This window comes from Populus trichocarpa, chromosome 1, assembly GCF_000002775.5.
Source record: "Populus trichocarpa isolate Nisqually-1 chromosome 1, P.trichocarpa_v4.1, whole genome shotgun sequence".
Lineage (NCBI taxonomy): Eukaryota > Viridiplantae > Streptophyta > Magnoliopsida > Malpighiales > Salicaceae > Populus > Populus trichocarpa.
In genome coordinates, this window is record NC_037285.2 from 30,937,389 (window position 1) to 31,007,425 (window position 70,037).

Below are 70,037 nucleotides of genomic sequence, written 5' to 3' on the forward strand. Positions count from 1 at the left end.
AAATCAAAATAAAAAGTAAATTAGAGGGCAACTGATTTTTTTTATTGTAAGGTTAAATTGAAAAGAAAAATAACTCAAAAAAAAAAAAATAAGAATGAGGATAATATTGAAAAAACAAATAACACACCATAAACTTGGATTAAAGGGTAAGATTAAAAACCAATAAAACTTTTATAAAAGAAATAAGGAAAAAAAATAAGAAATCCGAAGGTTAAGTACCAAATAAAAAAAGGAATATTTGAAAAATTAAAATTGAAGAATTAAATTGAAAAGAAATAACAGTTATACAAAAGGAAAAAAGACAAAAAAAGAAATTACAAGAAAAAAGGACACAAGTTTTTTTTTTGCAGTGTTAAATTGAAGAGAAAAATAACTCAAACAAAAAAATAATAAAAATTGAGGATCAAATTGAAAACAATAACATTAAATAAACTTGGATTGAAGGGTGAAATTGAGAAAAAAAACTTTTATAAAAGGGTAGACTAAAGAAATTAGAAATCAAAATAATAAAGTCCAAATTGAAATGTATAATATATTAAAAATTGGAATTGAATGACTAAATTAAAAGAAAATAAAATTCTTATTAAAGAGTCAAGGATAAAAATAAGAAATAAAAAAAAAAGATTGAATCACATATAAAAAAGAAGAAGAAGAAGAAGAAGTCCAATTTGTGATTTTTAAGAGTGGAGAGAGAAAAGAAAAGAAAAGAAAAGAAAAATTAGAAAAAGAGACTCATCGTTGACAAACCACCCAACCATCAACGACAAGTATTGTACCAGCTAAAAGAGAACGAGGCAATGCATCTAACTACATGGTGAATTATTAATTATCAATCATCAAAACCTCTATTATAGTAAAATTTCTTGATAAATCTAGTTATATGGTGAATCACAATTTTTGAATAATAAAAAAAATTGTGAAAAATAATCATTAATTTTTTATAAGATTGTATGAAAAAAATAAAAATAACCACTAATTATTGAGAGAATTTGGTTTTGAGGAAGTAATAAAAAAAAGAAAAATAAAAGTATGTTTAATTATTTTTATTATAATATTTATTTAATTGTCAATATATTTTTAGGATTTCGTTAGCTTTATTCAATAAGACAGCTGATTTTTAGGAAATTAGGAATTATTTATAATTTTATTTTGATTTATGTTTTGTATTATTAAGATTTTCTTAATTTTCTATTTATGCTGCTATATTAAACTTTTAGAAGAGGATATTTACTTTACTTTTAATGAAAACCCTGCTTCACGACAGCAGCTGCACATTATAGCCAGGTCAAGATACAAAGTTTATGATGTCCATTCATTATTATTTTTGTCTGCTTTAGGATAATTGGATAGGTGTTATAACCACTTGTTCTCTTCATCGTTACTAGAAAATTAATATATAAAAAAAATATTAATAGATTTTTTTAATATATTACAATGATATTTATCAATCGAATTTTTTATCATTAAATCCATCAATAAAAACCAATAAAAATATTCTTACGGTATATACAAAAAAAATCATAGTAGAAAAAGAAGAAATAAAAAAACCAAATAGTTCGATAACGTGTAAATTTTACAAACAACATCATCGACAAAATTAACCTAACGGTAAAATTCATCTATGAATATGCTGACGGAAAACTTCTGTCAATATATACTGACGACATTACAGAGGATATTACAGTGAGATTCAAGAAGACAAATCGTACGGTAATGTGATATTTCTACCAATAAAATTGCCGAGAGAGTTACCATCATATGTTGGATGTGTTTGTTTTTTCAATTCAACATGTTTTTTTGTAAAAGAAAAATAATTTATTTATTTTAATGGTTTTAATGTGTTAATATTAAAAATAAAAAATTTATAAAAATATTTTTTTAACTGAAATATACTTTTACAGAAGCACTGCATTATTAAACATTCACTTTATATTCAACTTTTCTTTCCTTGCCTTTTCAGTGAATTATCAAGACTGTCTGCCAATAGATTGGCCATGGAAATGAGGTGGATGAAAGCTTAGAGAATCAATAAATCTAAGATTTAAGGCCCCTTGATCATACCAAGCAAGTAATATAAATGGATATTGTTGCCTTTCTCTCTTACCACCACACTCAAAAAAAAAGAAAGGAAAAAACACACGCCCCTGCTCTAAGCCAAGGCAAGCTAGTGAATACATGAACTATCACAGCCCATATTAACAAAAAATTGCAGCACCTTGCTCCAAGTTCTCCCAACTATTTTGCCAGTCGATAACTACTAGTGTATTAAGGCCTTATTTGCGAACATTCTATTAAAATTTAATTTTTTTTATTAAAAATTATTTTTTTATATTTTTATATTATTTTGATATGTTGGTTTTAAAAATAATTTTTAAAAAATAAAAAAATATTATTTTAATATTATTTTAAATAAAAAATATTTTAAATTACAACCGCTTTACTATATTAAACAAGCTCCGAATGCCATACAATGCCATCAACTACTTGTAAAATTTGCTCTACAATCATCGATCCAATGGCTACATGTCATATCAAACTCCTAAAATATGTCGGACTTTTCCTAAACAAAAAGTATTATAGTTGTAGATGTGGTTTAAAATATTTTTTATTTAAAGATATATTGAAATAATATATATATATTTTTTTAAAAAAAATTATTTTTGAGATCAACATATCAAAACGATCTAAAAATATAAAAAAATAATTTTTAGTTAAAAAAATTAAAATTTTTAAAAACACAGGTTGAATCGTGTTTTCAAACAATCCCTACATTTCTCACCTGCTTCATTTCTATACGTGGTTATATTATAGTAGTAATTGTTTTTTAAAGTGTGTTTTGTTTAAAATTGTATTAAAATAATATTTTTTTATTTTTTAAAATTTATTTTTATATTAATACATTAAAATAATCTAAAAATATTATAAAAATAAATTTAAAATAAAAAAAATTAATTTTTTTTAAATACAAAAACAAACACTTGTATCTTGTAAGAGTCCAGGTGCACTTGGGTTTTTCATGAAACAATTCATTGTTTGTCCAACGTAGCGATCACACAAGGGACCCTCCTCATTAGCCAGCCAGCTTTGAAAGCACACCTGCTCCTGTGCGATCCAATCTCTTGAGTTTATTCATTTTATGGCATTTTTTTAGTGTTTTCAATGTAGGTATGTTGTATTATTATTCATTGCAAAAGTAGGTGCATTGTAATTAGCAAGCATAGCAGTCAATTCATCAAACGATAAAGATGAATAATTTTTCTTTTCGTTTTTTCAAAATCATATTCGTGATAGATTGAAAAGTTCGACTACAAAAGTTCTTGACAAGTGGGGGTTTACTCCTCGCATTTCCTTTTTGGCATAAAGTTTTTAAGATCAATCACGGATTATGAGTTCGCATAATTAGTATGATTATTATATTATTTTTACTTGCCATATTATTTTTAAAAATATGAGAGAATAATATAAATTATACTTTGAAACCTCACCTAAAAGTTTAAGCTATTGGGTTGAATTGGTTCTTTGACATGATATTAGAGCCTTGATGACTAAGCGGTCACGAGTTCGAATCTCACCATCTCTATTTATTTGATAAAAATTAAGCATAAGGTAGTGTGAGATTGTGCAAGTTTCAAGCCTAAACGGTTTTCACTTGAGAGGGTGTGTTAGAAAATAATATAAATCGTATCCTGGGACCTCACATAACAGCTTAAGCTATTGGGTTGAGAAGATTCTTTGACATTAAAATCATGAACTCAAAATATAACATATATTGAATAAAATCTTTTTTAATTATTAATATAGTAATATATTAAATGATATTTTTTTTAAATATCGAGAGAACAATATATTGGATTGACTCGAGTTAACCTATTAAATCTATAACCTGAGCGATGAGACTGCAATAACCCTTTAGAAAAAAAATCAAAATAAATTATGAAGATCAATTTATAATCATTCCAATATTGAAGGATGAAATTAAAAAGGATAAAAAAACTACCTAAGTCAACCTAGGTGTTAGCCAAACCCGTGACCCGGGTCATGAGATCTAGACATCCCTATAGAAAGTAAATCCAAAAAAATTATGAAGCACAATTTCTAACAAATGATGAAATCAAAAGAAAGATCAATTAAAAAGTAAAAAAAATAAAAATCCAAGTCAACTTGTTAAACTCATAATCTGGGTCTTGAGTCCGGAATAACTTTTTTTAAAAAAATATATGAAGCTTCATTTTCAACAGATCCAATCTTAGCGGTTGAAATCGAGAAATTTTTTTTTTATCCATTAGACATGGATTATGTAAACCCCTGTGAATAAACTAATAAAATTAAGGAAGGAAACAATAAGTTAAATGACAGAAATAAATATTTATCTCGTGGGAATAATTATTGATGGGAGAAATTAAACAAAATTATGGTGAAAGGGTTTTAAAAAAATGAATTTAGTGTAAACAACATTTTGAATAGATAAAAGTTTACCCAGAAAAATAAAAGGTTGAAAAGTGGGACATAAAGGAAATTAATCAAATTGTGATGTGTGTGTATAGAGAGAGAGAGAGGAGGCTTGGCCGTCCAACATAGGAAGAGAGAAAAAGAGAGAACTCTATAGAATTCTAAGGAAACTTAGGAGAAAGTGGAAATTAGAGAGAAAATCTTGAAGATTAATAGAAATTAAGTGTGTTAAACACTAAATTAAGATGAAATCAAGTAAAAGGAGGTAAAAAATGGGAAAAGAAGGCCAAACAAGGAAGGAGGAGAGAAAGGAAAATCTAGGAAGTTATTTAGAGCACATTTAAGGCTTGTACAGGTACTTGGTAAGGTATTCTCCTTTGATTTTAACAAATTTAGATGAAAAGTAGATAAATTGAGTTGACAAAATTTGACAAAACTCATGGTTGTGTCTTATGGTGTATAGCCGACCATGAAAGAAGAAATTGAGGGGTGAATTAAATTAGTATATCTTGAATGTGTACATGTGTAAATCTAAAAAAATTAAAGAAGAAATTAAGGTTATTGGAAGGGGGAGGAACCAGTCATGGTAGGTGAAAATAGGAAACATTTGATATAAACTTGTATATGAGGAAAATGTGAGTGAATTGTAGTAAGAGATGAAATTATGTTAGAGGAAGAAATAGTTTACGTAATGTGATGAAGAGAAGTTGTTACTAAAAAATGAGGGTTACTCAAAGGAAAAAAAAAAAAAAGAAGAAGAAATGAGAACTTAAATAGTTAAGTGAATTGTTGTATGATGAATGATGAACTAACTAAGGCAAAATTATATGAATATGGTGAAATCATGTTTATTTTGTTAGTGTAAACATGTTGATGATGTTTTGAAATTTACTAGAATTTAGAATGAATTAGTATATGTTGATTGATAATGAAATGGTCTGTTTGATATGGTTTATAAGTAATTGGACTATTTGAGGCGATAATTTTATTAAATAATTTATCGTGCCTTGAAATTAAGCACATTGAGTTTATGTAGAAGTTTATATTGAGTCAGAATTCTATTATTCCAGGAGAGGTTGTTAGGATAGGATCTCGGGTAGGAGGAGTTGGACGATCGCGAGTAGGAGGTAGGTGCTTTTCACCTCATTTAAATTTTGGAATTCATGTTTATAATTGTATTTTTAAATTTTACAGTTATTAGATGTGTATGTCACACACACACACACATATAAGAAACTAAAAGGATAAAAATAGTAACAGATTTATGGATAACCGTGAGGGATTACCGAATTATTAACAATAAGAAAAATTACAGGATTGATGGATAACCATGTTAACAAATTATTTGCAATCAGAGGAATTGCTGGATTTATAGGCAACCATGAGGAGTTACTAGAATAATGAAACATAGGAGTTGCCAGATTTATGGGTAATTGTGAGGAGTTACCGAATTATTAACAATCAGATGGATTGTTGGAATTATTGGTAACCATGAAAGGTTATTGGATTAATAGCTATAAGATTGATTGCCAAAATTATTGGTGACCGTGAGGAGTTACCAGAATATTAACAATAAGAGGAATTGCTGGATTTATAGGTAGTGTATACTGATGTATTTATACCCTTTTGTTGTTGCTTAGACTAATAGTACCATATAACTTATAATTATAGATCTTTGAATTGAATCTTGAACATTATAATTAAATGCATGATATGATATTAAAATGAATGGTAATGATTGTGATTACATGTGTTGTGAAATGGTGAGTCCAAGATTGTTGGACAATAATTGAGCTGCGTGTGTGATGAGTATATCAAAGTGTTATGGGCATTTTATCGATAACTGGAAATCTTTTAGTATATGGAAGATTCTGTCAAAATTTCAATAAAATTCTCATAGAACTAAGCTTATATAAAAAAATTCACCAAAAAAATTAGAGATTTTTTTATAGGAAACAAAGCTCAAAATGTATGAAATTGTTGAGGTTGTTACATATTAGCTAGAAAAGGTTTGGGAATTATTTGTGATAGTAGCCGGAAAAGGTTTGGGAATGACTAAAATTTGTCGGTGAAAAAGATTGGAAAAGGGTTATAATTTTTTGTTAGCAGTGGATGGAAATGAAAGAGTGTTTGTTGATTATCAAAATGTGATGCTTGTTGTTGCTGGTAAAAAGTACGGGGAATTGGAGTGATAATTTTCATTATATTTTTGCTTTAGGGTCCTTATAGTTATTTTTTGAAAAAATAATAGCAATTTTATAAATATTTAGACAACTTTTGTTGACTTTTTTTAAGAAGATGTAAAGTATTATCTAAATTATAAACTACAAGAGGCAAAGTATAATTTTTCAGACTATGAAGGTAAAGTGTAATTCACACCAAATCATGGGATGAAAAGCGTACATGCATGGGCTCTTCCTTTCCTGGCTGAGGGTGTTGGGATTTTTTTGGCTGTTTTTGTTTTTTAGTATATTTAGGTTAACATTAATTTTATAAAAATAAAATATTGAACACAATAGAGTTTATATGACGGATCATGGGTTCGACAGGTTAAGCCATAACATCTAGTTTATTTTTTTAATACATTTTTTGTCCTTTAATTTAAAAGAAAAAAAATACAATTTCATCATTTTGTTATTGATTATCTTTTTTTTTTATTTAACTTAAAACCAAAAAAATACAATCTGACCATTTGTTATCAATAATCTGCTTTTGTTATCTCATTCCCAACACACATGTCATGATTTTTTTCTTTTAAAAAATATTTCATATAAAAAATTCTCATGTGCTTTATTGTCATATAAATCTATCTAATGAAAAATAATTTATGGGATAAATTTTTTATTGAATCCGACAATATACATGACTTGTGTCGCGAGATTGGTTGATTGACTTGAGATCACACATGTTTTTTTTAAAGAATTTTGTTTTTTTTAATTAATTTTATCCTTTAATATTGAGTTAGTTGAAGATTTTGGTTTTTATTTTATTTTCTTCAAGATTATCCCTACAAGTTTTGCATGTCAACTTGGATTGACCTAAGTAAATCTAATATATTTTTATCTTAATATTAAAAAATATATATAATTCAATATACAGGTGATTTGAAATTAATGGTTAATATATATATATATATATATATATATATATATATATATATATATATATATATATATATATATAGAAGACACGATAACAATACCTAAATTTTTTTAATGCTTGAAAAATAACTTCCTTCGATCTCTAGCATAGCGCGAGCCTATAAGTTAGTCTCATGTGATACATGCATGCGCATGCAAGTCATGTGACCGCATTTCGGAACCATTAAGGCATCAAGACTGGTGTGCTTTAATTTTTTCACTTAATTTTCTAATGAAAGAATATTCGAGAGGGGATAAGTTTTTCTGAGGGTAAAAGAAAGAGGAGGACCAAAAAAAAAAAAAAAAAAAAAAACTCAAAGAGAGTGCCAGCTATATTTGTTCACAGAAGCAAGTTCAATCCAGACGGTGGGGAGATACAAAACCCAAATAGCTACTTCCTAGTTCCTCCTTTTAATTCCAAACTTTGCTAATTTATCATTGTCACCTTTGCTAAAACTGGTGAGAGTGGAAAAGCCCTATCAGAACCCTCAAACACCATAGATCCTAACTAGAAAGCCAAAAAAAAAAAAAAAACTATGCTATAACCTATAACAATTCAACTAACTTGCAATGATAATTATAATAATAATAATAATGAATACTCTTAGGCTAGAACCCAACAATAAAAATCGATTGGAATCCTAAGAAATATAGCTCAATTGGTTAAGTTTTAAATTTGTTTTTCAAAGATAATCAGTTCGAGTATCATAAATTTTAGGACTGCTAGAGGTTTACATAGTCATTAATTTTATGATCTCAAAAAATTAATCAAGATATATATAAATTGATCCAAACATTCATGATTAAAAAAAAAAACCCAATTGAATGGTAGGTCAACTACTAAGAGATTCAGGTTGAGCTTCCTTTTAATGGGAATTGGAATCCAATCTTAAATAGTTAAAGGCTGGAATCAATTTCTAAGCAATTGCACATATAGAATCTGCTTACAGAGAATTTAAACAGAGATTCTGACAAAGTGGAGATGCTGAATTCACGATTTCCAACTAAAGGCTGGAACCTAAATTTTTACTTAACGTTATTTTTTAAAATATTTTTTATTTAAAAATATATTAAAATAATATTTTTAAATTTTTTAAAAATTATTTTTGATATCAGTGCATCAAAATAATTAAAAAAAATTAAAAATATATTCGTTTAAAATAAAGAAAAAATAAAAAAATTTCAATTTTTTTTAAAATATTTTTAAAATACATAAACAAACAAAAAGGACATTGGGATAACAGGCGTGAGTCCACACATGCAGGCTATCGAATAGGCGCAGACTTTTAGCAGAGTAAAAATTGCCATATTTCTTTTATCTGCTTTTGGCCCAATACAGAAATACAGATCAGCCCACAGTTGGCCTTTCTGTATAAGAGTCCAAATATTAAAAACGAAGGCCCAACCCATAAAAGGGAACATCGGGAAACACAAAACAAACATCACCGAAAGCGCACATTAGCAGGAACGGAAAGCCCTCTTTTTTTCTTAGCGACGGTGGCCCTGATTTAGAGGCTTCTTTTACTCTCCACCACCACCACAATCAACCGCTTTTTTCTTCTTCTTGTTCGCTCGTCACAAATTCTCCCTCTCTCTTTCCAAATCAAAACTACTGTGCAGAAACTGCTACTATATGCAGCAAAAATAAAATGCTAAGGTCAGTTCTCTAAACTAAAATGATATCAGTTTCATTTTTCTATATATCCCCTTTTTATTCGCCTTTTCTCTAGGAAACTGCAGAAGATAAACTAAAATCTCCGATAAAAGTTAAGTTTAGAGAGAAGATAAAACCTGTTTTGGTGTTCCATGCTTTTGTTTTGTTTGAGCTTTAAAAGGAATGTTGCGTAGAAATGTCGCCCGAGTGAAGAAGAAGCTCTTTGATAGATTTCTCTCTCTCTCTCTCTCTTAAAAAAAAAAAAAAGAGAGAGAAAAGAAGAATTAAATTGATATATATATATATATATATATATATATATATATATATATATATATATATTTTTGAAAGTGTAGCCTTGCAATCTAATGCTTAAGTTAGCTACATATAATTTAGTTTATGCCAAGTAAATTATGCATTAAAAGGAAAAAAGAGAGAGAGAGAGCACGGGAATATGTTTTTAAGGTCCTATCAGCTTAGTGCTAAATAATTGCCAGGGAATGAGGGTAGAGGTTTTGGACCATGGAGGCTAGAATTTATTATATTCAAGAATTTATCACTTATCCTGTTAATTGATGCTAGCTAGGTTTGCACAACTTGAACAATTAGTGCAACTGAAGGGACGATGACAGACTTGAGTTCTTGAGAAGATTTGCTTGAATCTACTCATGTGAAGACGAAGTAAAAAATTATTCCTTAATTGTCTAGTCATATATAGCTCACTGCCTTGCTTTGTCCATGCTTGTTTATTTGGACTATTTTTTTGAGAACCGATCCTCTCTCTCCCTCTAGGAAATTTCCTGATGTTTAATGTATGCTGCAAGTGTATGGAAAATAGATAGGAGAATAATATCCATGCTATTTGTAGTGACTGGGACTTGTTCTTTTCACAGTAGTTTTGAGGGAAGACCCTTCAAATACAAAGTTGGATTTTGAATTCTAGAGAGCTGATATATTTTACTTAAAGCCTATGTCCGAGGCTGAGCACATGGGTGTTTCTCCATCAAAAGTTTCTCATACTAAAAGTTATTCATGCCCTGCACAAACTACACTGGAAAATACGCATGAACCCAGTGCTGAATACAAGTTTGGTGGATATCCGGAAGAGAGACATAAGCTTGAGTGTGAAATCATACAAACTGAAGCTGGAGATAACAGGGCTGCAGTTCTCCAATCTTGTTCTGGTGAAGTTGTGCAACCATCTACTGACGATTTAACAAAAAGTCCTCTTATTGATTTGGACCCACCTCCTGACGATGCAAGGAGTGCTCTGTTTGATAATAGTCCAAGACCTATATCAACCGCTATGGATCAGAAACTTGAGCCAGGTGCTACAAGTGTGAATACTGCTTGTGTGCATAGTGAATCATCAAAAGCAATTGACTCTAGTATTCTACTGGATGAACCTAGGAATAGCAACACAGAATTGTCAAGCTGCATTGCAAATGAAACCTCACAAGCATCACTTGAAGGTCTAGCCAATGATTCTCGTGCTGAAGATGCAGGACTGTCACTTGTAGAGGCAAGCAATAGTGACCTGATTGATGAAAGTTCATACTCTCAACAAACTACATCTGGACAGACACGTGAGTTTCATTCTGACAGAGCTTGTTGTAAACCATTGGAAGAAAGACAGAAGCCCGGCTCTGAACTTGCAGAAAATGAATCAATGGAAATTGGCATTGGATTACCCAGTGGTATTGCTATTGAGAATTTGGAGCCGCTTACTGAACTTGTGACCAAGAGTTGTCCTATCAAACATATAGGCTTGCCTCCTGGTGATGACATCAGCATTCCTGCAAATGAACAAATAAGACCTACTCATGATAAGGAGTCCAAATACCCTGATTGTGAACATTTGGAAAAGCTATCTGGAATTGTGATTGGTATTACTAGTCAAGGTGTACCCAGTGTTAAGAGAACTTCAAAATTGTCAGGGAAGAAATATACAAGTTCTTCGAGAAAAAGTGATAGAGTTCTCCGGTCAAATTCACAAGAGAAACCTAAAGCTCCCGAGTCGAGTAATAATTCTACTAATGTTAATTCCACTGGTGAGGAAAAAGGGAAAAGGAGGAAAAAGAGAAGAGGGAAAAGTATAGTGGCTGATGAATATTCCAGAATCAGGGCACGTCTTAGGTACTTGTTGAATCGGATGAGCTATGAGCAAAGCTTGATCACTGCTTATTCCGGGGAAGGCTGGAAAGGACTTAGGTGTGTACTATTCACTTCTCCATAGCCTTTTCTTGTGTTTTGTTTTCAGTTAATTTTGTCATCACATAATGTTTTTGTTTTGATTTTAGTACTAAATTTTACAGTATAGAAAGTTAAATCCAAATTTAAGTGCTGGCTATCCACCGGGGATTTATTGCATTTGGAAATTGAATACAAGTTAATTTGCGAAGCCAATGTCAGAACAAAAATTTAGAACAGGGATTTTTTTTAGATAAACTTGCAATGAGTTCAAAAGTTATTCACATTGGATAACATATGTGATGCTTGGCCTTTGAACCAGATGATCATCATTGTTAATCGATTCCATAACAAGAAGTGCTTAATAAATGAGCAGTGGGATTTTTAAAGGATGCCGATTTATTTTTTTTTGAAACAAGGAATTGAAGATGATATTAGTTCAACTTTTAGTGTTTTTGCCAAGTAATATCCCTCTTCTCTAGTGCATGTTTCTCTGTGGGCTCACAGTTTCTCACTCCAGCCAATTTTTTTTTTCTCCAAAAATTTTTCATTGCCTATATTATGGTGTACATGACTAAATGTATCAATATCTTCATCAAGGAGGCTAATTTGAGGGATCTAAGGAATTGAATTTACATGTATGATTATGAGAAATAGAAGAAACCTTTTTGTTTATAAATGAAATCCAGTTTGACCTGCCCTTTAAAATGATGGGATCTCAAGCTGTTTCTTTACATTATATGTGTATTGATCTGTTCTCCACTGGAGAGCTTATCTGTAATTGTTTCTTTGACCACTAATGTAATTTGCCAGCCTAGAAAAGTTAAAACCTGAGAAGGAGTTGCAACGGGCCACATCTGAAATCATCAGACGCAAAGTGAAAATAAGGGATTTATTTCAACATATTGATTCACTATGCGGTGAAGGAAGGTTCCCAGCATCTTTGTTTGATTCTGAAGGACAAATTGACAGTGAGGATGTAGGATTATTTTATTTTTGTCATCTTCTCTTGTTAACAAATTTCTTATATCCATAATTGTTGCTGTTTAGGATGGTTTTTGTAGCATTGAATATCTCTTGGAATGTAATTACTTAGACTAAATCCATTTGTGGCAGATATTCTGTGCAAAATGTGGATCCAAAGATTTGACTGCTGATAATGATATTATACTATGTGATGGTGCTTGCGACCGAGGGTTTCATCAATTCTGTTTGGTACCACCATTGTTAAGAGAAGACAGTAATGATCTATCCACTTGTTTGATGGCACTGAGTTGAATAATGGTTCCTCTTTGGTGATTTCTACTTTCCTGATTGCTTTTTTGCATTTTTCATATAGTTCCTCCTGGTGATGAGGGCTGGTTATGCCCTGGATGTGATTGCAAAGTTGACTGCATTGACTTGCTTAATGACTCTCAAGGAACAAATATATCTATCAGTGACAGATGGGATGTAATTATGCGGCCCCAGCCTTAACATTTGTTTTTTAGAAACTTGAGTTTGTTCCTTATTGTACTCCCATCCCTTGTGCAGAATGTTTTCCCCGAGGCAGCTGCAGTAGCATCTGGACAAAAACTCGACTACAACTTTGGATTGTCTTCTGATGATTCTGATGATAATGATTATGATCCTGATGGTCCAGATATTGACGAGAAGAGTCAGGAGGAATCAAGCTCTGACGAATCTGACTTCAGTTCTGCGTCTGATGAATTTGAGGCTCCACCTGATGATAAACAGTACTTGGGGCTCCCTTCTGATGATTCAGAGGATGATGACTATGATCCTGATGCTCCAGTTCTCGAGGAGAAGCTGAAGCAGGAAAGTTCCAGTTCTGATTTTACTTCGGACTCTGAGGATCTTGATGCCACTCTTAATGGTGATGGGTTGTCTTTAGGAGATGAATACCACATGCCTATTGAACCTCATGAAGATTCTAATGGGCGAAGATCGAGATTTGGTGGAAAGAAGAATCATTCTTTAAACAGCAAGCTTTTATCCATGCTAGAACCAGATTCTCACCAAGAAAAGTCTGCACCTGTTTCTGGAAAAAGAAATATTGAAAGATTGGACTACAAGAAGCTCTATGATGTGAGTGCCTCTGATCTTATAGCATATGAAACAGGATTCCGATTACATGGTCTTGGTGCTTTTTTAAGTTGTTGCATAACACACTATTATTTCAAGCATTATCATATAATTAGAGTTAATCCTGGTCTTTTGTTTCAAATAGGTGTTTTTCCTGCTTCTTGTTGATAAGCGAAGACATTGTGATTCTTTCCATATAAATAAAACTATTTTTAACCTGACTAGTGTCTGTTCCACTCCTTTTCAGAGAAGAGCATCAAATATAGGGAAGGAATTATTGATAGATGTCATGCACTATATACTCTCATGGAATTACAATAATTATAAAAGCAGAATTTTCCATTCTTTGTAACATGTTAATACCAAATATGGATGATTCTTGGAAGCAAATATAACGGTAATGCTTCCATATGAATGTATGAATGTAGTGCCCACACATTTGTGTACAAAATAGTTTGTGCCACATCATAGATAACGCTACATATATCAAAATCTTCAGCAATTTTTTCTTTTCCTAAACCAATAAGATAAAGCTTCTTAGGCGAAAACTTTCTCGGAATTATTTCACATTAAATTTTGTTCACCTTCTGTCCCCATAGAGGGTATAAACTTAGTTTCAAATATTAAGATTTTATTCTTGATATGATGCAACTTTTTAATCATATGATTTTTTCTCTCAATAGTTCGATTTCTTGTTTCTGTTCTCTATTTGTGAAGGAAACATATGGAAACATTTCTACTTCAAGTGATGATGATTACACTGATACTGTTGCACCAAGGAAGAGGAGGAAAAACACTGGAGATGTTGCTATGGGGATAGCAAATGGAGATGCTTCTGTTACTGAGAATGGATTGAATAGCAAGAATATGAATCAGGAATTAAAGAAGAATGAACATACTTCTGGGAGAACTCACCAAAACTCGAGCTTTCAAGATACAAATGTTTCCCCAGCAAAAACACATGTTGGCGAATCTCTCTCTGGTTCTAGCAGTAAAAGAGTTAGGCCCTCTGCTTATAAAAAACTTGGAGAAGCTGTAACTCAGGTATGTTTTTGTGAGTTATTTATTTAATATGTTCAACAGTACTGATAACTCATAAAACCTCATGTGAGTTGAAGATATCATGCCATTATTCGGTATCATCTCCTCATCATGGTGCTGGGTATTATTGAAAATGTGCAGTATGATTTATTTGTCCTCTTTTTAGCAAAAAAAACGAAATGAATAATCTTTTTTTTAGTCCTCCGTGTTTCATATTCTTCTTTAATCCTTCAATTGCATGCTGGTCTGTGTTGAGTTGGCATTATTTTTAGGCTTCGAAGTTTGCTTTAACAAATTATACTTGTGCATGCAAGGTTCAGAAATGATCCAATTACATGAGAAACTTTTCAAGTGCTTTGCAAAAGCTGCTTATTTAGTTGTTGAAGAAAGAAAAATATCAAAGATTGATATGGAGACTGGAGAGATTATTATTTATTTTCTATGTGAAAAATGTTGAAATCAAGTCTTTGCCAGCTTCTGGTTTCAAGATTTTTTTGATATCATGGTGTTATACCCTTGTCAGTGTTCTCTTTGGAACAATAATATTTCTTGCAACTTCATTTTTGGTCCCTCCCAACTCCATCTCTTTCTGACACACACACACACACACACAAAGGATGACAAAGGTTAAGGCGATGATCATTCTTGTATGCAGAAACTGTACAGTTTCTTCAAGGAAAATCGGTATCCTGACCAAGCTGCAAAGGCAAGTTTGGCAGAAGAGCTAGGAATTACTTTTGAGCAGGTCATACAACTGGAAAATTGTTTTATTCTTTTTAAAATTTACTTTCATTTGGGTGAAAGATAAGAGAAATTAGTTTCAGGTTTTCGTAATATAGAAGTTGTATTATGCAGGTTAACAAGTGGTTCATGAATGCTCGTTGGAGCTTCAACCATTCATCACCTGAAGGTACAAGTAAAGCTGAAAGTGCTTCAGGAAAGGGTAGCTGTGATGGGCATGTGAGGGATAGTGAATCGAAGAACCAAAAGAGCAATAAACAAAAAACTAGTACCCCAAAATCTAGGAGATAGTGTGAAGTAGATCTTCAAAAATATTTTATTGAATCAAGAATGGAGGAAGCCGAGGTCTCCTTTCAATTTGCACAAAACTCTTGTGCAAATTGTTGGTCGGGAAATCCATTTTATTCTATGATCCTAGTAGACGAACTGACCATTTACCTTCTGCAAGAACAAGATGCTAGGAGATAATATACTGGTTTTATTGCCAACGACTGACTCTGCCATGAAGGTGACCCCAAGACTCTACTGTTGTGCTGCAATTGGTGATTCGCTCATTGCTGTTTTCTTTTATTAGTAAGTTGCCTTATTTTAATTCAACTCCATTCACAAGGAATTTTACAATAAAAAAATGTTGAGCGAGTCCAGCTCATCATCAATACCTTTATTTTTCATTTTTTAATGAGATTATAATTTGTTCTCTATGTTAAATCTCCAAGTCACCAATTTATGCTCAATTTCTTTGCATCTAGTTTGATATCGCATTGCTTCAAGTTTGCAATTTGGTATGCAACCTAGAACATAGAGAAACAACATCCTAGAAATGTCATATTTGGCAATTAACAGAAAATCAGTGGTCTTTTATTTCCTTAACTGGGGACATGAAGGAAGGTGTTTTGATTATTGTCTCTGATCGAAGTCGAAGAATGCATGCCCATTTTGATCAATGCAGTAGTTACTGGTGGGTTTTACTGATCAAATGATTTATAACTTTCCTGTCTTGTTTTTCTTTTCCTAAGAAATAGTATTATTCTTTCGGAAATAATCCAAATATACAAAAATAAACAAATAAATACTTTGGCTCGATGTAATTCTACAAATCTCTGGTGGAAAAACACTGTATATAAATCTTTGTTTATTGTGTATTTTAATTGTAAATTAATGGTTTTGTTCTTGAAAAAACTCTCAATAAATCTTTTTTAATTAAGTAAAAATTGATGGTTTTTTAAAAGAAGTTATTAAACTCAACTACATTCATCAACCGAGTTGCGGAGTTATTTAATATGCCATTTTTTTAATATATTTTTTTAAAATTTATTGGTTTTTTTATAGAAGTTGACCAATGCCTTTTTCCAGTTATCCAGATTTTCTTTGAACCCATTAAATCAACCAATTCATACTAAGTTAGTTTTTATATGATTCAATTGGAAACTCTAGGGGTGAGTAAAAAAACTGAAAAACTAAGAAAATCAAGAAAACCGAAAAAAATAACTGAAAAAACCGAACCGTGAAAAAAACTGATTAAATCGATTAAAATTTTGAAAAAACCAGTCGGTTTGGTTTCGGTTTTATAAGTCTAAAACCGAACTGAACCCAAACCGAGCTAAACCGGAAAAAAACTGATCCAAACTGAAAAAACCAAGTCAAACTAGTTTGACCGGTTTTTGTCCTAAAAACCGAATCGAATCGAAACCGGTCGGTTTGAACCGGTTTTGGTTTTTTTTAAAAAATATTTCGGTTTGGTTATTTTTTTTAATAAAAACCGAACCGAAAATAATCATCCCTAAAAAACTCGCTCTAAACAAGAAGTCAAATTAAAAGATTTCAAGATTTATCTGTCCGGGTTTAATAGCATTGCGCAAAAAAATTCTCTTACTATTAGTGTTTTTTTTTTATATTTAAAAAAAAATTAATTTAGCCGTCCGTCGTATAGCTGCCGTGTGCCCATGGACTAGTTCGGCCTCCTGAAGTCTTGAGTTGCACGACAAAAACTGATGTTTCTTTTCCATTCTCCATCCTCGAATTGTTATTCTTACCCGCTGATTAAAAAACATGTTGATTCCTGGGTGAAGATCATTTAGACATGGGCTTCGCCTTTCCGGTCTGATTGAGCTAATGTTTTAAGACCATGAGCCTCTGTTGACAAACCCGAAGTTCCATGGAATAAGTGTGGAATTAGTAAGCAGATTAGTTTTCATATTATCGTCTCGGATCCAGCTAATGACACCCTTAACTGTTATTTCATTTCTTTATTTTATTAATATCAAAATCAATTTTATTAAAATAACAATAAAAACAAAACAACATTTCATGCAATTTTTACTCTTTCTATGACATTATTCATTGTACATTTTTTTTCTATTTTTAATTATATTATTTCAAATTATATTAGCATAGTTTTATATATCAAGAATCTTTTCCCTGACATACTTTTAAATATTTCTGCATTGGGTTAAGGACTGCTTTTATAAAATGACATTTTAGATTATAGTTAGAAAACAAATTAAAACAACAACAACAACAATAATAATAAAAATTATGGATCCAACTGTAATAATAATAAAAATAAAAATAAAAATAAAATTATGGAAATTAAGTTAAAGAAAAGTAATCATTCATGAACTGCCTAATTTATTCTTAAAAAAAATATTACCAAATTGGATGTTCTTTTTCGGCCCAACCCGAACCCGCCAAATCTCGTACCCGAAATTCCTAAAACTTTAAACCCAGAAAGGCCAAAGCAAAGCAGAAAAGCCGCAGAGCAACCGAAAAAAATCACCGCAATGGAGTTGGAAGTAGATGACAAAGACCTTAAAGCCGCCGGCGCCGAGATTTTAACCGACGGCCACCATGGACTACGCATCCACGGCTGGGAAATCGTATCCTACAAGGGCTCCATTCTCAAGTCCTCCTCTGTGATCACGTATTCTCTCTCTTTCTCTTTAAATTAGTTTCAAATTTGCAATCATTTTAAGTTTCTCATGAGCACCTGAGTACAAATTGTTAATTTTTGAGTCTTTGATGCCTGCTGTGAACGCTGCAGATGGGAAGAGAAGCTAGAAACTTCTCATTTACCAGAGATGGTTTTTGGAGAAAGTTCTTTGGTGCTTAAACATGTAATTAGTGGTGCCAAAATTCATTTTAATGCATTTGATGCCCTGACTGGCTGGAAAAAAGAGGCTTTACCGCCGGTTGAAGTTCCTGCTGCTGCACAATGGAAATTTAGAAGGTAATTTTAAGTATTTGTTTCATTTTGTTTGGATTTAATTACATCCAAATGTACGGCATCCTGAAGTGCACTGCGGTAATAGACAGTTGAATTGTTTGAATTTTTGATTTAGTAATGTGTGAGAGTTTAGCTAAGAGAGATTGTTTTTGGCTTGTGTTAACACTTTTGAATTTAATTTGCAGCAAACCATTCCAACAGGTGATATTGGATTATGATTATACATTCACGACGCCTTATTGTGGTTCTGAAACAATTGGATTAGATATGGAGAAGGTTTGTTCTTTTACTCAAAAAACTTTTTTGTTGTGTTGTGTTTGGAGGGGAATAAAATATTTTGTTGAAGCCATGTTCAACACAACTTGCGGACTTGATGGATTAATTCATGTCCTCATTGAGAATTTTTATGTTCGAATTTTTTATTTTAATGTTAAATTTTCTGTTTTTCTTTTCTTCGTTATTTATGCTTTATTCTGTCATTTTTTCCCTTCAAAACGTTGATAGCTTCTAAAATAGTTCCTGATTAAAACTTTTTTTAGGATGTTTGGGTTTACTGTAAAGGCTATGAAATGATGGGTTTTTTTTTTTTTTTATAAAACAATTATGTTATTTATGGCTGAGATTGATCTCTGATGAATAGCAGTCATAAGTTGGCTCAGATATAGTGTAATTAAGCTTTTGTTAAATATAAAAAAATGGCTATCCTCTTCCTCATGCCAATATGAGATCATATCCTTGGTTTTGTGATCAGAAAGACAGTGGGGAAATTTTGGAGGCTACCTGCAGCCCCTGTTGGGAAGACTGTGAAGAGCAAATTGATGTGGTTGCACTTGCATCAAAAGAACCTATTCTTTTCTATGATGAGGTTGACTCCTTGTGCTACACTAGGATCATAAATTCATAAAACCATATTCATTTTCTCTTCCTGGCATTTGTGGGTGTATCTTGATGAAATAATCTGTTTAATTCCACAGGTAGTTTTGTATGAAGATGAACTGGCTGATAATGGGGTTTCACTTTTAACTGTAAAAGTGGTAAATGCTAAAATATTTACTAATTGTTCCAAGCACTGATATGATATGCTGCTGATAATCAGTTGCTAAAGAACTGTTTGTGTCCTCTTTGAATTTTGTAGAGAGTCATGCCAAGTTGTTGGTTTCTTCTTTTGCGCTTCTGGGTGAGTTAATTGTCATTATTTACTCAATTTTCTCATCCATTGCAGTAAAAACAGCTCTATTTCTATGCATCTGCATGTGTGCATGCATCAATGCTTAGTATAAAGAAGCTCTAAACAATTTTTTTCTCCTGAAAGGGGACATATTTTTCTTCACTTTTTACATTGTTTCACCAAATCAATCTCTCTTTTTCACCCCCTGTTACAGCTTAGAGTTGATGGAGTGTTAATGAGATTAAGGGATACTCGTATGCATTGTGCTTTTAGTGATAGTGCAAATCCTGTCATTCTTCGAGAAAGCTGCTGGAGAGAAGCCACCTTTCAAGCTCTGGCTGCCGTAACCTCTCTCTCTCTCTCTCTCTCCACACACACACACACAACCATAATAATGAGCACATGTATGGCTAGATGTGTGTCTTTGAACATGCTTGCTTGTATGTGTTCATGAGAATGACTATTTCATTAGCTTTATTTTCCAAGTTTCTACTCTTTCATGATAGAGATGTATTCTTTTCTGAGCGTCATCATGGGAATGATCACCCGTTTTTTTGTTATAAAAATAGCAGTAGTGTGCAAATAGCTTTCAAAAAATGTATCTAGAAGAGTGAGGAGCGAAAAGGCAAGCAAATCTGGATAGAAAAGACAGATACAGAATATTCCCTAGAGGATGAACTGAATAAGCTCTCTAGCATGTCCTGCGAAACTTTAGGCACAGGACATGCTGCTGTCTAAAATACATGTTTCTGTTCTTTACACATCTTTGAATCTTGTAATTTCTGCACTATTGGGTATTTCTACAAAAGTTCCACATAAGTTGGTTCTACTTGGAAGTGTGTGGCCTGGTGCACATGTAAATATATTGCATTGATATAATATCACAGTATTATACTGAAATTCATTATGTTTTTGGATATAGATCTCTTAAGATGCATCCACATAGGCTATCTAAATCAGCTAATATTGAATTTTATTTGTCTTCCTGTTCTCAGAAAGATATCAGCTTTTATTTTTTCTTTTTTCTGTAGGTATTTAGAGCCTTGCATAGATATATTTCTAACTGTTGCATGGTTGACTTGTGTAACATGTAACAACTGTTTTCCTATCCTCATGCATTTTATTTCTGTAATGTTATTTTGCAGAAAGGATATCCTACTTATTTAGAGCCTTGCATAGATATATTTCTAACTGTTGCATGGTTGACTTGTGTAACATGTAACAACTGTTTTCCTATCCTCATGCATTTTATTTCTGTAATGTTATTTTGCAGAAAGGATATCCTACTGATGCTGCTTCATATAGTGATCCAAGCATCATCAGCCAAAAGCTTCCTGTCATCATGCATAAGACTCAAAAGCTTGTGGTCCACAGTAACTTGTAAGGCTGTAAATTGTCTGTGCATGAAGATTTGAATTGTTTACTATGTTGAGGTCATATAGAAATCAAATCCTTTCTGGTGGATTCATTTCTCCTAGTGGGTTTTTAAGTCACTCTTGTTACATCAACAAGCTATCTTATGGATTTATTTGTGGAAAGAGGAAAAAAAAAACAATATCCTCTGGATAAACAAAGATATTAGTTTAAGATATTCTCTGTACATGTTTGTCTAATTGTTTCCATGAATCAGGTGAGAATATGATGTAGAAACTAATTGGAATACATGAACATGACATTGCGACTAGGATAAACTGAGATATATAAGCACTAGGAGAACATATGAGCCATGTTTAGAGTGTAGAAAAGAAGCACAATAAGAAGGCCACAAAGCTTTTTTAGTGTTTCTATCAACTGAAATGCATCACAACTGTTAAGTGAATGAAGGAGGATAAGAAGTGCACAGATGACAAGAGAATAGGGAAGCGAAGAGTTCACAGAACTCTTTACAAGGGTGAAGAAAACCTCGCCACCATCAATGATAGATAATATCCCCTTATATATGACATTGCTACTTGGTGTTTCCCAACCATATTCATGGAGAAAATCAAGTTGGGCCTTAGAAGATCGACATTTTCAACTGATTAACACCTATAAAATAGAGTTGTATTTGAAAAAATATGCCTATGAGCGAGTATGGTTAACTGAGCATGTTGGAATGGAATTTGCAAACGAAACACTTGAGCACTGGATGAAAGAGTTGTATGCAACATTGGAGAAACTGATACAAGCTAAACATGCTATGCAAGAAGATAAGGGCCATAAAGGCAAGGAAAAGTGTGCCATTATGAATAGCAGAAGAGTTTATGTATTATATCAAATTTACTTTGCTTCTTGGGTAGTACAATTCCATAGACTAGAGTATTGGTGTATTGTACAGAGGTTAGATTCAGGTTCACCTTTCTTCAGGTAGTTGTTGTTTTCTTATGGCCAGTTTAACTTTGTCTATGCCAGATTATCTTTAGGTCATATACAAAAAAAATATCAACCAAACCTTAATCCCAAATTAGTTGGGTCAGCGAAATGGATCTTTGTGATATTTTACTAATTTTGGAACATATAAGCAGAAAAAAAAAGGTAATGTGAAATGCAAGATGCCACATGGAGAGCCATATTATTAGGATGTTATTGTTTTCCTTCCATTATCATCCTTCCCTTCTTTGCATTTTATCTGGTTTGTGTTAAGATGTTCCAATCAATGTTTGTACGTTAAGATAACTTATTTGTGTAAAAGAATAATTACCTGTGGTGTAAAATGGATAATTATTGCACCAAAAAAAAAAAAAAAACACTGCATATACAACTTCTAATTAAAAAAAGTAAAAATGTCTAATAATGTTAAACTGCATTATCATTATTTTTAAAAAAGATAGCTTAATAACTGATGGCGTGAAATGGTATGATTATTGTACCAGAAAAACTTCATGATCACTTAAAAAAGAAATGTACAGTGGCTCAAAACTGGAAGTTGATGATTAGGATTGAAGGAATCCCTATAGTTAGCTGCCATATAAATATGGTTATCTGGCATTTATTTTTCCAGAAATTGAACTGAAGAGTAGGGGTATTTTCTAGGTTTCTCGTACATGACATGCACACTTGGCAGAGCATTTTCCATGTTTCTTCTAGAACCAGGCAGAATCTGTATGATGTTTAACACTTCATAAGGTTGGTTGCCCGCCTGTATTAGTTTCTGTATTATATGGTTCGTCAAAAACTATTCTGCGAGAAGAAAATTTGGAACCACAACAAAGGGATTGATTAGAGTCGAAGGTTCAAGTCAAGCTTGAGTGGCTCTGATGATGTCTCTGGTGGTTGTGGATCCAAGCGAAAGCTGCCTGGCCATGTCAAATCCGTTGTATCATCAACTGTGAAGGGCATCCATGACATATCAAATCCTGGACTGGCTTCATTAAATCTCCCTGCAATAGCAGTTCCATCTCTATTTGGCTTGTGCACAAGGGTGTGGGGCCTGACCCCAAGTGATCTAGCCATCGGAGAATTCACTGGCAAACCCATAACTGTCATCATCCTCTGGGAGTGGTATCTTCTCGCTGCACCCCTCTCCCTTTTGTGGGCGTTCTGATGACCCCCGAGTGCCTGTGAGCTGAAGAACTTCCTTCTACAGAAGTTACATGAGAAAACCTTGCTAGAAGTAGGTCTTGATTGTGAGTCATAATCTCCTGCTGTTGAGGGTGAATTTCCACCTAGGCTCAGATTCAGCCACTCACCTGGATTGTTATCATCATAGCCTTCATTGCTATTGTTGCTGTTCAACATCTCATTTTGGTGTTTGAGGGTTTTTATTTCAATCGCTTCTTCCTGGAAGATCATATCTTCACCAATCTGAACTTTCTTAGAGGTGTGTGGAGGGGAGATGAATAGGGAAAGGGTGGAAGAATCGCGGCAGACTTGAAGGTTTAGATCGAAGTAGGAGAGGGGAAACAAACGGAGATAGATTTAACAATGGAAATGAAATTAAGTTTATTTGGTCTCAATTCAGCAACCCCACTAGTGGCTTGGTGTATCATGGGACAATGCTTATGTCATTTTACCGTTGCCCTTGTCAAGCTTAGGATTCCCCACTTTCTTCCACCACCTTTACCTTTTCACTCCTCAAATCAAGCCAACTTTACATGGTTCTCTTTTGGAGTAACTATGGAAACTCATGGTTGACAATCAACAATAATTCCATCCGTCGTCAAACTCATGATCTTACAATTAGTTGATTCTGCCTTCAGTGCTTCTTATATCACGTAAACATATAAAATTGCTTTACTTATCTGTCTTCAGTATAAAGGTTCTAAGATTCGGGTTTATTTATGTAGATGATGGGTGGATGGGTGGATCTACTCACCTTCGTAGATAAATGTGAACATGCAGAAGTGTCCATTTATCAAGTGATTTTGATTACAGTTGGATCCCTTTGTTGATAGCAAGCCATCCATCTCTGCAGATAGGATCACCAGTAAATGATTCTTATTCACAATAACTATCTGTTTCAATGCTTTTCTTCTTCAGCGTATCTAAGGTAAACACTATATTTCTATAATGGTGGGCACAAGTTACCAAGAGGGACATTTGTAGTGTTCAATGCTGTCAAGTCGGTATGTTATGTGATAACGACATTGAAAAGATGCATTTCCTATTCGGAGAAGTGAGTAAGAGATAAGCTTCAAAGCTCTATGGAAATATTGATTTCAGTGGTGGTAGGGTTCCCTTGTTTTCTAATTGCCTTTTGATTTAATGTTGGTGGGGGCTGAATCGTGATGGGACCCAGGGAAATGCCAATAATTGTGTTTAAAGCAAGAATAAGATAGAGTGGTCTCTTGCCAGTTTAATATTGTTTTCCTTTAGACAAGAGTATCCATGTGGGGGTCTTCGTCTAGGAGTTTCTCGGGCTGATTTTTTAAACGCTTGGTGGCCAATGTTCATGTACAAACAGAGAAGTGCATTACCAGCCATTTGTACTTATTGTGGAGTTTGAAATGTTATAATATAATAATTTTTTGTTCTCCCTTTCTTAGAGAGAAGCGTGCCCTAAGAGAGGTTAGAGACCTGTGGGAACAGGCCGAGGATAAGAGGTTGTGTCGTTGACAGTTAAAATGAGGAGGCATAGACTGAGAATTGTCCCATACTCCTTGGATTTGGAGCACTTGAAAAGGTATATTGTTTTTTGGTCTATGAAGCTTGCAACTTGGTTTTTTCTTGTAGCTGCATGCGGTGCTGGATATTATCCTTCGATGCATAATTACATACTCCACTAACGTCACGAGGATGTAGAAATGAACAGTTGGGTAAAGACAATTTTGGAGTTAGGTCTATTGTTTGATGTCTAGCACACTGCTCTAGTCAACTTTCTATCATTCACAATCAGGATCATCTCTGACTCCTAACCAACGCACAACCTTCTCAATCTGTCCATTTCTGATTCCTTACCCATTATTCATGTGGCACTTGATATTACACAGGACAATGCTTTAGAGTCCTTTTGAACTGTTTTTTTAATGGAGTTTTTCAGGTTTAAATTTTCCCGTTTGATGTTACGTCAAGTGGTAAGAAGGGTTTGTCCGGAGAAGACTCAAACATAAACAGCCAAAGGGATTTCGTACAACACTCTCTTTTCTAGACTTTCTGGGACTGGAATTCTCTTTCGCTTTGGGACTTTAATAGCTGTATCTGGGCGTCCCCCCTGTGAAACACTGCTTCGCTTGATAGTTAGGTCAAAGGTGTTCTGAGTAATTATTTTTTAAAAAATATTTTTGATATTAGTATATTAAAATAATTTTAAAAAATTTATTTAATTTTTTTAAAAATATTTTTAAAACACAGGAACCAAATCTGTTCGTGATATAAGAGGATGCCAGCATGCATCATTTGGTGACACATCACATCCGTTAATTGGAGAGCAATTGAAAATGGTTGAATTGGCTTCAACAGTACGATTGGTCAAACGAGAACGACACAAAATGGTTTTAATCAATGTACCACTGTAAGTGCATAAAAAAAAATAAAATGGAATACGAATAGTGTGGTGATGCAAAGTGACCTGTCCATCTCTTTTAGAAACTCGACTCTCGTTAGTTTTTCTTGGAAAAACTAGCTCGGAGGTGGAAAAGGATGGACACAAGGATCTCCGTGGTTAAAGCTCCGCTTGGCTACTCTTGTGTGTCACTTCCAGCTGTGATGCAAGTTCTTTTCATTTCATGTGCTGTCGGTGTAAATAGAGAGAAGCAAATTTTCTGGGAACAAGTTTTCTGTTGTTGGAAGGCAAAGTTCTTACGTAATTGGGACAATCAGGAGATCCATCACTATTCATGGGCCGATGGCTTGCTTCCATGGACCACATGGTGTATTTTTTAAAATGTCTATCACTTATAAATTATATTTTATATTTTTTAAAATTTATTTTTAACTTTAGCGCATCGAAAATGACCTGAAAATATATAAAAAAATATTAATTTTTTTAAAAAAATTTAAAAACATTTTTAAAACACAAAAAAAAAAAAACCCGAAGAAACAGGGCTCACTTATAACATAAAATGCCAACTACTTGATGTTCATTCATGACTTGCCTTTTCCTGGGATCAGTTCATGCAGAATATGGACGTTTAACAAGTTGAATGTGGCCCCGAATTCTACCCTTTATCCGAGTATCGATTCAACTGCTTTTATTTAGCCAATGGGCTGTTGCAGAATGGCACAAGCTTCCTGTACAAAGGCGAACAAGTGGTAATCATCTGAAGAGCTTATTCGGTTGTTTCTGTGTTGCACAGGACGGGTTCTGAGCTTCCTCATTAACATTCAAATTCGTCAAACTTCTTGACTTTTCTCAGCAAGCCCATAGGATTGAATGACCCCAATAATGTATTTAATAAGCAAATGAAACTGAGCATCATAAGACTGTCTAATGGGAAAAAAAACAGGACACGAGACATGATTAAAACTGTCTTTCGTTGCATTCCACATGGGCTCCATCCACTAAAACACCAGTACGAGTAAGATTGTATTATCCCAATCCATTCCCCATGAATCAAAAGCTACCAACAGTCTGACTGGAAAGCTATACTTGTACGGAGCTGGCATGCATTTGATCTCAAGATAGTAGAGAGCTCTCTTTTCAGCTTCTAGACTAGCATTAGTCACATTAAAATGAAGGTGTTTGGAGGTGGCAACTTCTCAGATCCTCACAAAATGCAATGACATTAAAGCCAAAATATGGATGCACAGTGTGCTACACGATTGACACCACCAATATGGAGCGGGGTCCTGGTGCACGAGCTGAAAACGACAGCCCTCGTGCTGTTTGTTCATAGATTACAACTAATATGAGACACTAGTCAGGTGTGGCATCCCATGCGTTCACCAGGTGTTCCTCCACAAGAGAGTCAAAAGGTAAACATAATTCAGATGCAGCATCTCAACCTTATGCTACTTGACTGTACCTTGCTCGTCACCATCAATAACTTTTGGGAAATTCATACTCCTCTCCTTGGAGAGCAACCCAGCCATTGCATGGAACAAAATCTCACCAATACCAATGCAAGTTCTAGAAACCATACTTAAAAGATCTAGTATCTAGTTTTAAGAAAACGGATGCTGGAATGTCCAGTTAAAACTCCAAGCTTTTTTTTTTACCATGTTAAAGCCACGTCCCAAGAATTCCCCTGCACTTTTGGCTACTCCATGATAGCACCACACATCATCGAGCACTTACAGAGGGGCAGTGGATGGCCCTTGAAAACCCTTTCATTTAATAAACAAGGACATAAATTCCAGAAACTAACGGAGGTCCGATAGTGATAAATGAAACATCAACAGCAGGACCTTGCGGAAACAAGGTATAAATCAAAGGAACAGGCAAATAAACTTATACGCAAATATAGTTGCCTATAAAACCATAAAATTTGATTGTCCCAAGAGCATAGGAAATCTAACATTGATCTCAGATGTAGCATAGAACATGACATCTTTATTAAATATGCATGCCAAAAAGCCTAACATCCCAACATCCCAAAGGGTACTCCATTCACCGACTTCCTTCAAACAATGTTGCACTTGGTTGTGCTAATCTAAAGGCTCTTCAAGTACCTGCAACAACAGCGTAAATGGTTCAAAATCCATGCAGGAATTCTGCATCAGAAAAGCGTAGTTTTTGGGGGCATAATTCCTTCAAGCAGCAAGAAACTTGAGTTCAATAGCAGCAAAGTATTGAATTCAAAGATTTCTAATTTCAGATCTTAATCTGAAATTTGGAATAATCTTTGTTGCTAATAACCACATGAAAACTGGCTAATTGATTTGAAGTCAGCCTTTCCAGTACAGATTACAGAATCTAGTGGCTTATAGGGACATTCAATTTTCATTGCGATGGAGCTGTCAAGTAATAAAAACAGAAAAGGAATACACCTTGGTTTTTGCTTGTAATTTGCAGGAAACTATACACAATAAAGGAAGAAAATGGAAGACAAAATCTGAATCTGGCCTATCATGTCGATAGAAGAGAATCCATTGAATTCTAACTTCCAAATGCATCACTTGAGATGTGTCTCTCATGGGATCAAGCAATGACTCTTACATTCAACCATACTGAGAAAACTAACACACTAAAAGGATTTCTCATTATTTTTTCTATCAGCAGTAAAGAAAAAAGAATATGCACAAGTGGGTTGCAAACCAACTTATGATGACAATATTAAAAAAAAAACACAACAATAACAATAAATGAAGAAAAATGCTACTAATAGCAATGTGTTTGTTATCTTAGAAGCAAATGGAGACAAGTTTCAGCCCAAGTAATATTAACAGATTTGTACAGAAACCTTTCAATATGAACAACTAAATGATCAGGAGAGATATATCTCCCAGCATAAGAATCTAGAAACATAAAAACCTTGCAAATGGTCATTTTGAAATGTATGAAGCAATTGACTATATGCCTCAAAACTTATCTTTAAGGCTCTGGTTTCTCTTTGGACTCAGTACAGATGCACTACATTTATGTTTTCTACGAACAAGAAACAAGAACAAAACGAGAAACCTACAATTGTGGCATCAATTCTGCGCCTTTAGCTGACAGTAAGTCCACGTGCATCACCCATCTTTTCCATTCCTCCCTATCAACCCCAATCCCAATTCCTCTCATTAACCAGGTTTCATGAAACCAACAAAAACAAATCTACTTCATAAAGTAATTTTGACAAACTTGAGGAAAGAAACTAAAATTTTTTTACTCTTCCCAATCAAAGTTGTTCAAGGCAGCAGTTCACTAACAACTTTTGCTTTGTTGTGTGCCCTAGAAACAGTAAGACTCACAAAGAAACTATTAGCGATCCGGACAAGTACGGCAGAAGGTACCATGAGACAGCTCACAGAAAGCCCGCACATTAGCATTGAGACGTGATGTCAAGTGCCCCGAGGCCACCAAAGGCAACAACGACTGCGTGCATCCCAGTTCTCCCAAGTTCCTACAAAAACACAATACAAAGAAAGCTGCCCATTGATGAACAATATGCAAAAATTGTTTAGGAAAAATGAAATTTTCTTGATTTCTTACAAAATCTAGGATTAACATTGACAATTTTCTAAATTAAGGATCCACAATGCTTAACCTTCCATCTCAAACGAGCTCATTAAGCCACATGCAGTGAGAAGAAATGGGTAATGATGTTTTAATCTAAGAAATCGAGAAGAAAAATCTAAGAGGAACGGCTACCTGGAAGGAGCGAAGGATAAGCGGCGAGATTGGAAACGGGGGGAGGAGGTAGGCGGCGGACGGAGGCGGGGGAGCTGTGCGGAAGAGCGGGGGGTCGGCGCCCTGGCGGCGGACATGAGCGAACGCGAGAGTGATCCTCCACTGCGCCAAGCCATTAGAGAGCAGAAAACGTGAAACGGTTTTTGCGGAAATGAGAGGGAGGTGTGAAATGAAAATGAAGTGTAGGGTACAGCTGTATCTTTCGGCCCATGACCAGGCCCAACATGTTGAAAGCCTGCAATTGAGCTATGCTGTCTGTGATGAGAGAACTTTCCTTCCTTTCTATATATTTATTTTAACTTACGATTATGGAACGAGAGAGCTCACAAAACGGCACTCATGACTCATGAGAGGAGGAAGCGTGCCTTTACACGTTGTTAGAAAGTGCAAATTGTTCTCGATGATAAGCTGGCGGTGGCTCTAATTCCTCTATAATGTTTTCTCCCTTATCTGCTTACAGTGCTGACTGCAACAACTGAATTTCTTAATTATTGACCAGAGTTTGGGGAGAACCTCTTCCCTCCTCCGTTGAAATTTAACCGAACAATCGATCTGGTTGCTGGGATAAATCTCAAGGACAAAAGGTTAAATAAATTAAGAAAAATGCTTTTAATACGAGGAGGGTGTTCCAAAGTGTGTCTCTAAATCTTTCCTTCTGACATTTTTCAGGCCCAAATTAGCTCGAAAAATTCAGATAAATGAAAGGTGCTCGCTCACCTCTAGTTGTGGGGAATGGAGATGAAAGCAAATGCGGTCGTTGACGATCTGCCATTGTAATAGTTGGAGTAAAATATTATTTCATCCTTGCACTGTTAATTTTTTTCTTTTGAATGATTTTATCAAAACAATTATTATTGAAGTAATAAGTTGTTTTCTTTGCCAATTTCTTCCTAAATCATCAAAATATCTTTGTTTTAAGAGAGTGCAGGATCCTTGGCTTTGTAAATGCATGTTCATGGAATATTCTTTTCAAGATTGAAATTGAACAAAGACTATCTCTAAACTCGAGGGAAGGCCACTTCCGAAAGCGAGAACGACTTTATACATTGCAACTGTGAATTAAATGTGTAAATTATCCCAGATGATAAGCTTGTCGTAACTGTAGTTCCTCTATAATGTAATCTTTGGAGAGAACAACTCCCATCCTTCTTCAACCACAGGCCAACTTCTTGAAGATCTCCTTTGTCCCAGCATATGTTGACTGTATTCCCCCCACGTGCTTGCAATCCTTTCACACACCCTTTTGCCCATTTATCTCGAGGAAGAGCAGGAAGCAAGTACAAATCCGTCATCGTACTCTGGACAAGCATTTCCGAAACTGCGGCTGGGAACCTGGAACCAGAAGCGGAAGAAAAAGAACATCCGTGTGAAATCATTAATACCAGAAATGCACAGATGTTTGTGGTATCTGATGGTCCCCAGATCAAGATGAGCCCTTTTGAACGGGAAGTGTTCATTGCATTTTCAGCGACAACACACACAATGCTGCTTACCCCAAATTGGCATCGATTTGAAAAGGAGGGTGTGCTGCAAATAAGTTGCTGTATAGTCCACCTTCGAAACCTATCTTCTGATCCGCCGGGTCTACCAACCTAATCAAATGCTTAACCATTGTATAAGCGTGCTCACTGTTCTGTAGACGTGCCCATACAGCAGTTTTCCATACAGTCGACCATCCTGGGCCATCCTCTCCTGTTAAATGAAAATTAAAAAGCAACATTACCTGAATATTATACTCTGAGTAATGCCATGCCTGCTGAAGTTTCAAATATTAAAACCACGACCTTTGAATGAGATGGATTTTTTGAACAGCATAATATTTTAGGAAGGATCAAATAATTACTTCAAAGACATTTTCCATCCCCATTTGTGGACAACGCATATCAGCTGCACAATTCATTGAAAGTAAACTTGGAATGCTTTAGCATGCATATTGACGTTGAAACCAGAATATGACTCTTTATATCATCATTTTGCACACTTGCACCAAGAACTTCAATGAAATTCTGTAGCTGCGTGAATTCTTCGATTCAGATTGAAACAACTAAAAGTCATTTACCATGCACAATGATCATCTGCGAAACCAAAATGCACCTTTTTTATATCATTTTGCGCTTGCATCAAGAGCTTCCGCGTTCAAAGCATGACAACTTTTTTGAAGTTTGAAAGCTACTCTTGCACAGTTTTATACTTTTATGTAAGAAACCTTTCTCAAACATATAATCTATCAGAAACAGAAAGAACAGAAAAAGCAATGCAACAGGATGGAACAATTCCACTCAAATGCCCCTAGACTAATTTTATATTGAAGGGAAAAGGTCACAATTAATTTATGCTAACCTCTTTTGTAGAGAGTATTTTCTGCGGCTTTACAGAGTTCTGGATTTTTCTTCAAGGTTATTGAGTGCCCTGGAAACAGCCCAAATAGATGTGAAATATGTCGATGCTTCACCTCAGGATCCTTGAAATTGAGTGCCTGCATCACCACAGAGAGGATTTCACTTGTCAGATTCAGCAATTAAAATGCAGGAAATGACTTCATTATGTTGATTAGAACCTATAATATAGAAAACTACTCGCTTACCCATTCCATGATAGAACCATCTGGAGCAATTTTTGGTGGATAAAGCCTTGGTTGAGCCTTGAGCACTTTCTGAACAAGAGCATCCTCACTTCTGCCTAAAACCTGTTTCAACAGTTTTTTAACATACATAGTTTGTAGACAATTTAGAAAATACAATTGTGATTATTACAGCCGTTGAGAATAAAAGCTTTACCTCAGAAGCAGAAACAATTGCAGAAAATACTTCGTTGATGATAGCCATATCCATGGTTGACGAGTAGCTCACAGAAGCAGAATTACCATCTGGGGCAATAAACATGTGTTCTGGAGATGTTGACGGGTTGGTTTCCAGATATCCATCATTCCCTTCAATCAACCAGTCCATCAAAAATGATGCACATCCTTCCAACAGAGGGTATGCCGTATTTATAAGAAAATCCTATCATTTAGAAATTATCAGCATAACAGATCCCACAAAGTAAATTATGCTATTAACAAAAAATTATAAAGAGAAGCTGGAACGAAATAAGAAACAAAATTTCTGAAGTTTCATTATATGTTAATCAAGAATATGGTAAATAACTACAAAGGGGAAGGCATAATCTGATGTAATTTGCAGCAGAACCACTTAAAAACACAGAAACCATCCAATCTTAGTAATATCTTGTCCAAAAAAAATGAGGCGGCCTGCCCCCTCAGTCATCAGATGAAAATGCATGGTACGGTCCCCATTGATGAATCACTTGAAAGTGAAAGAAAGGAAGAAGAATTTCAAGTTCTCTTTGAAAATGCCTTTAAGGGTTGGATGCAGCAGTCCTTCAAAATTTCATAACAGCAGCTATTAAGGAGAGCTACAGCTATTTATTTCACGGAGAAGAAAATGAGCATGCCAATGATCAAAGACAGCAAGGTAACAGGCAATTTATGGAAAAATATATCTCTTACTTTGTCCAGTGTATAAGTGTAGTGCTCCCATAAGTGTGTACAAACCCAGGCCCCAGCCATTGGCCATATTGCCCACTTAGGATTTCCCATATCTGCGGATGCTTTCTCCCATATGTCAGACCTGTGATGCGCAACCCAACCACTTGTAATGTAGTTTACCTGCAAATTACGAGACACAAGTAAGAAAGATTTGGGATGAAGAATGAATAAAACAAAAACCACAAGGGATCAAGGGTATAGATTGGGATGTTGCTGGTTTTAGGCCTAGGGATGCTACACTGACATGAATATGCACTAGTACTGCACCTTCCTAGTAGAATGATGACGAGTGTAAGCAGGTAGAGCTGATTTGAGGACAAGACTCTCTAGGTAGCCTAGCTATTTTGACATGGAAACCCCAAATGAAAAAGTGAAAATACGAGACACCCCTCATCTTAGTATTACTGCTTTCAGTTGTGACTGCAAATCTGAGATTTCTTAATTATTGGCTAGAGTTTGAGGAGAACCACTGCCATTGAAATCTAATCAAACAGTCCAGTGAATGGGGTAAATTATAAATTAACGGTCAAATAAATAACAAAATGCTTTTAATATGAGATAGAATGGTAAGGGATCTTACTTGTGCAACTTTACTTCCATTGATTGATAGAGATTTGATGAAATCAAACAAGGGCTCCTGGCACTCTCTGAGGTTGCAAGGCAGGGAAGGCCAATAGTTCATTTCAAGATTGATGTTCAAGGTTGGAGCAGAGCTGAAGAAAGAGATACAAGGGTAAGTAGCAGTCCAAATGAAATCTTGATGCTCAAAGAAGTGGAAGTCATCATTTAACTTTAACTTATGATGGATATTATTAATAACCAATAGTTCAGATATGGTCATGTACTTTTGAGCAATAAAGAAACTTAGAAGTCAATTCCTGATATTCTAAATCTTTTCTGTTTTCGATCTCCCATATGTTCCCCTCGAAAACTAACTTCTACACATATATGATAGATAAAGATGAAAAATTAAGAAGATTGGAGAGTGCAATATACTCCCATGCTGGATAAAGATCCTTGTTCCATATTCCTTGAAGATTAGCCACCTGAGTTCCGGGGCGTGAACAAGAAATAAGCAAATATCGACCAAACTGGAATAGAAGCTCCACCAAGGAAGGATCTTCATCAGATTCAAAGGACTTTATTCTCTCTACTGTTGGAACCACAACATCTTTATTCCCTTCGAAATCTTCAATCACTGAAGGCATAAGATTCTTGATCTCTGAAACCCCATCTCCAATAGCAGAGCTCTTCTCCAGCTGCAATGAAACACGGTGAAAAAGATTCTGAAAGTCATCTAAATGACGTGAATAAAGCTGAGAATATGACAGCTTTTTTATTGAATTCATTGCTTGAAGAGAGTCAGAAGTAGGATTTTTCTTTGAATCTGAAGGATCCACGAATGGCCCTTCAAATGAAGATGAAGCCACCAGCAGCAACACAGCCCAATCTGCTCCAACAACCTTCAACTTGTTGTCATCCAGAAGACGTACCAAACGTGCGCCATTACTAATCTGTAAATCAAGAACAGCAGTGAACTTCATTCCCTTTGGATCATCATTTGCCTTCACTTCTGTTGTCATCCTTTTTCTAGGGCAAATTCCTTCCATTACAAGTTGATTTTCATCTGTTAGGTAACATTGATGCTCTAATATGCTGTCTAAAGATACAGCAAAGGATACAGACTGTGCTTTGCTTCCAGAAATCTTGGTCACAATCACTTGATCTGGATTAGATGCAAAGTGTTCCCTTGTGAATTCTACATCATCCACGGTATACTTTACTCTTCCTGTTGCAGTATCCAAGTCTAGCTCTCTATAATATGTTCCTTCGGCATATGTGGAACCATTAAATTCTAGCTTGATATCACCAAGTAGTTTGTAAACCTAAATCATCAAACGAAATTCATCAGAATATGCTCACCCTCTTCCATTGAATTAATCATTAAATGTTAAAATTGAATGTAACACAAAAATGGTGATATTAAATCCCATTAAGTTCTAAAATACTTCAGAACAGAAATTCATTACTAACACACAAGAACACAAAAATTAAGATGGTATATCAAAAAATTGATCTTAATCATCTGTTTTCATTTAGAAAAGAGAAGGGCTTGAACAAGAAAACATCAACGCTAGAAAAGAGAGAGGAAAGAAAGAAAAGGAGGGTGTGTTACTTTAACATACATTGGTATATTTTCCAAACATCCTTGCTGCTGCTTTAGTTGCTTCTGAAAATTTACCACTGTCAACAAGATTTCTAACCTCTGATAATGCTTGTGGTATAGCAGGGTCAGTAAAATCAGTTGGAGTCCCTGTCCATAATGTGTCCTCTACAAAAAAACAATTCAGCAATATCATTATCACCGTCTATATTCTAATGCATTGCAATAAATCAAACAGCAAAAGTTAACTAACATTAAAATTGGGAAAACAAGTTACCATTCAGTTGGATAAGTTCTGATGAAACACCACCCCACACCATGGCACCAAGACGGCCATTACCGATCGGAATTCCATCAGTCCAGTACTTGGCCGGCCCGCTAAAAGTGACTTTTAACGGTCTGGAATCCTCCAACTCAGTTGAAGTTGGGTTCCACAAGTCTTTCTCGGTTGGTCGTGTTACAAAAACCCACTCTCCACTTTCCATTGTCAGTACAAGTGGGTGAAGAAAGGAAGAAAATGTGAATTAGAAGAAAAAAGGAAAACAAGAAGGGAAGCGTAGAGTTTGTTTTGTGATTGTAAATGATATTTTCTTAAAATAGCTTGGCGCAGGAAAAGTGACAATTTTGTTTTTGTCTTGTTTTGTAGCTTGTCATACTTCCCTGACGTGCTCTGTGTCCCTTGTTTTTAACCTTTTGTGTTTCTTTCAAGGCAAGAGAAGGAACTGGCAGCAACTGAGGAGCCAGGAGTGTTGCTCACTCGTCACGATATTACTGTTGATATTGAGAAACTTGAGGCTAATTGATCCAAGTCTCCCTAAACTATTATAGCCAACGAGAACTGAACTCCTAACTCCTCTATCCTCACCCTTTTTGGGAAAGGTTGGAGGAGGAGGAGGAGGAGGGACCAAAATAAGGAAACTGGAAGATAATTACGGATTTAATTGTTGTTTCTATCTCAAACAAACCCAGAGCAACTACTGCCATATACTTGTTGATAGATAGTTGAAGGGCTTACTAGGCATCTCCTCACCATGCATGCCATGTATTCAGAACTAAACTAACCTCATGCTCGGTTTCAAGTTTCACTAGCAAGTGATGTTTTAGACAGATCTTCCACATTTAGATTAATGCATTCCTCGAAGACTTATCACTTACATGCCTTATTTTGGTTTTGGATCCAAGCCTAAATTGATACTTCCATTCACAAAATGATTTTATTGACTGTTGACCCAAAATAGGGTTTTAAAGTGCCATGCCTTTCCTACATTTCCACGGGGCTTGTTTTGACAGGTAGTTGGTCACAGTAAGATCGCATTTGGTTGTGTGCAAGGCCGAACCTGACCCGAGTAACCTATGTTTTGTCCTGATCGAGCACCCATTACCGACACTGGTTGCCCGTGACCTGTTGTTTTTCATATTCGATCACTTTTAGAGACCTCATCTCAATTATCAACCAGGGAGTTACAAATAAAGTGGGAGAAGTTGCAGCATTTCATTTTTATGTTCTTTTGACGAATCCTTTTAGTGAAAAATCACCAGGTAATATAAGCTGTTCTTCATCAACTTCTACTTGTTAATGCAGAGAAGATCAGATACCACTTCAATGAGCCTAAGAAAAATGATTTGCTTTTATGGAAAAAAGCTCATATGCTTTGCAATTTCTAGATGATGTCAACATCATCCAAAAGCAGTCAGATTTTATCTAGTTGATTCCTTCATTACTGACTCATCATAATAATTTACAGTCACCAGATTTTATCTACTGCTCACAATTAGAGTTTTGACCATGTAATCTTAGTGAGAATTTCATCTCCTTTCCCGAAGAATGCCCAATTCATACAGGAGTAAAATCAGTATTGATGGTAATGAATAGAAATAAACCTCATAAGACTATTTTTATCACCTTACAGGCTTACAGTACTGTACCAGAAACTCACAAAATCAGATTGTGCATCCGTAAAAGTCAATCACCTACAATGAGACTGTCGGCTTTAAAGAATACATCCAGCCAGGGGCGGAACTAGAATTATTTATTAGAGGGGATCAAAATTAAAATATAATAAGATATAATATAATAAGATATAATATTTATTTTAATTTATTATACATGAATTGTAAAACAAAACCTGTATAATTTAGTTTTATTCAAATAACTTACTACAAACATATAATAACCTTTATATAAAGTAAAAGGTTTGGAACAATATCAAATTGAGTCAAAGTAAGAAGTTAATTTCATCTTCATAATGCATCCATCACTTTAATGTTGTTGGTTTTTATACCTATCAAATATAAACATACAAAGTATATAAGAAACATTAGCTAAAGCGAAGCATTATTTATGTTTGATAAACTTTGAAATAAAACAAAAAATAATAAAGAATGATTCTTACATATTTATTTTAATTGTGCTCGTCGTTATTTCATAGAATAGAAATCATCGATTATCATATCAATTGTGAATCTTTCAGCAATTTCTTTTCTATATAGACAATCAAATCATTTGCAAAAAAATCATCCTCCATTCGATTGCGAAGTCTTGTTTTAATAATTTTCATCGCTGAAAAAGTTTGTTCAGTGGGCTGTGAGTTATCAATATTTTTTCTTTTTTTTTCAAAAAAAAGATCAATTCTTCTTATTTTGTTTATGGTTCAACCTAAAATCAAAACATATATCGTAAGAAAAAATTGATAATTTTAATGGCTCTGCTAAAAACAAAATATAAAAAAAAAATCTAAGTATAATCAAAACAAATCAAATAAAATATATCTAATTAATTAGAAAAAAATCACTATAACAAGAATTCAAAAAACAATGGGTAGAACTAGCAGATATGAGAAAAAAAAAGAGCAAAAATAGTAGAATTATAAAAAAAAACCTCATCAAATTATTAACAAACATCTCAAAACAAAACAAAAATAAATTTTAAATTTAAGTTACTTTAATTTGTTTGATGAAAGATAAATTAATTGATGGCTCTGCTTCAATCTTTTTGTAGAAAAATTTTGCTCGTAATTTATGTTTTTATTTTTGTTTTTGATTGACTACAAGTTTATATTAGGATAAATTAGTGACTCTGTATTTTATTTCACAAAATAATGTTTTTATATTGTTTTCTTTTCCTGTGGGTAAAGAGTAAGTTCAAAGTGAATCACACGTAATTTAAATTCACCTTTTTAAAATAAAAAATATAACTCCTCATACTTATCTAGTAATAATAAAAAAATTTAAAAGTCTTGCAAGAGGCAAGTTTTGCAGGAGGCAAGTCTTGCAGGGGGGCCCGGGCCCCTGCTTGCCCCCCTTGCTTCCGCCCCTGCATCCAGCTGAAATGATAAATTTAAATATTTTTGAGATTTTAAAGAATTTCACAAGATATATCTAGAGTTTGAATAATTATTTCAAGATTAAATTATTATAAATCATAAGTTATTTAAATATCTTTGATGAAATTTCACATAAACCACAAATAAAAAATCTTCATATTATTTGCTCTTTTCTTTTATGTTTATGTGTTTCTGTATTGTGCTATTATACTATTATGTGTAGAAAATAAAAGGCATAATATTCTATTCATAGGGAAACCTACAAATCTTATAAATAATAAAATATCAATTTGTCTCTTAAATAACATCACATATATTATTTTATAATAATTTTAGAAGTTTATTCAATCAAGTCCCTACTTGATTTTTTCTAGGTCTAAAATTGTAATTACCTATATTAATTACATTCTAATCCTTAATTTTTAAAATTTATTTACAATCAAGTCACACTTGATTAACCATCCTATTTTTTAATTTCTGACCAGCTGTTCTTATATGTGTAACCTATTAGGTTTTCAAATAAGTTAATCCAAATATAAATCATAATCCTAAATAAAATAGCATTAAATAAATTATACAATTTAATTTATTATCAATTCAATAATTGATTGATTTATATTTGAAGATCAAATATATGGTTTAACAACTTGTTATGATCCCTCATATTAGAAAAGTCATAAGTGGTTTGACTTAATATTTCAAATAACTAGTTTCTCAGTATAATTATTATCCCTTCATCAAGAATGTTTCAATTTAGACATTATAGCATGAAATATGTCTGCTTTGTTAAATCATTTTTGTTCTCAACACTATAATCATTAATTCTTTAAATAAGATTTGAAACTCTTTCCAAATCTTGTTTTATCTTGACTAAGGATTACACAATCATTACTATTTAAGAACATATAAAATATTTTTTTAATTCATCCTCTCTTGATTATTCAAATATTTTCATATAGTTTATGTTATATCTAATATCTACTTGTTTGTTATCTTTGATTAGAACAATGTGTGGTTAGGATCAGAGCATAACACTCTATATATAAGATAACTTAGTGATATCAAGTTTAAGGATTACTTACATAACTATTATGTGAGCCTTTCTATAAATATGTGATTGCTCTATATGAAATTTTATTGTGGGTCAATTCAGTGTACATGTCATTTAACAAGCACCTACATATTAGTTCCAGATATCCTTTATACCTCAATGTATGAGAGCATCTTCTTCCTTTCATAAAGAAATAAACATAATATACATCGATCTTAACAACTCTAATTGATGTTTAGTCCTAATAAAATATTGTCTATAAACATTTAAGAACAATATTTTGATGCAATATAAATATCATAATTATAATAATTTTATAATTTTTTATGCAAATATTTTTGTTTTTCAAATTTTATCTTTATTTTAGATTCATTAATCAAATATAAATGAATATTAAAGAAATTTTTTTTTATTAATAATAAATATGTTTTATATGAATAAAGGTGAGTGGAACAAGAATAATAACATGAGGCAGTGGCATCTCATGATCAGCTTTTGCCAAAAGCTTCATCATTCTCATATAAAGATGAACACAGGATGTGCTTCAGTTTCATCACTGAGTGCGAAGTCCTGAGGAATGGGTGCAATCAGGGTTTTAGCTGATGTTGTGGTGAGTGCAACACGATTTGAATTGAGAGTCGGTGGTACCCATGATCAGCACGATGCATAGTCTTTACAAAATCTTCACCATTCTCGTAAAGCAGAAATGATTCATTACTCACTGGAAGTGCTTCAATTTCATTACTGGGTGTGAGGTCCTCGGGAACTTGTGCAAGTGGGGATGTAGCTGATGCAGCAAGTTAAACAGGCTTGGTATCGAGCGGCGTCACATGATCGGAACGATGTATACCCGCAATTCTGCCATCCTTGATGTCCAGGTTCGCTAATTCATAGGAAAAGATACAGAGTAATTAATCAGGGAACACAAGATGATATCTAAGTGATTTCTAGTTCTCAGATTAATTTCTGACCATAAATAGAATATTTCCATTTCATTGCTTAGATTAGATAGGTAGGAAGATGAATTGAATGAATTTCAAGAATATGAAACTGTATGCTGATCCAAATATATCAGATTCATTCAATTGCACCTACTGCTATTGTTATGTTTAATGAAGTGTGATTGTCTCATATATCAAACAAATTCCTCAGAGAGAGCCGACCAGAAGTCATTATACTCTTGAAAGGATCCTGAAGTTACTAACTATCCCCAGTTCAAATCAATGACTTCTCTTTCCCTTCTCCACATCACTCCTTTCAAAGCACCATTCATATAATATGGAAGTTTTAGTTTCTTGCACAATCTTAAGTTGTAAGTGCCCGTTCAAGGAAACAAAGAAAAGGGTACCACTATAAAAAGGAAGGAATCATACTCATTTACTTATCAAAGAAAAATTAAAGGACATTAGAGGAAAGATTTGAGATTATACAGCAGCTAATTAATTAAAGTTGAATTCAAGATTCAAGATTCAAGATTCTCACACATGAATCTGAAACAAGTAGTAGAAGAAACCGATCAATTCTTGAATTCATGCCATTATCAACAACCAAAAGTTTCAAGAAGTGCATCGAAAACCAACTCATTAACATTTTATCGGCATTACTGCATACCATCACCATTTGCATACTAGATTACAAAAAATCCGTAGCATGGTTCAAAAACACGGTATACATACAAAGCAAGAAGCCTCAAACTAAGCAGAACAAACAAATATTTGTGATGTTTTGAAATAAATAGAGAAGGGCAACAATGCCCTTTTAAGGCTTAGAAATAGATATAAATGAGAGTAGGGTATTTTAGTAATTGAATACATAGCTTGATAACTATAAATAGAAAGACAAAAAAATAAAAGAAACCTGAAATTGAGAGAGAGAATCAGCAGTGGAAGCAGAAGAAGAGAATAGAGAGAGAGATAGGGGAAAAGGATTGGAGAAGCTAAGTGTTTAAGGTAAGACTTGTTTTTTAATGTGTAATTTAAGTAATTAGCTTTGATTTTTGGTTTGTTAAGGTTTAGGGTTTTGAAGTTTATGTTTTTGAGTTAGATTGATGAATTGATTATATGTGATGAATTGGTTGATTGTAGCATGACTGGTTGAATTGTTATAGGTTGATTATATTGGGTTTTAAAGTTTTTGGGTTAAGGATTATGATCTACCATTTTAGAAAACTAATCTGGAATTCCCGACCAACCGATCGACCGATTGAAGTTGAACCGATAGACAGGTTGGCCTGCTAGATTTTAGTCCACTGGTTGGGATGAGCCGGTAAACTGATTGGGTGTTGGATTTCGGTCGACTAGTTAACCTAACAATGATGGAAGAAAGATTTTTTTAAGTTCGATCAGTTTAGGTTATGTTTGAGATCAATTAGATGGATCGATTCTGATTTATAATTACGTTTTGATTCCTAAATATATAGGGTTATGAGTTAGATCTTAAGTTAAGTGTATTAAATATATTGTACATTATTTTCAAGTTGTTTTTTAATATGTCATCTTTTATATTCAGACAATCTTGATATTCTACCTGCGAAACATCGATAGGATTTCCTTTGATATTTGCTTTTGTGTTCTTTCTGTTTTTGAGTTAAATAAGTGGATAATTTTTCATATGCTAGAGGATTAGTATAAATACTTAAATTGTTAATATGAAATTGATCATGCTTCTTGATAATTCTTATATTGTTATTTATTTCTTGTTTATAATTAAACATGATCACTTATTGAAATTGAATATTTGATATGAGTTATTATACACTTTTGAATTGATAGCTTTTCATTTGATTGATGTCATGAGTTAAGCTTTGAGATATGATTCCGTGTGTTTGGTTATGATATGACCCTTAATATGTCGGTCAGAATACTCATACTAGCAGGGTAGTGTTATCTTTGTGCACATCGTATTTGAATCCTAGTTGGTTGGGGGAGTCACCAACCTGTGCGGACTGATCATCCACAGTTTGGAGCCACTTGTTTATTGCATTTTGATTTTCTAACGAAACTTACCTTATGATATTCTTTGTTATGGCCTGTTTATGAAACTTTCTTGTTAAATTCTAAAGTCAAATTTATATATGTTTCTCTTTGCTGTATTACCTTGTATGTGTATATTGAACGTTATTTACTCACTGAGTTGTTGAACTCACCCTCTTGTTATTCATCCTTTTCAAGCTTATAATTTGTTAGTAGATTGCTTTTGTTGAATCGTTAGAACCTGATCTTTTGGTTGTAATTATATTTTTTTTTATATCTAGATAGTGCTCTATAAATTACTGAAAATTATATTAAAACGATCAATTTATATTACAGGATAGTTTTGTTATCGATGTTGTGGAGAACTCTATTGTGTTTATATAGGTGAAAAAGTTTATATGTTTGTCTAGGTTAGAATAGGTAATGAAATTTAGAGGGGGGCTTGCTTATATGCTGGATATGGATCGGGTCATGACAATATTAAAGAATAGAAAGCAATAAAAGAGACAGGGTAAGAACTAAGCACCTGGAAAAGAGAACCACCAGAGTGTGAAGAGGCACAGCAACACAACCACGGGAATAGCATGAACCCATTTTTCACTCATCATATTAAGAATGCTTAGACGGAAAAAATAGCCAGATCTTTTATCCACCCTTCTTGGTGCATATTTTATTTTCTTGAATGCCTGTTCTATATTGATTATGTAATCCTGATCTTGAACAGGTGCTCGAAACGAGCTGTTTATTGGCCTCTACTGCATTTTTTTCTCAGAAAGAAAGATAAAAGATAATAGAACGAGTACTTTGGCTTTTAGTGTAGAGGGTATAGGAGATTAGAGAAGAAGAAGAGGTGGTGAAATTCTTGGGTTTTCTTTGATACCTTCCATGCTCTCCTATTTTCTTTATTTATTTCTTTCTGCTAGTTATAAGAGGACGTGGGATTTGGCTTTGGTTAGCTACAGGATTTATAACGACTTCTTGTTTTTAGAGGGGGGAAACTTTGCACGCAATTAAGACGATGAATGAAAGCTAATTTAGTCTTTCAATATATCTGGCCAAAAACTGTCATCAAGTATAATAAACAAGAGTAACGATGACAAGGACAGAAGATTTCTTAAACTAAAATCATGGTAGCATGGAAAGAATCTGTAGTTCCTTGACAGATTTATTCACGAAAGTTCAATGTTTTTTCTTTCAAAGAATTGATTAAATCTCAACATATTCAACAGGAAGCTGCTGATGGGAGAGGTTGTTTCTTAATGCATTTCAACGTTCTATTGAATGTGTAAACTCTACCAGGCGATAAATTTGCTTTCACTGTCGTTCCTCTATAATGTAATCGTTTAAGAGAATTCTGTTCGTTCGACCAAAGCCCAACTTCACGAAGATCGCCTTCTTTCCAGTATATATTGACTGTCAGTTTGCCACGTGCTTTCAGTCCTTTAACGCAGCCATTAGCCCACTTATCCCGAGGAAGGGCAGGGAGCAGGTACAGGTCTTCCGCAGTGCTCTGGACTAGCATTTCTGCAATCGCTGCTGGAAAACTGAAATGAAAATAAATATTGAAAAACTATGAGATCTTTCAGTAACTTGAATAATTGTTAAAAGGAAATGTTTGTCAAGAATCCATGTTTTGCTGAAGTCTACATATAGAACTGATGATTGCTTGCACTTTCATTCACAGAAAATTAAAAAAGAATTTTGCTAACCCAAAGTTGGCGTCAATCTGGAAAGGTGGGTGTGCAGTGAACAAGTTACTATATAATCCTCCTTCATAATTGCCTTCATTTTCCGGGTCCACCAGGACAAACAAATGCTTGACCATCCTATACGCATGCTCACTGTTGTGAAGGCGTGCCCACAGTGCAGCTTTCCACATGGTTGACCATCCTGGACCATCCTCTCCTGTTTGTAAAGCAAACGCTTCAGACTTAACTAGAGTAAACGGGAAATGACCCTATAATTACTTCAGTGCAGTTACCATCAGAATCAATAGCCAAACAGCATAGCTGCATGCAAGTTCTCAATTTGAGATTGAGTAAACAAAGTAGCTCTAAAATCTTCAGCACCACAATGGCGTGAAGGTGTTTCTACAAAATCAAATTTTAGAAGGGCAATCAGAAGATAACAATTGTCATCTTCTGTTTCACGGTTTAGTTACCTTCTTTTCTGAAAACTTCTTTAAACTAAACTGCGCATTTCATGACCAATTACCTATCCAGTATGTAGGCATTAGATATATACCTCTTTTGTAAAGGGTATTGCCTGCAGCTTTACATAGATCTGGAGTTTTCTCTACAGTTATTGTATGCCCTGGAAAAAGGCCAAAGAGGTGTGATACATGTCGATGGTGAACCTCTGGGTCCTGAAAATCCTGTGCCTGTCAAAAGCATAGAGAAAACTTCTTAACCATGAAATATGATACAATTTATGATCAGAGAAAAAAATTATTATTTGTACTGGATCTTTTAACTTCTCAGGAAAAATTGAGAAACTCGAGTCAAGAAACATACCCACTCCATAATGGAACCGTCTCTAGCAATTTTTGTTGGTAAAAGCCTAGGAAGAGCTTCAAGAACTTTTTGAACCAGTTCATCCTCATTTCTTCCCAGAATCTGTTTGTAATAAACTTACGAGCATACACAGATAAGGAGTCAACAAAAGTAAAAGACTGAACTACCGTTACTGGGAAAAAGAGTATCACCTTAGCTGCAGAAACAATTGCAGAAAATACTTCTTTTATGATTGACATGTCCATAGTTGATGAGTAGCTGACACTTGCAGGTTTACCATCTGGAGCAATAAACATATGTTCTGGAGAAGTTGACGGGTTGGTTTCCAGATATCCTCCAGGCCCTTCAATCAACCAATCCAACAGAAATGATGTACATCCTTCCAATAAAGGGTATGCCTTATCTCTTAGAAAATCCTAATTATGCAGCACTATGTTAACAATCATCAATTTACAAATAACATTTGTAATACCTATTTTAACTTGCAAGCAAAACACATATAAAGCTCTTTGGTACAGGATGAATAATGATGTCTCCTAGAGCAGTTAAAAGTTAAAACAATTATCATGGATGTTCTGTCATCACAGGTGCTTATGGATGTCATAAATGGTATTAGCCCATGGCAACTTACTTCAAAACTCTAGACTCTCCGAGTTTTTCTTATAACCCTTTCCTTAGAGCATCAAATCTAAAGTCAACCACCTTTAACAATGGTAGTAACTACAATTTAGAGATTCTCCTATCCCCTTCAGAGAAATTATTTTCCAGACGAAAATATCTTCACTCAACTTATTTATCAGTTTCTTTAAAGGGACAGCAGTTGTTTCACTAATCAGTTAATATTAAGTGCAAGCCTCTTTGTCTAACAAACAATGAAGCAATAATGCCACTCAAACCCTTTCCTGAAATGTCATAATGGATTGGATCCTAGGTATGACTTCCCTGGACCTATAAAGTATAAATGCTTGTCTTTCTGTACCAGTGCATGAAGTTGAAACAATGGCAAGGGCAAAAATACTAGCATGAGTTGAGTGCTTCACCAGCAAAGACCACTAACTTGTTAGAGGGGACTGTTTTATGGCTTCAGATTTTACTTCTCCATTCCCTTGGCCTCTTGTTTTTCTTTTCTTTTTCTTTTCCTAATCGTAACTACTACCACAGCAAAGAGATCAATGGAACACTTACTAAAAAATGACCATGGATCTCTGAAGAGTCATTAGGATCACTAAAACCCAGTAAGGTGTTCCCTGATACTTATTTTTCAATACTGCGATTTTGTGTGCCTTGTTAGCAGATGCCACACTTGTGTTGATATCAGCTAGAAGTACCAAGTTGCTGAGATTTGGAATCTTACTTTGTCCTTCGCGTAAGTATAATGCTCCCACAAGTGTGTACAAAGCCAGGCGCCACCCATTGGCCACAAAGCCCATAAAGCTTGACCTGCATCTGGTGATGTTTTCGCCCACAGGTCAGAAACTTGATGTGCAACCCAACCTTTTGCTTCGTAGTTCACCTGTAATATTCAGTACCAAATAAGAAAAGTTACGCATTCCCAGGTACAAAGGGGAGCGGATGGACATTTTGAAGAAAATTTAAGGCCTGGGCAAATCTTTTTAGTGTTTTATCCACAGGCTCACTACTAAAGAAAGTCCCCTTCCAAAGAAAATTCATGAAGCCTTTACATAATATATGGACTAAAAGAAATGCAAGGACCAGCAGAGGAGGTTGGAAAGGAGACTTACTTTCGCAGTCCTGCTCCCGCTGATTGACAGAGAGGAGATGTACTCAAACAAGGGTTCTTGACACTCTTTTAGATTACAAGAAAGAGAAGGCCAGTAGTTCATTTGTAGGTTTATATTCAAGTGTTGAGCACCACTGAAAAACAAGAGAGAGAGAACCATCAAGAGAGAAGCTGTTGATGCAAAAAGCTGCAGGAAATCGGATGCATCATAATAATGGTAATTACTTATCCTGAGAGAAAGTTGTTTAAGTTGTTAAACTAACATGTAGGAATGCAATTGAAGCCCAGGCAAAAGAAAAGAAAACTGTCAGGGGTGCAGTAAGAAAGACAGAACAAAAGAAAGCTATCTTGTTTATTTTCTTTCACCCTCTTTTTTGGGGGGATGGACAATACATTTTCTGAAATATAAATGTAGTGTAGAAAATGTAAATCAAGCAATAAAAAATTATAGTGATTGTGTAACCAAAAAAATATATAGAGGGAGGAATGCTGAACGTACTCCCATGGTGGTGTAAGATCCTTGTTCCATATACCCTGCAGATTTGCCACTTGGGTTCCAGGCCTTGAACAAGAAATAAGCAAATATCGACCATATTGGAATAGAAGCTCCACCAAGGATGGATCTTCATCAGTTTGAAAGGCTTTCACCCTCTCTGCAGTCGAAACTGTATCATCTTCACTTCCATTCAAAGATATATCACTCTTAAAGGGCATATGTTCCTTTCTAGTCAAAGATGCATTTCCTGAAACATTCTTGGAGCTTTTTGAAAGCTGGAGTGAAACACGATGAAAAAGACTCTGATAATCATCCAAATGATGTGCATATAGATCAACGTACGACAAATTGCCTATTGACTTTAATACACTCAGGGAGTCTGAAGTAGGGTTCTTCTTGGAATCGATAGGCTTAGTAAATGGCCCGTCAAATGAAGACGAGGACACTAAAAGTAAAACAGCCCAGTCTGAACCTTCAACCCTCAATTTCGAATCTTCTGAAACACGAACCAGTCCTCTGGCCTCACTAACTTGTAAATCGAGAATTGCAGTAAACTGAATTCCCTGTGGACTGTCATTTTCATTCAGCTTTTGTGCATACCTGTTACCAGGACAACTTCCTTCTATTATAATCTGATTCTCACCTTTTACATATGAATGATGACTCATCTTACTATCCAGAGACACTGTAAATGATACAGACCCTGGTTTGCTCCCAGAAATCTTTGTCACAATCACTTGATTAGGATTAGAAGCGAAGTGTTCCCTCGTATATTCGATATCAGCCACAGAATATTTTACTCTTGCTGTTGCTGTGTCCAAATCCAGCTCCCTCTTATATGTTTTCTCATCATATTTGAGATGTGAATCATCAAATTCCAGCTTGATATCGCCAAGTAGTTGGTAAACCTTTAACAGCAGAAAATAATTATTAGGAGAAATTTTTGCAGTAGGCCTGGCCAGAGAAAATATTACTGGTTTGGGGTTAAAGGAAGTCCTGGCCCAAGCATTTATGCACTAGGCACCAACCCAGAGCCAGGAAGTCCCAATCTATCATCCTCCACTTTTGGCTATGTCAGTGCTCAATCGCCTAGCTTATATTCTGTATTACTCTATGATAAGATTAGAATAAAAAATACCAGAGTCGCCTGCTCAGAATATGCACCGATCCACTGAGGTGTTCCTATTACACATGTTTCAGAAGGATAACTAAACAAGCTTTCACCACTACACTCAACTTCAAAGTACTACATGATTAATATTGATAAATTTTCAGAATTCATACCATATAACATCTTCATAACTGACGTATTTCCAATTAACCAAATAACATATTCATAACTGACGTACTGTTTGCATCTTTTATCAACATTTAAAGCAACTGGGATTTCAAATCAATTGCTTCGAATGGCGAGTGCTCATCAGTCTAACGATAAGCTTAACAGATCTATAAATTGCCAGAAACTTACTTGTGGGGGAATAAAAAGGAGCAAAATAAATGACACCTGAGAATGATACATACATCAGATTGATTTCCTGAAAGTTTTTCTGCTGCAGTTGTAGCTTCAGCATACTGGCCATTATCAACAAGTTTTCTGACCTCTAACAGGGCTGCTGGAGCATTAGGGTTAGTATAGTCTCCTGGGATTCCAGTCCAGAGTGTATCCTCTACAAGAGAGTCCAGATAGTAATACTGTGAGCCTTCCTCAAAGAGAAAGCGAGGATGAGGGGCAAGTTTATCATATATCAGACAAAGCAGACGAGCAGCTCTGTTTCACTGATCTATAGTGAAAGTTGAGAACTGAGACCACAATACTTCACTCACTCTATTTGGTAACAAATAAAGGAAAATCAAACTCAATTGGCACAAAGCATAAAGTGAGATGTTCTTCATTAAAGAAAAAAAAAAAAACCCTTTTTCCCATGGTCGCAAACTGAATTATCGTAAAGCATATAAAACCAAAACACCTTATCTCCAATTTCCTAACAACCAATCAGCAACATGCATATAGTAGATCTCCACAGGAACTAATCAGAAAAGCAATATTGCACAAGCCTGGTAGAATCAAAACAGTTCAAATCATACAGAATGTAAATCTGATGTTCCAGATCAATGACCTAAAGAAAAGTATACAATCTTTTCCTTATAATCAAAGATTGAGCGCTAAAACCACAAATACCATAATCAACTACAAAAATTCATTGTTTACTGTAAAGGAAGAATTGTTTTTCCTGGAAGCGCTCATTAAGTAGAATTTCCATATCTTGAAACAAAAGCAACAGTCATTTTCCTTTAGTTACCATTAAGTTGGAGAGTTTCTAATGCAACACCACCCCAAATCATGGCACCAAGCCTGCCATTGCCAATCGGAATTGCGTCCGTCCAATGCTTAGCTGGCCCACTAAAGGTAACCCTCAATGGCTTAGAACTTTCTCCATTGTTATCCTCCATCAAACTCGGATTCCACCAATCCTTCTCTGTAGAACGCTGCACCAGAACCCACTCCTTATCTTCCATTTCACCAAAACAAGAGGGGTAAACACTGAAAGCTAAAAGGTTTGTGTGCACTCATATATTAGCAAGTGCGTGGGGGAAGCTATTGAATGCTTGTAGCTGCAATAGCATTTCTCAGTGTGGACCCATTTTATTTATTTTTTTGGCATTAACTTTTTGAAGGGATCGGTTTCATACACACAACGTGGAATCTAGATTTCGAATCACATCCGTGGCCATAGTTTCGGCAAGACAAGTTGCAGCAAAGTTCTTTTAATGGAAAGTGTTTTTGTGAAAGGCTATAATCAATTTTTCTCTCACATAAACGTGGCGCTAGCTGGATACGGGACAGAGGAATCACGAGAGAAACTAGATAGATTGTCTTTAGTTTGTTTTTCTTGTCCCGTTTAGTAGGTGCTGAATCAGTTAGCATTAAAGAGGAGGTCGGTGCATGCGGCTGACTGCTGAGACAGATTGTAGATATTGTGTCACAACTCGAATTTCGGGTACTGGCGGCGGGCACTGCGGGCATCATTTACACTAAATCTCAAATATACTTCTTATAAAATAAATTATATAAATTTTTATTATATTTTATAAACTTTTAAAATATTTTTTTAAACCAATAAAATCCTTATAAAACTTATTATAATATAAAAAATCCAAACTTCAAATAAAATATTATAATAATAAAGCGTCTAAAATATTAAATTAAAAAAAAACTTTATCAAAACAAACAAGATATCCTAACAAATAAAATAGTAGTAAATCTCAACAAAATCAATTTACTAATAAAAATTAAGAATATGAATATAATATTAATACAAAGGAATGACTTCAATCAATTCAGCAAAGATATAATATTTAATATGTATATTATAGATATAATAGACGAATAAATTACATATATATATATATATATATATATATATATATATATATATATATATAATGTATAATGTATGTATGTATGTATGGTAATGTAATACATGTTAGATAGCATATAAAACCTTAAGGTTCTGATAATAGGAGAAGTTTGTGGCCTTTATTGCTATGGAAGGATTAGTCGTCACAGACTAATATTTTTTTTATTAGCTAAGTATACATATTATTATGAGTACATAGATTAATTATTCTCTGTTGGTATGGAGTTTCTGACAAGTGTCGTAATATCAAGACATAACAGATATTTGTAAAATTATTATAGTAAATGAATATTATATTGAATATAATTTAATTCAACAGAATACAAGTACAAATTCAATAATGGATGAATACTCAGAAATAAAACAACATATATAAATATTCAAGAAATAATTAGTTGTACTCGTCATATAATCAATTTATTCATATTTATATTACATGCATATTAAAGACTATTTTACTCATTCGAAAAACAAAGTTAAAAGACAAACACATGTAGAACTGAAGACTAAGACTAATGAGGATTATAAGAGAAATATCAAAAAAACCTATAACGAATACAAAAATTACTCGAAAACAAATCATAACAAATAACATAAAAGATTACAACTCTAAAATTAGTACGCAAATATAAAACCGATACAAAGCCACTCAATCGATCCCGAATATTTTCTAAATTGATCGAACCTAAAAGAATCAATCAACCCCTACTGTTCGATCAACCAAGACCATTAGGCAAACTGGTCAATTGAAATTGATCAACTGGTTGACTAGTTGATCGGGATCTCAGAATCCTGATTTACTAGTTTTCCAAAATACAAATTCTAAAATAATCGTCATGGTTCTTGAAAATCCATAATTTCAAACATCATATCAAACAATTTAAGTTAAACTAACATCCTAAAACATTAATTAAATATCTTAAATCATCCAAATTCTAAAATCAAATTCAACCACATATTCAAGTATAAAAACATTAACATCTTACCTTAGAAACCCTTATTTCTAACTTTTACTTCTTATTTTCTTTCTCTTCTTCCTCCTTTCTCTTCTTTTTCCTTCTTCCCCTCTTCTTTTCTTTTGGCTCTCTCTCTCAAGAGAAGTATTCTTCTTCTTTTTTTCTTTAACTTTCTATTTATATTTATCAAAAATATATAAAAAAACCTAAAATATCCCTCAAATATTTTGTACCCTTAGCTACTCATAAAAGAGTATAAATCCCTTTTCCAATGCATTAATTATTTTCAGCATATTACATATTGTTAGCTGAATCAGTTAGCATACGGATGGGGTTTGTAGTTATTGTGTCAGATATTGTTAGCTGACATAATTTTTTCAAGCATATAAAAAGAAAATAAACACAGAGAAAGTAGAATTTTCGTTGAAAAGTGTTTCATAACTAGCATTCTAATTCACTACTGAATATTTTCTCTCCTGCTCAAAATTCAAAAATCAATAGGAAAAACAATAAAAAAAACTAAATTAAAAAATTAAAAATTTTAAAGAAAAACAACGCTTAAGCAATATCTTCTTCCAGGCCTAATTCTAATTTAAAGATTTTTGTTAGAACTAACTAATCCTAATCCTCTTAAAGAATTGAGCTTGTAGAATCTAGAATCAAATTTCAGTAATTTGAAAGTTATGTGTTTTTTTTTTTTATTAAGCTTATCTTTGTTTGTGATTAGCTACGTCCCAATAATTCATAAATGAGTATGTAACATATCATAGCTGACTGAGTGATAATAATCAGAACCATCTGATTCTCCCGACCCGTCTTCATTTCCGCCATTTAAATGGCTTGTTGTTCAAGGGAGACATCTTCTTTACAGAAAGATCTGGGAATCAGTTGCCATGCCTTCGATCGGAGCAAGAGATCCCGTCAATTATGAAGTTTTCCAACAAGTGTTTACTCATTTTTCATATGTTTTTTAACTAATTAATAATACTTCCATCTAAGTTTCCACAAAACTACCTTTTCTTACGACTTCAAGCAATGACAATAGCCGTTAGTTGTAAGAAGTTGTGGGATTTGTCTTAGGTTAGTTTCCGGTTTCATGATCTCTGAATGTATTTGCCCAAATCTGTAATCACCACATAACAGAAGATACTCAGAAGTCTCAAACTAAAACAACTAAGGCTATTTTTCTTTCTTTACTGGAGATATACAAAGAATTCGTTGTTACTAGACAGATTTATTACGGAACATAATATTAATATTGTCTAATTAAAGACACTCATCTCTACTTTCAAGAAGAAGCTGCTGATGGAAGAGTATATGTTTTTCTGCATCTCAACTGTTTATTAAATGTGTAGACTCTACACTCTACAGGCGATAAATTTGTTTTTACTACAGCTCCTCTAAAAGAATTATGGTTCTTCAACCAAAGACCAACTTCGTGAAGACCGCCTTCTTTCCAGCATATATTGACTGCCACCCCACCACGTGCCTTCAGTCCTTCACGCACCCATTCACCCACTTATCCCGAGGAAGAGCAGGGAGTAAATACAGGTCTTTTACAGTGCTCTGTGTTAAATAAAGAAAAAACAGAGAGCTTTGCCAGGTTTGATTGCACAAAAGATGGAGGAATTAATTCATAATTGAGCAACTGTTGTGGCTATTAAATAGCCTTACACTGAAAGAAGGAAAAACAACCATCCACGATTTAAAATCCTATAATCGTGGTGCATGACTACTTTAACAGAAAAACAATCTTGTTCCTCAAGTTAAGGAGGAATTATTCAACTTAATAGAAATAAGCTTAAAACAGGGGAACTTTAACGATAATTCATCATCCTCCCTTAAACTGAATGTCATTGTCATTCAGTTTATACCTGGATATTCATGCACCCCCAGCAGATTTTGTATTTTCAGAAAGGTATCAAGCTTCAACGGTTTTGTTAGAATATCTGCAACTTGTTGCTGTGTAGAACAATGAATTAGCTCCAGAATCCCATCCTTAACAAGATCACGAAGAAAATGGAATCTTACATCTATGTGCTTACTACGACCATGCATCACAGGATTCTTTGAAAGTTTAATTGCTGATATATTATCACAAAACACCACAGTTGGACTGCTTTGCTCTTGATTGAGGACTGTCAGAATTCTTCTCAACCACACGACCTGGCATGTGCTTGAGGCTGCAGCAACGAACTCAGCTTCAGTGGTAAAGAGAGTAACCACCAGTTGTTTCTTTAAAGACCAAGAAACAGCTCCTGAATTCATGAGAAAAGCATATCCTGACGTGCTTTTCCTGTCATTTTGATCGCCAGCATAGTCACTATCCGAATACCCTACAAGTTCTTCACTTCCTCCTTTTTTGTAGAATATCCCGAAACCAGTCATGCCCTTTATATATCTCAAAATTCTTTTTGCTGCCTGGAAGTGAGAATCGGTAGGACGCTCCATATACCTGTTGATCAAGCTGACACTAAACATTAAATCAGGGCGTGTGGCAGTCAAATACATTAGGCTTCCCACCATTTGCTTTTAAACGGTGCTATCAGTTGCCATTCCCTCTTCATCTTTCGTGAGTTTAAAACCAGGAACCACGGGGTTATGTATTGAGTTACACTGAGCCATGTTAAACCTTTCCAAAATCTCTTGAGCATACTTCCATTGAGTAATGAAGATACCATCTGCCTTTTGTAATACTTCAATGCCAAGGAAGTACTTCATTCGCCCAAGATCAGTTATGTTGAACTCAGTTTTCATGGACTTCTTAAATTCTTCAAACATGGCGTTATCATTGCCAGTAAAGATAAGGTCATCAACATAAAGACACAAAATCAAATTTTACTTCCACCTACAGTTTTAATGAATAATGTATGCTCATAAGGACATTTGATGAAGCCTTCTTTGCTGAAATATGTTTCAATGCGACTATACCAGGCGCGAGGAGCCTGTTTGAGTCCATATAATGCCTTTTTTAGTCGATAAACTTTAGCTTCATGCCCCTTCTGTTCATATCCTGGTGGCTGCTCAACAAAGACTTCTTCAGTAATTTCTCCATGCAGGAAAGCCGACTTGACATCAAGTTGGTAGATCACCCAAGATTTCTGTGCAGCAATGGATATAACAATTCGTATAGTGTCCAGACGAGCTACTGGTGTAAAAACTTCAGCGTAATCAATTTCATGCTGTTGACAATACCCCTTAGCAACTAGCCGAGCCTTGTACTTATCCACTTCTCCATTTTCATTGAATTTTGTTTAAACACCCATTTTACTCCTATAGTTTTTCCTCTCGATGGCAGCACTGTTAAATCACATGTGTCATTCTTTTCTATAGCTTGTGTCTCTTGATCCATGGCTTTTCTCCATTTCTCAGACTTCACAGCTTCAGCAAATGTAATGGGATCTCCGTCAGTGAACAAGGCTAAATGTGTTAGGTTAACAGTTTCTTCATCTGAGAGGCCTTGTCCGGTTTCATAATCTCTTATCCACACTGGTGGTCTTCGTGCTCGTATCTCATGAGATGAGTGTTCTTTATGTGAGATATTAATGTTATCTCCATCAGCTTCAATATTACCTCCATCAGGTTCACTTTCACCAGTTTCTTCGTTGAAGACAGATTCTTCACAGTCATCAGACTCTTCTTCATTTCCCTTATTTTCAACTTCTGCTTCTTTTTCATTCTCCCACTCGAGCTCAGTAAATATGGCCTGTTTGTGATCATCATCCCAGTTCCATTACTGATCTTCTTCAAATACCACATCTCGGCTAATAATTATTTTATTTGAATTTGGATCAAATAACTTAAAAGCCTTAGATTCATCACTGACCCCCAGTAAAATGCATTTTAGACTCTTGGCATCAAGCTTTACTCTCTTGCTGTCAGGTACATGCACGTGAGAAATGCAACCAAAAACTCGAAAATAATCCACCGATGGCTTGTGCCCATTCCACATTTCTGCAGGTGTTTTGTTCTTCACAGCTAGAGTTGGACAGCGATTTAGAATATGCACCGTCCAATTTACTGCTTCAGGCCAAAAAGTCTTGGGAATTTGCTTTGCTGTCAACATGCTTCGCACCATATTCATAATAGTGTGGTTCTTCCTTTCTGCGACACCGTTCTGTTGAGGTGTATAGGCAGTCGTCAGCTGTCTATGAATACCATGCTCATTGTAGAAGTCAGTGAAATCCTGTGACGTAAATTCTCCCCCACGATCTGTTCTAAGGCTCCGTATGTAAAATCCAGTTTCCTTCTCAACTCTGGCTTTATAAGATTTAAATGTGGAAAGAGCTTCTGATTTCTCCATCAAGAAGTACACCCAAGTTTTCTTGCTGAAATCATCGATGAATGTAATAAGATATCCTTTTTTGCCATTTGAAACTGGATTAATTGGTCCACATATGTCAGCATGCACCAACTGAAGAATGTTGGAGGCTCTCCACATGCTTGCTTTAGGAAATGGATCACGATGTTGTCTTCCCACCAAGCAATTTTCACAAATCTTTTGGGAGGCTTTAAACGGAGGTAACCCTTTCACCATGTTCTTTTGTTGGAGCACTTTGAGCCCATTCCAGCTGAGATGTCCATACCGACAGTGCCAAAGGTCTGTTTGATCTGTGATTAGTGAGGAGAAGCATTTTAGTTCCTTTGGTGTGTAACGAGCATGCACAGTGAACATTCTGTTATGTGTCATTGCTGTTTCCATGATTAAGCCTTTCTCTTTGTGGAATATTTTGCATATTCCACGTTGAATAAGAACTGTCAGCCCCTTTTCTTGCAATTGGCCAATACTCAACAGATTATTCTTTAGGTCTGGTACGTAGAAAACTTCTGTGATTACATGCACAAACCCATTTACTTCCATTCGAATGTTTCCTTTCCCTTGTACAGTAAGGCTGGAGTCATTGCCAAGCTTCATTGATTCTCGAAAGCTTTTGTCAAGATCAAAAAACATGTTTTGTTTTCCACACATGTGATTACTGCGTCCAGAGTCAAGAAACCAAATGTGCTCCATTGCAATCTCGTTGGAATCTACAAACGCCATCAGCAACATCTCGTCCTTTGTTTCAGCATAATTCGCCTTCTGTTCCTTGTCTCGTTTAGGACATTCCCATTGAAAATGCCCTAACTCATGACAATAGTAACACTCTAGGATGGATTTGTCGAATCCAAACCTACCCCTTCCTCTTCCTCGTCCTCGATAAGTGCCTCTACCTCCACCTCTTCCTCCTTGCTGGAATCCATGAGTGATCTGAAGTGCTTGTTCATCGTTCATATGTCGGCTGATCCGTTGTTCATGCACCAAGAGGCTGCTTTGAAGCTCGTCTATAGACATTGTGTCCAGGTCATTGGATTCCTCAATGGAGCAAACAACGTAATCATATTTTGAAGTCATAGACCTCAAAATCTTTTCAATGATAACCACATCATTCATTTGTTCTCCATGAGTTCGCATCTTGTTAGCTATGGTGAGAGTTCTGCCAAAATAATCATTAACTGATTCTGCAACCTTCATATGCAACACTTCAAACTCTTTGCGAAGAGCTTGCAATTGAGCACGCTTGACACGTGTTGTCCCTTGATACTTTTGCTTCAATGAATCCCATATTTCTTTAACTGTATCTTTCTTCAAGATGGTTTCCAGTATCGATCGATCAATGGCTTGGAACAGATAGTTCTTGGCCTTGAGATCTTTCAGCTTCTGATCCTCATACGTCTTCTGTTGTATCTCACTGAGACTCGATCCTTCTGCTGCAGCAGTAATTCCTATCTCTATCAAGTTCCAATACTATTTGGAACGCAGAAAATTCTCCATCAGCATACTCCAATGGTCATAGTGACCATCAAACCTTGGAATGGCAGGTTGCACGAAGCTATTCTCAGATGCCATGTCTCTGACTCTTCACTTTAATACCTGAATAAAAAATTTGATCAAACCTCGTGAGGAGGCTCTGATACCTGATGTTAAATAAAAGAAAAAACAAGAGTTTTGCCAGGTTTGATTGCACAAAAGATGGAGGAATTAATTCATAATTGTGCAACTGTTGTGGTTATTAAATAGCCTTACACTAAAAGAAGGAAAAACAACCACCCACGATTTAAAATCCTATAATCGTGGTGCATGACTACTTTAACAGAAAAACAATCTTGTTACTCAAGTTAAGGAGGAATTATTCAACTTAACAGAAATAAGCTTAAAACAGGGGAATTTTGAATCTAACGATAATTCATCACTCTGGACTAGCATTTCTGCGATTGCAGCTGAAGAACTGAAATGTAAACAAATTTGCAGCGACGTCAATTTTCATCCCAACGAGGTCGACTGTTGTTACATATGCATTGTGCTCCTGCTGTCTAAACTTTCTCTTCGATTATTCCAAGGTATTGATATCCCGATTACTTGAAACTCAAGCCAGGAAACCATAAATAAACTAGATACAAATAGCATTAATAATTACTTGCACTTTCATTGTCACAAAACAATGTCACTTACCCAAATTTCACTTTCACCCATGATTGAAGACAACAAATATTAGTACTCTCCCAACTCCCACTCAATTTCCAGATGTTCCCTTTTTTTGGAAGACCATGTTTGTGTACTTGTACCAAATCACTGTCACTGAAGCCTCCTCATGCTATTGGAGCATAGAGCATAGAGAATATTGTTGGACTCAACAGACGATGAATTCATCTAGAATTTGTTACACTTAATGAACAAGAATAGCAGCTTGCTTAAAGTGTGCACAAAATGATTAAGGTTGCTTTGTTATTGAATGATAAGTGTGGCTCATTATATAGCCTTACAATGGTAACGGGAAACAAATAAAGTGCAGTATTATGAGGAATCTCACAATATCAGGTAACAATATTCCTAGAGACTAGGACAACTCTATAGACTAGGAGTTTTATTCTAACAGAAAAGACTTGGTAAACATCTTAATTTAAGCAACCAGCTTCATCAATCCCTCTCTTAAACTAAATGCAATAGCAATTAGTTTATTCATTCAATTTTGCACACTCCCAGTTCTTCTCTAAGTTTCTGAAATGTCTCCACCTTCAAAGCCTTCGTCATCAAATCTGCTATCTGCTCTTGAGTTCTACAATGCAGCAACTGAATAATACCATCATTTACTAAATCTCTCAGGAAATGGAACCTGACATCAATGTGTTTGCTTCTCCCATGCATTACTGGATTCTTGGACAATTTGATCGTAGAACTGTTGTCACACCAAATGGTGGTGCATTCTTTCTGAGCAAGTCCTAAATTTTCCAAGACCCTTCTCATCCAAACTGCTTGACTTGCACAGCCTGCGGCATCCACAAATTCTGCCTCTGTAGTGGATAATGTGACTATAGGTTGTTTTTTCAACAACCAAGAGACTGCTCCCGAGCTCATTAAGAAGACATATCCAGATGTGCTCTTTCGATCCTCTACATCACCTGCATAGTCACTATCTGTGAATGCGCGCAACTCGTCCATCCCATCCCTTTTGTATAGAATGCCAAAATTTGTTGTGCCTTGCAAGTATCTCAGTATTCTCTTAGCAGCTTGTAGGTGCAACTCGGTAGGTCTAGACATAAATCGGCTGATCAAGCTTACACTGAACATCATATCTGGTCGAGTTGTTGTGAGATACATTAAGCTCCCTACAATTTGCTTGTAGTAAGATTCATCAACTTGTACTCCTTGATCATCCTTGTTTAGTTTGACACCTGGCACAATCGGGTTGCTAACTGGATTACTTTCTGCCATACCAAAACGCTTCAGCACTTCTATAGCATACTTCTTTTGGCAAATAAAATTGCCATTGGCTTTTTGTATGACTTCTATCCCAAGAAAGAATCGCATCTTTCCCATATCCGTCATATCAAAAACATTCATCATTGATGATTTAAAATCATTCATCATGTCTTCATCATTACCTGTATATATCAAATCGTCAACATAAATACTCACAATGATCATCTTGCCTTCTGCTCCCTTTTTAATGAATAGTGTGTGCTCATTTGGGCATGTTTCAAAGCCTTCATCTTTGAAGTATGCTGCGATACGACTAAACCATGCTCGTGGGGCTTGTTTTAGTCCATATAGAGCTTTGTGTAATTGATAAACCTTTCCTTCACTGCCCTTCTTCTCATACCCCTTTGGTTGTTCAACAAAAACATTATCGCTGAGTTTACCATGTAAAAATGCGGACTTGACATCCAATTGATAGATTTTCCATTTTCTTTGAGCTGCTAGTGCCACAATCATTCGTACTGTGTCCATCCTTGCTACTGGGGCAAATACTTCGGTGTAATCCACTCCATATTGTTGAGAGTAACCCTTTGCTACTAATCGGGCTTTATATTTGTCTACCTCCCCAAGCTCATTCAATTTAGTTTTGTAAAGCCATTTGACTCCAATTTTCTTGGCTCCGGCTGGTAGGTCTGTAAGTGTCCAGGTCTGATTTTTCTCAATTGAATTGATCTCTGAATCCATTGCTTTTCTCCACCTTGAGCTTGCTACTGCATCTTCATAGTTTATAGGGTCTGCACCTTGCATTACAGTCATGTTGATCTCATTTTCTTCTTCATAACGTTGATGGCTGCAGACATAGTCTGACATCCATCTCGGTTTTTGTTGAAGTCTGCTACTACTTCTTGTTATGGATCCTTCTGCAATTGATGTGTCACTCACCATAATGCCCTCAGCTGCATTTGACGTGTCATTCCTCAACTCAGCTTCTGCAGCTGTGACTACATCTTCATCCCCAATCACTGCTGCATCTGCAGCAGCTTCTGCTTCCCCTGTCACTGCAACTTCATTTCCTGTTATTGCATCATTGTTGGTGTCACTAGCCATCAAATCTTCATCCACTGCATCACTCTCAGCTGATCCACCATCACTGTCATTTGCTCCACTGTCTGAATTTTCTTCTTCATCAATTTCCACTTCATCAATGTCTCCCCACTCAAGGCTTTGCTGTATTTGATCCTCATAGCTTGCATCCCAATTCCACCTCTTTCCTTCTTCAAATATAACGTCCCTACTGATAATTATTTTCTGTGCAATTGGATCATAGAGCCTGTATCCCTTGGATTCTTCACTGACACCCAATAATACACATGTAAAGCTTCTGTTATCCAGCTTGATACGTTTGGCTTCAGGCACATGCACATGTGCCAAGCAACCGAAAATTCTGAAATGCTCCACAGAAGGTTTTGCACCTGTCCATGCTTCTTCTGGAGTGGTATCTTTGACTGCTAATGTGGGACATCGATTCAGCACATAAACTGACCATTGCACTGCCTCAGGCCAGAAAGATTTTGGGATTTTCTTTTCTGAGAGCATTGCCCGAACCATGTTCATCACCGTACGATTTTTCCTCTCAGCCACTCCATTTTGTTGTGGAGTGCATGTTGTGGTCAGTTGGCGTCTTATTCCATTATGTCTACAGAATTCTTTAAATTCATTTGAATTGAACTCCCCCCCTCTATCCGTACGTAGACATTTAATAAATTTCCCAGTATCCTTTTCTACCATCTTCTTAAAGCATTGAAAGACATATAATGATTCTGATTTTTCTGTCAGAAAATATACCCATGCTTTTCTACAGAAATCATCAATGAAGCATAGAAAATACCTCTTCTTGCTATTAGAAATGGGGGTCACTGGACCACAAATATCAGCATGCACAAGCTGTAATTTTTCGGTGGCTCTCCATGTGCTCTTCTTTGGGATGCTGTTGCGATGTTGTTTTCCAATTAGACAGTCAGTGCAAGTCTCTGTGGTAGGTGTTAGCTTTGGCATTCCTCGAACCATATTCTTGTTCTGTAAGATCTCCAGACCCCGATGGCTCAAATGGCCATACCTACTATGCCATAGCTGGGTGACATTTGATGTTGGTGAATTTGTGAGAAAACAGGCATCATTTCTCTCTTGCGTGTTTGCCAACAGTATGAACATTTTATTTGCAGACATGCTGGTTTGAATGATCATGCCCCTCTTCGGGTGATAAATCTTGCACATCCCTGCGTGAAATAAAAATGCAAGTCCCTTCTCCTGCATTTGTCCCACACTCAGCAGGTTGTTGTGTAATTCTGGAACATAAAACACATCAGTGATGATGTGATTCATGCCATTCAATTTAAGTGTAATTTTTCCTTTCCCTTCCACAGAAATTCTGGTGTTGTTACCAAGTTTGACTTGCTGCTTAAATCCTCTGTTCAATTCACTGAATTTTTCTGCATCTCCGCTCATGTGGTTTGAACAACCAGAGTCCAAGAACCAAACATCTCCACGCTTTGCTTCATTCATCTCCACCAAAGACATTAGCAGCAATTCTTCATCTGCTTCAACATAATTAGCCTCCCAATTTGGACATTCATATTTATAGTGCCCGAGCTTGTGGCATCTATAACACTCTATTATAGCTTTGTTAATAAATCCACGTCCTCTCCCGTATCCTCTTCCTCTATATGTATTCCTGCTACGTCCTCCTCTGCCTTGTCCCTCATCAAATGTAACTTTCAAGGCTTGATCTTCACTGTTAGTCCTTCGAAACTTCTGTTCGTGCACAATCAATGAGCTTTGTAGCTCATCCATAGAAAGGAGATCAATGTCTTTGGATTCCTCTATGGAACAGACAATATAATTGAATTTGTCTGTGAGAGTGCGTAAAATCTTTTCTACAATCTTCACATCTTGCATATCTTCTCCATAATTGCGCATATCATTTGCCACCATCATGACTCTGGAGAAATAATCAGTGACTGATTCACCAATCTTCATTTCTAGCACCTCAAAATCTCTGCGAAGTGCCTGAAGTTGAGCACGCTTGACTCTCGTATTCCCTTGATATTTTGTTTTCATTGATTCCCACAGCTGCTTGGAAGTGTCTTTCTGCAGAATAGTCTTCAAGATTGACTTGTCGATTGACTGGAAAAGGTAGTTTTTAACCTTTAGATCCTTGAGTTTGCAGTCCTCAAGGTGTCTCTTTTGTGCAGCAGTCAATGTTTCTCCTTCATCAGGTTCTGTAAATCCAGTTTCAATGCAGCTCCAGTATTCTTTTGATCTCAGAAGATTCTCCATCAATAGGCTCCAGTGATCATAGTCCCCATTGAACCTAGGAATGCTCAAAAAATTTTGCCCTTCAGCAGCCATTTCTCAGTTCACTCTTTACTCTTTTTCTCTCGGTGGTTCTCACAATCTTCTCACAGTGTTTCTCTCTTCTCACTCTGTTTCTCTTCTCTCAGTTCACTCTAATACTTCACTCTTTTCTCTTGGTGTTTCTCACAATCTCCTCACAGTGTTTCTCTCTTTTAGGATACTGCTGTTCCTAAACTCTCTCACTCAGAATTCTCTCAACCTGGCTCTGATACCACTTTGTTACACTTAATGAACAAGAATAGCAGCTTGCTTAAAGTGTGCACAAAATGATTAAGGTTGCTTTGTTATTGAATGATAAGTGTGGCTCATTATATAGCCTTACAATGGTAACGGGAAACAAATAAAGTGCAGTATTATGAGGAATCTCACAATATCAGGTAACAATATTCCTAGAGACTAGGACAACTCTATAGACTAGGAGTTTTATTCTAACAGAAAAGACTTGGTAAACATCTTAATTTAAGCAACCAGCTTCATCAGAATTTGGGTGATCCAGCATTTTCCTGGTTCTCAGTGCAAACCAACAGCTGATAAGACCTTGAAATTTTAGACAGAATATCAACACAACTTCTTGAAGAAATCCATTGTACAAAAGGCACACATGCACGTGTGTGAGTACAAAAGGAAAGAGTTGACTACGACCTATGGGACAGATAATGCACAACATATAATGCAATTGAAATTATAAAGGGAGAGGGAGTGACGCTGAACATACTCCCATGGTGGTTCAATATCTTTGTTCCATAAACCCTGCAAATTTGCCACCTGAGTTCTAGGCCTTGAACAAGAAATAAGCAAGTAACGACCGTATAGAAATAATAGCACCATGCACCAAAGAAGGATCTTCATCAGTTTTGAAGGATTTCACCCTCTCTGCTGTTGAAACTGTATCATCTTCACTTCTTTTGAAAGATAAATCGTTATTATAAGCCATAAGTTTCTTCACATGCAGAGTTGCATTTCCTGAAACACTCTTGGAACTTTTCAAAAGCTGGAGTGAAACACGATGAAAAAGACTCCGATAATCATCCAAGTGATGTGCATATAGATCAGTGCACGACAAATTGCTAATTGACTTTAATGCACTCAGGGAGTCAGAAGCAGGGTCCTTCTTGGAATCTATAGGCTTAGTGATGGCCCATCAAATGAAGAGGAAGACGCTAAAAGCAAAACAGCCCAGTCTGAACCTTCAACCTTCAACTTCCTGCCATCCAAAATATGAACTACTCCTCCACTTTTACTCATCTGTAAATCAAGAATTGCAGAAAACTGAATTCCCTTTCGATTGTCATTTGCACTGAATTTAATAAAAAAAGGTTAAGCACTAAAACCAAAATGCCATAATCAAGTAATCAACGACTAAGGGCGTGTTTGGTATTGCGGTAGCTTTTGTGGTTGTGGAGTAAAAAAAGCAGTTTAATAAAAAGTGCTTTTTGTGAGGTTGATTTAAAAAAAAACTGGTGTTTGGTTAAAACTGTGGTTGAAATTGTGGTTTTAAAAAAAGCAGTTTCTTGTGTTTGGTTAAAATATTGTGGTTGAAATTGTGGTCGAAAAAAAAGCAATTTTGTGTTTGGTAAAACTGTGGTTAAAAAAAAATATGTTCTTGTTTTTTGTTAATATGCTTTGTATTTTATATTTGATTTGAATTAATTAAAAGGACATAGATAAATGCATATATATAATTCCAAAACATAGGTGTTTTGTAATTATGATTACATAACAAAATGAAAAATCCTCATACATTAATGTACTCCTTTATTGTTCCATTAAACTATTTGCAATTCCATCGCGTACAAAATCCATACGTGAAGGCCTCTGTGAGCCTTGAACGGCCGAAGCCTGAACAATATCAGGTAAAAAGTCATCTGGAATTAAATTGGGGTTGTGATCATACTCGGAAAAAACTGCATCATCTTGCGAACTCCTTCTAATATAGTTATGTAGTGCCATTGATGTAACTACAATCTCAACTTGTGTCTTGTATGGATAAGCAGGCATGTTTTGCAAAATTTTCCACCTCTGTTTCCATACCCCAAAAGAATGTTCGATCACGTTACGTAGTGACGAGTGTGCACGATTAAACACTTCTTTCCGACCACTTGGTTGTCCACGACGCCTAAATTCTTGGAAGTGATACCTCTCGCCTTTATAGGGACCCAAATACCCATACTCGTTTGGATATCCAGCATCAACCAAATAGTATTTGTCTGCAAAAAATAACATGTAATTTTAAACAAAACTGGAAAAAAATTATATTCCTTCAATTACCAAATCTTCAATTTAGTCAAAATCACAACCTTCCGGAGGTTTTGGAAATTTGATATTGCTACTGTCAATAGCCTCAAGAAAAATACGCGTATCGTGTGCACTGCCTTCCCATCCTGCCCACACGAACATGAATTGCATGTCGAAACTACAAGCAGCCATGACATTTTGTGTTGGTACACCTTTTCGTCCAATAAATGGAATTTGATTTGCAGATGGTATGCAGGCACGAACATGTGTTCCATCAATTGCACCGACACAATTCTACATGCCACAAAAACATTTATAATACTCATAAACATTTATAACATATTTCATACTCCTCTGAACAATTTAATTAAACTAGTTAATTATAAAAAAAAATTCATCTTACCTTGAAATGTGGCATAAATCTTGGATTCATAGCAATTTCTCTTGGTGTGCTCGTAAATTGTGGATCTACTGGTTTTATGACTTCCACAGCAAACAAACGTAATGATTTAAGCACTTCTTTAAAACATCTACTAATAGTTTCACCTGAATGCTGGAATCTTTCCTGCACTTGTCTATTTGACGCCCCAACTGCTATTGTAAATAGAAACATTAACACCTTTTCAATAACGCTCATTTTTCTTGACGGTTTTAAGCCATGGTGCGTTTCTAATTCGGTGCACAAACTCAACAAAGTGGTTGCGTCCATCCTGAACATGTTAACACTTCGTTTCCAATGACCTCTTAAAACCTCCGACAACCAACGCATCCCTGTGTTATAGGAAACCATACATGGTTCTTTATACATATAATTAATATAATACGTGTTTATAGCTCCAACTGTGCATATAATTATTTTTTTCCTATCAAAATGCCTCCTTATAATAAATGCTTCGTCACCATCACTGTCATCGTCAACGTCGTCGTCATCATCATCGTCATTACTGTCGTCGGAGTCGTTTCCATTACTATCATCTCCGGCACCATCAACTGAAGCACCACTACCTTCACAACTAGGATAATTAATTTGGTCTACAATGCGGTTCATTACATTATCAAAATTACCATCGAAATCTTCATTAAATATGTCATTAAATCGTGGATCATCCATAACTTCAATTACATGTAAACAAGAAAAAAATTATATGTTGTTAATAAAAAACTTTAAATAATTAAATATCATTCAATAAAAAAACTATCAAAGAGTTGGTGCGACATAAGTTTTTTCCATACCTGTAAAGCCAACAAAAAAGGAGTATTCTACTTGCTTGTATAAAATGCAGCTGAGAGGTTTGAGAAGCTTGTTATGAAGAAAGCTACTTCAGTGAAAAATATGATGCAAACATTCCTCTTTATATAGAAAAATTTCAATGCTCTTTACGTCTATTTTACAATTTTTTAGCTTTCAACATAAGTACATTCACATGTATGTATATGCTGTAAAAGTAGCATATAATGTTACTTTTACAGCTCATATATGTACACCATCCTGACATGTAGTCTTTCACACCAGAGTTAAAAGGAATAAAAACAGAGTTAAAAGTTAAAAACCAGCAGCAAGACCAAGCTTTCAGAAAAGGAAGAAACACCAACAGCATTAGTCCCATCAGACCTCACGGCAACAAAGAAAAAAACATCAACAGTAACTGCAAAAGGGGTTTCTTTTCAGACATCACAAGCTCACAGTAGCTACCCCAATGGAAAAAAATAATGTCAAGTAAAGAATCACCAGCAGCATGTCAATGTCACAGTAGCTAATCCAATGGAAAAAATTACAGCCAAGGAAAGAATCACCAGCAGCATGTCAATCTCACAGTAGCTAATCCAATGGAACAAATTACAGCTAAGGAAAGAAACATAGCAGCATGTATTATTAGTCCCATCAAACCTCACGGCAGCAAAGAAAAAAACAGTAACAGTAAACGGTAAAAGGGGTTTCTTTTCAGACATCACAAGCTCACAGTAGCTACCCAATGGAAAAAATGCAGCCAAGGAAAGAAACACCAGCAGCATGTATTATTATTCCCATCAAACCTCACGGCAGCAAAGAAAAAAATACAGGGAACAAAACAGTGAAGGTAAATTAACAACCAATTCCATTAAAGGGTCAACCATTTAACATTAACCATTGAACATTGTAATTCCTAGATAAAATACAACATTACAACCAGCAATTTCTCATACAAGTCTGTTAACTCCCGAAAAGCAGTTTAATAAATATAACAGTACATAAATTATCGCAAATGGATATGCTCATATGTCGTTACATGAAATGTGGAATAATATAATGTTTCGGACAAACTTCGGCAAATGGAAACTACTCTTTTAAAAACCGGCATCCCATTACTCTGCAACAAAAAAATAAACATGTATAAATATCCAAAGCACTTGAACATAGTTAATTGATTAACAGTTAAGAAGCTTAAATCATACCATGTCAGCTAAGCACGTTTAGTTCGTGCATACATTCGTTGCAACCATCTCAACTTCTGTTGCTTATCACCCATACTGGCCCACATTTCTCTTTTCCTTCTTAAACTGAGATACTCCGTAGCGAAGTCATGAAACTCATCTTCAATTGAAACTCCAGGAGTTGAGTGCAGCTCATCCATCACCTCGCGAATACTACAACCTTTGCGATCCATATTCAAAGAAGTCGAATCACTCTTAGTCGACATACTCTCAAGTAGATGATTGCACCTTGACAGCAGCTGAACACCAATTCCAGCTGTTTTCTTCTTTCTACCTCGCACATCATAATGATCTCGTTCTTTTCTTTTGCCACCGCTTGTTGTGTTGCTGCTGTTAGACATATTTATCCCTCCAACCATTCGAGCCATGTCAGTCTGGAAATCTGGAATCACATCTTCCTCCGAATCACCACTGCCCTCTTCCAAACCATCATGAGCAATGTCGGCATTGCTTGTACCAGGATCGACATCACTACCAGCAGGTACACCTGATGAAGGAGCCCATGTATACGCTCCAGTTGCGACAATGTTGGAATACATTCGGTCAAATTTATTCTTCAAAGACGGCTCAATACCGACATGTCTGAATTTTTTGGCTCCTCTAATTTCCTGCATATAAATTAAATCAAGTAATGAAGGATCAAACTACTAAAATTTTGGGGTTGGAATTTGACAACAATAAAAGAAATTGTTAGGATGACAAGGAATGTACCTGAATTTTTTGTTTCCACCACTCATCGCTAGCTGCAATTGTGCCTAACTCACTATTCCAGCCAACACCAGTTTCAGAAACCAGCTTATTCCATATCCTCCAATCCTTTTTGCATCCATCCCATTTGTTTTTCAACTGTGTTTTAGTGAATGCATGGCCAGTTTGTTCTTTGAATGATGTTATAAGAAATTTCCACCCCGTTTTATCGAAATGAGTATTAGGTCTCATTCCCATATCAATTGCCTTAATGCATATATCACAAAATACATGCAACATTTTCTTTGTCCAAGCAGCCTTATCAAAAGATTCAAGACCTTCTATGATATCTTTTAACACATTTAACAAAAGTTTGAAATCAATAACTGATATGAATTACAAAAAAACAGCAACAGTAAACCATGGACTTAAACACTAATAAAACACTCAATGTTCAGCATTTACAAAAGCTGTGTGGTTAGCAACAAACATTAACCATGCATGTATTTGAATGAGAATGTTCATGTTAATTTGTAATGAAAACTAATTGCAACCCATTAATTTCAATTGTTCAGAAAACTAAGTTTCAGCCATGAGATAATTTTTGAATTATCAAGCAACACTTCATTGCCATCATGCTGTTTGGAAGCTAAAAACAGAGGGAAAAAAACAAACATAACAGAATCTATTTCTACATTCAAAGAAACCCAGCTTTCTTTCGCAGCATGCAGACACAAAAAAAAGAAACTCAAAATTCTGATTTTGACTGCACAAGTAGAAATAAACATAATCCTACACGACATGCTAACAGGGCACTCATTACGATTACAATAAACACACGCACAGTAAAGGCATCAACAGTTGCTCTAACAGAAACAATATCAATGTGCATAGCAAACATATCAGACCATGCAGAACAACACATAAATGAAATTTCAAAGCATGACATTGTTTCCAGTAAGCAAATAATCCAGCAGCAGCACTGTCAGCTGGTAGTAGACATAAAAAACGAAACCAGAACAAAGAACAGCAGACAAGCAGTATATGGAAGCAATTAAACTCTTTTAAATTCAAAACAAATGACGAAGGCACAGTAAACAGAAAACAATCAGCAACAGCTATGGAATTTGTCAATTGCAGAACACACAGTAATTGATCATGCAGGTACACAGACATGCAATTTTTCATCTAAAAAATTGAAAATGCAGATGGAGATAAGGCAGGAACTTACCTCAGTCTATCTCTTTAGGTGTCCAAACCAGCACGGTTCTGCAGCTTTGTCCTGCAAACAGATACAATGGAGACCCAGAAGATAAAATAGATTTTGAGCTACAATTACTATAAAATTAACATGGGTAACACAGTACACAGAAGCATCACAGAAATGCAGGTTTTCAAGTAGAAAAAAATTAAAAACACATGCAAAGTAGAGGACAAGCAGAAGAAGCAATGAAATTTGCTATAAATTAAAAAAAATTTGATGAAGGCACAGTAAATAGAACACAAGCAGCAACAGCAATGAAATTTGTAGATCAATTCAACAATTGCAGTGTTAATAGTAATAGAGCATGCAGCATCACAGACATGCAATGTTTCATATACAAAAAACGAAAATGAAGATGGAGATAAGGCAGGAACTGACCTTAGTCTCTGTCTTTGTTCTGCAAACCACCACGGTGCTGCAGCTTTGTTCTGCAAAAACAAAAACAATAGAGACCCATTACAGAAATTAGATTTTGAGCAACATGTGAAACAAAATTGACAAAGGGAACGCACAGTACTTACTGGTATCTCACTCGTGGAACTTTCCCAGCACGAATCTCTTGGGGGTTTTCTGTAATTGTAACAGTGGAGGGACAGATCGGTGAAGGTTTGTGTTTTCGATCTTCGTTGGGAAAGAATGGACAAAGGGGAAGAAGCTTGCTCCGGC

At 35.0% G+C, this 70,037-nt stretch overlaps 8 protein-coding genes across 12 annotated transcripts; 2 read left to right on the plus strand and 6 right to left on the minus strand.

Moving 5' to 3' along the window:
- The first annotated feature begins 9,035 nt into the window (after positions 1-9,035).
- Positions 9,036-16,001, plus strand: LOC7465051 (homeobox protein HAT3.1). Of its 2 annotated transcripts, none has more exons than XM_024588804.2 (9): positions 9,036-9,246; positions 10,137-11,454; positions 12,247-12,412; positions 12,550-12,673; positions 12,773-12,885; positions 12,967-13,521; positions 14,236-14,562; positions 15,215-15,304; positions 15,415-16,001. In XM_024588804.2, exons 2-9 carry the CDS (start codon positions 10,214-10,216, stop codon positions 15,589-15,591), a joined length of 2,793 nt encoding a protein of 930 aa, XP_024444572.1. In that variant the 5' UTR covers positions 9,036-9,246; positions 10,137-10,213; the 3' UTR covers positions 15,592-16,001. The 2 variants fall into 2 exon arrangements, with proteins under 2 accessions (XP_024444572.1, XP_002300247.3); XM_002300211.4 differs by having other exon boundaries at positions 10,140-11,454.
- A 2,019-nt stretch (positions 16,002-18,020) lies between these two features.
- LOC7492074 (TIP41-like protein) lies at positions 18,021-21,291 on the plus strand. Its single transcript, XM_006369680.3, has 8 exons — positions 18,021-18,220; positions 18,341-18,526; positions 18,709-18,799; positions 19,275-19,388; positions 19,498-19,557; positions 19,659-19,700; positions 19,906-20,034; positions 20,965-21,291. The coding sequence occupies exons 1-8, from the start codon at positions 18,081-18,083 to the stop codon at positions 21,073-21,075; spliced, it is 873 nt and encodes a 290-aa protein (XP_006369742.2). The 5' UTR covers positions 18,021-18,080; the 3' UTR covers positions 21,076-21,291.
- Positions 21,292-22,531: 1,240 nt separating this feature from the next.
- LOC7492073 (zinc finger protein 4) lies at positions 22,532-24,632 on the minus strand. The gene has a single exon (XM_024593681.2). It carries the CDS (start codon positions 23,460-23,462, stop codon positions 22,890-22,892), a length of 573 nt encoding a protein of 190 aa, XP_024449449.2. The 5' UTR covers positions 23,463-24,632; the 3' UTR covers positions 22,532-22,889.
- A 2,769-nt stretch (positions 24,633-27,401) lies between these two features.
- On the minus strand, positions 27,402-29,560 carry LOC18095182 (uncharacterized). Of its 4 annotated transcripts, none has more exons than XR_002979924.2 (4): positions 29,344-29,560; positions 28,944-29,095; positions 28,673-28,744; positions 27,402-27,719 (listed from the first exon to the last, which is right to left on the minus strand). XR_002979924.2 is itself a non-coding variant. In XM_006369682.3 (4 exons), exons 1-3 carry the CDS (start codon positions 29,496-29,498, stop codon positions 28,722-28,724), a joined length of 288 nt encoding a protein of 95 aa, XP_006369744.2. In that variant the 5' UTR covers positions 29,499-29,559; the 3' UTR covers positions 27,402-27,719; positions 28,673-28,721. The 4 variants fall into 4 exon arrangements, 3 of the variants coding, with proteins under 3 accessions (XP_006369744.2, XP_024449658.1, XP_052309604.1); XM_006369682.3 differs by having other exon boundaries at positions 28,986-29,095; positions 29,344-29,559; XM_024593890.2 differs by lacking the exon at positions 28,673-28,744 and having other exon boundaries at positions 29,344-29,559.
- Positions 29,561-30,315: 755 nt separating this feature from the next.
- Positions 30,316-36,256, minus strand: LOC7492071 (alpha-L-fucosidase 2). Its single transcript, XM_002298719.4, has 10 exons — positions 35,371-36,256; positions 35,116-35,261; positions 33,926-34,815; positions 33,510-33,642; positions 32,891-33,049; positions 32,160-32,384; positions 31,967-32,068; positions 31,723-31,858; positions 30,876-31,074; positions 30,316-30,714 (listed from the first exon to the last, which is right to left on the minus strand). The coding sequence occupies exons 1-10, from the start codon at positions 35,576-35,578 to the stop codon at positions 30,381-30,383; spliced, it is 2,532 nt and encodes an 843-aa protein (XP_002298755.4). The 5' UTR covers positions 35,579-36,256; the 3' UTR covers positions 30,316-30,380.
- Positions 36,257-43,549: 7,293 nt separating this feature from the next.
- On the minus strand, positions 43,550-50,039 carry LOC7492070 (alpha-L-fucosidase 2). The gene is made up of 10 exons (XM_024593783.2): positions 49,490-50,039; positions 48,711-48,856; positions 47,193-48,097; positions 46,695-46,827; positions 46,307-46,465; positions 45,144-45,368; positions 44,953-45,054; positions 44,684-44,819; positions 44,149-44,344; positions 43,550-43,983 (listed from the first exon to the last, which is right to left on the minus strand). The coding sequence occupies exons 1-10, from the start codon at positions 49,704-49,706 to the stop codon at positions 43,662-43,664; spliced, it is 2,541 nt and encodes an 846-aa protein (XP_024449551.1). The 5' UTR covers positions 49,707-50,039; the 3' UTR covers positions 43,550-43,661.
- Positions 50,040-64,978: 14,939 nt separating this feature from the next.
- On the minus strand, positions 64,979-66,059 carry LOC127904004 (protein ALP1-like). Its single transcript, XM_052445405.1, has 3 exons — positions 65,849-66,059; positions 65,352-65,719; positions 64,979-65,242 (listed from the first exon to the last, which is right to left on the minus strand). Exons 1-3 carry the CDS (start codon positions 66,057-66,059, stop codon positions 64,994-64,996), a joined length of 828 nt encoding a protein of 275 aa, XP_052301365.1. The 3' UTR covers positions 64,979-64,993.
- Positions 66,060-67,387: 1,328 nt separating this feature from the next.
- Positions 67,388-68,391, minus strand: LOC7465050 (L10-interacting MYB domain-containing protein). Its single transcript, XM_024597315.2, has 2 exons — positions 68,132-68,391; positions 67,388-68,028 (listed from the first exon to the last, which is right to left on the minus strand). The coding sequence occupies exons 1-2, from the start codon at positions 68,363-68,365 to the stop codon at positions 67,390-67,392; spliced, it is 873 nt and encodes a 290-aa protein (XP_024453083.1). The 5' UTR covers positions 68,366-68,391; the 3' UTR covers positions 67,388-67,389.
- Positions 68,392-70,037: the final 1,646 nt, after the last annotated feature.

Bases quoted from the DNA above. Each gene is read 5' to 3' on its own strand.
- LOC7465051 (XM_024588804.2), top strand. From the start codon at position 10,214: ATGTCCGAGGCTGAGCACATGGGTGTTTCTCCATCAAAAGTTTCTCAT. The intron at 12,886-12,966 runs GTAATTATGCGG...TCCCTTGTGCAG, and splicing joins CTATCAGTGACAGATGGGAT to AATGTTTTCCCCGAGGCAGC. The intron at 15,305-15,414 runs GTCATACAACTG...TGTATTATGCAG, and splicing joins TAGGAATTACTTTTGAGCAG to GTTAACAAGTGGTTCATGAA.
- LOC7492074 (XM_006369680.3), top strand. From the start codon at position 18,081: ATGGAGTTGGAAGTAGATGACAAAGACCTTAAAGCCGCCGGCGCCGAG. The intron at 18,527-18,708 runs GTAATTTTAAGT...TTTAATTTGCAG, and splicing joins GCACAATGGAAATTTAGAAG to CAAACCATTCCAACAGGTGA. The intron at 19,701-19,905 runs GTGAGTTAATTG...CCCCTGTTACAG, and splicing joins TTCTTCTTTTGCGCTTCTGG to CTTAGAGTTGATGGAGTGTT.
- LOC7492073 (XM_024593681.2), bottom strand. From the start codon at position 23,462: ATGATCTTCCAGGAAGAAGCGATTGAAATAAAAACCCTCAAACACCAA.
- LOC18095182 (XM_024593890.2), bottom strand. From the start codon at position 29,498: ATGGCTTGGCGCAGTGGAGGATCACTCTCGCGTTCGCTCATGTCCGCC. The intron at 29,096-29,343 runs GTAGCCGTTCCT...GTGTTTTTGTAG, and splicing joins TTATCCTTCGCTCCTTCCAG to GAACTTGGGAGAACTGGGAT.
- LOC7492071 (XM_002298719.4), bottom strand. From the start codon at position 35,578: ATGGAAAGTGGAGAGTGGGTTTTTGTAACACGACCAACCGAGAAAGAC. The intron at 32,385-32,890 runs GTAAGAGATATA...TCTAAATGATAG, and splicing joins ACACTTATACACTGGACAAA to GATTTTCTTATAAATACGGC. The intron at 32,069-32,159 runs GTAAAGCTTTTA...CTGTTGAAACAG, and splicing joins CAATTGTTTCTGCTTCTGAG to GTTTTAGGCAGAAGTGAGGA.
- LOC7492070 (XM_024593783.2), bottom strand. From the start codon at position 49,706: ATGGAAGATAAGGAGTGGGTTCTGGTGCAGCGTTCTACAGAGAAGGAT. The intron at 45,055-45,143 runs GTGATACTCTTT...TATTACAAACAG, and splicing joins CAATTGTTTCTGCAGCTAAG to ATTCTGGGAAGAAATGAGGA. The intron at 44,820-44,952 runs GTATGTTTCTTG...TGCTTTTGACAG, and splicing joins ACGGTTCCATTATGGAGTGG to GCACAGGATTTTCAGGACCC.
- LOC127904004 (XM_052445405.1), bottom strand. From the start codon at position 66,059: ATGGATGATCCACGATTTAATGACATATTTAATGAAGATTTCGATGGT. The intron at 65,720-65,848 runs GTGACGAAGCAT...CCTATAACACAG, and splicing joins CGTTGACGATGACAGTGATG to GGATGCGTTGGTTGTCGGAG. The intron at 65,243-65,351 runs GTAAGATGAATT...TGTGGCATGTAG, and splicing joins GATTTATGCCACATTTCAAG to AATTGTGTCGGTGCAATTGA.
- LOC7465050 (XM_024597315.2), bottom strand. From the start codon at position 68,365: ATGGGAATGAGACCTAATACTCATTTCGATAAAACGGGGTGGAAATTT. The intron at 68,029-68,131 runs GTACATTCCTTG...ATTTATATGCAG, and splicing joins GGTGGAAACAAAAAATTCAG to GAAATTAGAGGAGCCAAAAA.